The sequence below is a fragment of the Ailuropoda melanoleuca genome, chromosome 16, assembly GCF_002007445.2.
Source record: "Ailuropoda melanoleuca isolate Jingjing chromosome 16, ASM200744v2, whole genome shotgun sequence".
NCBI lineage: Eukaryota > Metazoa > Chordata > Mammalia > Carnivora > Ursidae > Ailuropoda > Ailuropoda melanoleuca.
Genome location: NC_048233.1, coordinates 27,557,309 through 27,629,397, shown reverse-complemented (window position 1 = coordinate 27,629,397; position 72,089 = coordinate 27,557,309). Strand labels below are relative to the sequence as shown.

The following is a 72,089-nucleotide window of genomic DNA, read 5'->3' as shown; positions in this document are numbered from 1 at the left end:
ACCATAGCAGAACTGCCCACTGAGCCCAGTCCAAATTGCTGACCCACGGAATTGTGAGATGAATAAACTGGGTGTTATTTTAAGCCGCTGAGCTTTGGGATGATTTGGGATGCAGCAAAGCTAACTAATATACCCTTGCCAAGATCCCCAACTTCCACTCCTCAAAGGTTTAGGCAGTGTTTCTTTGGGGCTATCTGTGCCAGGCAGAAGCAATGCTTGGGACAGAAGGGTAGTGACTGTGTATCTAAAATCCCTACCTGCAAAAAATTGAAGATCTCTGAGCCCAGAAAAATCAGCCATGAAATATCTTACCCAAGAAGATGTGTGCAGTCCCTTCTTCCAGAAGATAAATCACATATATTGCAAAATGAAATAAGAGCAGGGTAAATTTTGCCAAATACCTAAGAAGCCTTTCTTTATTCAGAAGCTATTCGTTTTCGTTATTTAATGTTGCTGTTGAAGAAGAGCCTGCCCATTAGGCCCGTTCTTCTGCGTAACTCAAGTACTACAGGTACAACTGAATTGTTACCACAGGCCATAGTTGTTGCCCCAAGAGAAGTTATAAAAAGAGGACATTTCCCCCCTTTGAAGCAGACACTTGGACATGCCACAGATTTGGCTGTAAATTGCAGACAGACCCCCTGTTTCATTGCCAAGATAAGTGAATGAGATCAGAACCGCTTACGTGTTCGCAAACAGTAATTGATCTCACCAGCAGAAGGCAATCTCCAGTGTTGGTCTATGTGTTCATTTTTTGTGGAGGTGAAATTCACAGATTACAGAATTAACCATTATAAAGTGTACATTCTGGGGCATTTAGCATATGCACAATATTGTGTAACTACCACTTCTCTCTAGTTTTAATACTTTTTCATCATAGGGGTGCATACATGGCTCAGTAGGTTAAGCACCTGCCTTAGGCTCAGGTCAGGATCCTGGGGTCCTGGGATGGAGTCCTGCATTGGGCTCCCTGCTCAGCAGGGAGTCGCCTTCTTCCTCTCCCTTGCCCGCCCCCCGCCCCCCGCTTGTGCTCTCTTTCTCTCAAGTGAATAAAAGCTTAAAAAAAAAGAAAATAAAAAAATACTTTTTCATCATAAATACCCATACACGGAAGTGATCACTGCCCACTCCCCTCACCTCCTGGTAACCATTAGTATGCTTTCTGTCTTCTACAGATTTGCCTATTCTGGATAGATCATATAAAGGAATCATTCAATTATGTGACCTCTTGTGTCTGGCTTCTTTCTTAGCATTATGTTTTCCAGGTGCATGTATCAGTACTTCCTTACTTTTTATGACTAAATCATATTTGATCGTATGAATCTATGACAATTTCTGCATGTATTTATTGATGGGCATTTGGGTTGTTTTTACTTTTTGGGTATTATGAAAATGCTGCCATGAACATTTGTGTACAAGTGTCTGCGTGGACATATGTTTTCATTTCTTTGGGTATATAGCTCAGAGTGGAATTGCTGGGTCATATGGTAATTCTATATATAACTTAAAAAAAGGATTTATTTATTTGAGAGAGAGAGCGAGAGAGTGAGTGAGCACAGGGGTGGGGGATGGTAGGAAGGGAGAGAAGAGAAACCCCAGCAGATTGCCTGCTGAGCTCGGAGCCCAATGTGGGACTCAATCCCAAGACCCTGAGATCAGACTGGAGCTGAAACCAAGAGTCAGATGCCCAGCCGACTGCATCACCCAGGCACCCCTATATATAGAATTTTTTGAGGAATTTTCAGCATTGTTTAAGATAGAAAATACCCTTTAACTGGCTTCTGTGTCTTGGTGTTCTGAAATTTTGGTGCCCTGAAACTTTCTCTCATTATCCATTACAAAGAATTAAAAATAGGCCTAAGAAGAAAAAGATTACTGTTATTTTCAAACGATGCACGAAGATTAGAAAAAGATCTAAAAATATTTATTAGGCAAATAATAAAATAGTATCACAGGTGAGCAATATTAAAAGAGATCAAGAAAAACATTTCTATAGTGATAAAAGGAACATCGATCCAAGAAGATATAATAGTTATGATGCATAATAGTTATGTGGAACCAGCCACAGGTCTGTGATACAAATCAAAAGTGGGTGGAACTACAAGGAGAAATGGACAAATTTATAATGAGAATGAGATTTGAAGCACACTCTCTTTTGCGGACTGACAGATCATATTTGCCAAAAATCAATTTTTTGAGAATTCAACTAACACAATGAACAGTCTTTGTCTAGTAGGTATATATACAAATCCGAGCCAAATCCATTGCTTTCTAACCAGTAGTTTCTAGCCATTTGTTCGGCACATACATGGAGCTGAAGCAAAGCGGCTCAGCTCGCGTTGCAGAAGGAACGCTGGCTGATGGAGCCAGAGTGTGGGGCTTTAGTCTACCGCTATCAACTTGCTCAGTGACTTGGACTACTCAAGCCCTGGACCCCAAATTTCTCATCAGTAAAATTCAGAGTTTTGTTGGATTCAATTAATTAGGCAAGTATATACAGAGCGTCTAAGTTGACTCAGACACTAAGCCAACACGGGGAATAAAATGGTAACCCAGACAGTCTTTACCTTCAAGGAGCTCAGTTTGGTGGCAACAGGGAAAAATTTGTTTCGTGCAGTGGGTTGAGAGAAGAGCAGTGTGAAGTCAGGGTTCTTTGGAACCCTTCTTGGAGAGTAAGTGATGCGTCAGTGGAGACTTAAGCTTGCCCTTGAGTGAGGTCGACAAACAGGGAGGAAGCCAGTCCAGGGAATCCTTTTGTGTGGTTGGAGGGCTTCATGCTAGTGGGAGAATAAATAGCAGTAGGGTTGCAGAGCACCCCTCTGAAGGGGTCCTGTGAGATTTCTCATGAATCAGGGGCCTTATACTGGAAGCAATGGGGCCATTGAAAGATTTCAGATGAAAGATGGGGCAAGAACAGGTCCATTTCTGTATCAGTTAGGAAGCGCGTTGTGTTTAAGTTCGGTTTTGAGGAGAATAACTACTATGACTCATTGTTCAGATTACATACCATTAACTACATTGAATCAAAGGCGCCAGGGAAGCATACTTGTTTCTGGTACCTATAATTTTGGACTGATGGCTGAATGCTGAATGAATTCTATGTTAACATACATTTATAAATATGTCTATATAAACAGGCATACCTCTTTTTATTGCTCTTCTATTGGACTTGACACATATTGCTTTTTTTTTTTTTTTTTTTTTTTTTTTTTTTTACACAAATCAAAGGTCTGTGGCAGCCCTGCATGGAACGAGCCTATCGGCGCCATTTTTTCCAGCAGGATGTATTTACTTCATGTCTCTGTGTGTCACACTGTGGTAATTCTCACAAGATTTCAAACTTTTTCATTGTTAGTATATTTTATGGTGATCTGTAATCAGTCAGTGATTACAACTCCCTGAACTCTCTGACGATGGTTAGCCTCTTTTAATACTTTCAATACTTAATGAACTATTTTTTTTTAAAGATTTTATTTATTTATTCNAAGATTTTAATTTATTTATTCGACAGAGATAGAGACAGCCAGCGAGAGAGGGAACACAAGCAGGGGGAGTGGGAGAGGAAGAAGCAGGCTCATAGCAGAAGAGCCTGATGTGGGGGCTCGATCCCATAACGCCAGGATCACGCCCTGAGCCGAAGGCAGACGCTTAACTGCTGTGCCACCCAGGCGCCCCAATGAACTATTTTTAAATTAAGGTGTGTACATTGATTTTTAGACATAATGCTATTATACACTTAGACTACAGTTTAGTGTAAACATAGCTTTTATTTTTATTTATGTAATTTATTTCTTTATTTTTGTGAGTAAAGCTATAGAAGTTTATTAAGTGAAAATACAGAAAACAGCTCTCAAGAGTGAGGGGTCCTGAGGGTCTTTGGGGTTGGTCTTTTATAGAAAGCTAAGCAGCAAACTTAAATCCTTTTAACATCTCTATTGATAATACCTTCAGCAGCTTACTTCCTTTTTAGGGGCTGGTTATTCTTTGTTGGTCACAGGTGATTATCATAAAGACACCCATCCCACATGACCCACCCACACCCACCCCACACGCCTAGGGCAGGATAGTCCCATTTGTCCCCTTACCTCTGGTTTCCCCACACCTCCACATTTTTGGGATTTCTGTGAACCTGATCTCACAGCCCCCTATCTATCTCCCCCTACCTATCCCCTCCTGCCCCCTACTCATTCCTCCCACTGGAACAGTAACCCTAACTGCGTGTTAGGGAACGGACAATGACTGCTCTGGTGCTTCCTGCTGAAATGGGGCAGCAGGCCATGTGGCAGCTAGAATCTGTCCATGGTTGGTCCAGGTGCTTGTGGTATGGCTCCAGGTTCATGATGGGCAGCACATGGTACATGCATCAGCACAAAGAAAAGGATAAACAATTAGGCCCCAAATTATGATCACATCCCTTAGATAAGATCCCCAATTACCAATAGATAAGTGGATATCTTGGTCTTATTTAATTGATCACACATGTCCCCTATTAATCAGGACACGTTGCAGAAGTTAACTGTAATGTTAAAACAACACATGAGGAAATTTCACATGCCAAATGTTGTAGCCATAGTAAACAGGCAATTGTGGTTCTCTAGAAGTCCTTCTCTGAATTTATTTAATTCTTGGCTGAGTGCATTATATGCCTGGGAAGTATCATTTAGAATCCTGCTGAGCAAGCAGACTGTTTTGCTTATTTTATATTGCAGTCCTAATGTAAGGCCTGGAAGTCCCATAGTGAGCTTTGAGGCTCTTTTTACCAGGAGGGGTGTTGTATGCTTGGCTAAAGCCTTTGTTTGCAATTGTATGTCAGTGGAGGTGGCTTCTAGGATAAAAGACTATGAGGGATGAAACTATCAGAAGTCCTTTTTGCTTGAGGTTCATCTTAACAATATCCTAATTCCTGGCAAATGGGAGAAGACTTGTCCCAGGAGATAAGCACATCTCCAAGTGCATCGTCTAATCTAATCATAAAGAAAGTGGAACCAACCATTATCTCCATGGGGTACGATTTTATCATCCCAGCCACATAGAATTGGTCAAGGTGATAGCTGAGTTGTACAATTGTCATGGACTCTATCCCATTTTCCAGTTGTTCAAGTAATCATATGCCCTTGGGGTCCTGTTGTCCCCACAGAATGACAAGCAAGGAGATTGTCTACACATGAGCTATTGTGACAGTTTCTCTGAAGTTTACCTCAAGTTGTCAAGCTTAGGCAAACAACATTCAAAGACAATCAGAACTAAAATTTAGCATCCACAAAGGTGTGTTATTGAAACGTAATGTGCCTCTCTAGAATAACCCTCATTTCCAGAGATAGCCAAATAAGACTAATTTGTTTGAAAAACAAGTCCAGTTTTAACAAATGGCGTAATTATTTACATAAGCTCAGCAAGAATGATTTATCTTTGAGAATCTGCTTTGCTGGAGCTTTTTATAAGGACTCTCTCTAAGTTGAACTTTTAGTAGCCTCTCCAGGCCAGAAGCCAAGCCAGGTACCTGCCATCCGACATGCCTGCAATACCTGTAAATGTGGGCGATTCCTCTTCACAAGGTCCCCAATATATCCTGAGGTTCCTGAACCTGCCAGGAGGTGACATTCTTTACTCACCTACTGAGGCTGCTGGGAACTCTGTAAGCAAGGTTATCAGGCCAACATTTTCAAGGGCCTTAATGGCTCCACATTTCATAAAGTCAATCTCAGTTGACGGAGCCTATGCATGTGTCTCTCAAATATGACATTCCACTCAAAGCCTCGGTAAAATAACAATGTTCCCAATGGTGTCCTGTTACAAAGAAGAACAGATTGTTATAGAACTTATGCAAATGACTATGATTGCCATGGAAGAAAGAATACTTAGTGAGACCTTTTGAATTTCAGAGGGCTCAGGTAGAGAGCAAAGTTAAATACTTCAATATGTTTACAAATGAATACTTTATCACGTTTCTGTAAGTCGTATCTTAAAGTTTTCCTTAATCTAGGAGAGCAAACGTAGAGAATTAGCAAGGTTTTAAACAAAGAGTCACAAAACTATGATCATCTTTTTAGTTTATTTAGTCCCATGTTACTAATTCTTGTTTAATTTGAATGTAGCCTTTTAGTTAGTTCTGGAAATTCTTACCTATTTCAGTTTTGATCTTAAAGATCTCAGAACCTCTATTTGTCCTAAAGTCCTTTTTATGAACCTCCTTGAAAATGAACCTCATTTTGCAGGAGAATAAGGACAATTATAAATGACAAAAACTCAGAAATGGACATTGTTAATGATCTGATAGAAGAGGTCATTATGATGCAATTGACAAGGAAATTCAGTTATCTCTGTGTCACATAACACTTGGATAGCCAGAATATCGAGTGACAATGACCTTACACCAGAATGTAACATACCAATTAGACAAGCCTAATTAGTCAACGAGACTTTGTTCATGATTTAAATCTTGAGCAAGTTTGTTAAAACCTTAGAAAGTTTTGAAGCACATGCCTAAATAGGGTTAGGGATCAAAGACCTGATAAAGGGAAAACATAGAAACTGTTTTTCTGTGCAGACAAAAGAGAAAATAACTGTTTACATTTTATTGAGAACATCAACAATTCAAGAAAACTTTGTCTTTTTAACAGAGAGCAGACTTTCAATCTTACACTTACTTTACTTTAAAATCCCTTTACTTTAATTTTAGTCCGTTCTGACCACACCTAAAATTCCCTTCCAAAGATTTCCCTTCACAAATTTAGAACTTTCTTTTGCATTCAGATTTTGTCCCAAGCCATTTGTCTCCAAATAAGCATCTTATTTAGGACAAAATTACCTTCTTTTGCCTTCAACAGAAATGTATTCCCATTCCTTATATCTTTCTTATATATCTCCTACTTTTCTACATACAGAGTTGCCAAATTTTGCCCTCTTAGAAATCTTAGTCCCAGTGAAGACTAAATACTAACCAACTGTGAACTGTCACACCAGAATTCTTTAGATGACACATTTATGAACCAGTTAAACACAAAACATGTTTACAGCAGATTTAAATATCCTTAGTTTCTTTGCAATATAAATAGTCAAAAGCATAAACCTACGTCCAGTAATCAATGATTTAGCACCTTATCCTATTTGGAAAAGACCTCGATGTCCAATGAATTTAATCCCAAAGACTTTGAAAGCTCTTCTAACAATTTCCTATTAAGATTTTGATGAGACATACAATTAACCATCATTTTAGCCGTCTTTTTGCTAACAAATCGCAACAGAGAGAAGACGAGCTTATTTGACCTTCAGCAAACCTTGGCAGAATAAAAGTTTCACATTTGATGCTGGTAACTTTAAAGACATGTCTATCTTAATTAAGCCAACAAACTTAACTTAGTTTAAATACCAGTTATGTTCCACCTGGTCCATTTTTATTTTTATTTTTATTTTTTTTAAAGATTTTATTTATTTATTTGACAGAGATAGAGACAGCCAGCGAGAGAGGGAACACAAGCAGGGGGAGTGGGAGAGGAAGAAGCAGGCTCATAGCAGAGGAGCCTGATGTGGGGCTCGATCCCAGAATGCCGGGATCACGCCCTGAGCCGAAGGCAGATGCTTAACCGCTGTGCCACCCAGGCGCCCCCACCTGGTCCATTTTTAAAAGTCAATCAGTTTGTTCCCCATTGTCAATTTTTACCTGAGACCCTCGTGGGGAAATGTGAAGTGAGCAGCGTAGGTAGGCTGAGCCCAAGGTACAGACACAGGAGCGGGTGAGGCGGACGGAAGAGGCAAAGTGCTGCCGGAAGACAGAAAATGTTCCCAGTTTTAAAGCTCATCCACTTGGACAATGAGTAAAACGCCATGTTTATCCGCTAACAAGTGGGGTTAGGCAATCCATGTCAGCTCGGAGAAGATGGGGAATTTCCCTGAAACAAAGGGAGTTTCAGTAGCTGCTTGGGAATATTCCTTAAGGTCCCCGTCCTGAGGTAGACTAACCACAGGTGGCTCACTTATAGCCATTAAGCTGGGAAGTGAGTGAGGGAGAAGCCCCCCCACCTCTTAGGAGGAACAGTGAGAGAGAGTCAGCGTCCCCTTTGCTAGGGATGGCTTGTGTTTCTTCCAGCAACCTGGGTTTGTTTGGAGGAGGCCTATTTAGACAATTATCCAGTCTGTCAGGAGGGAGTTTACTGGTCTGGTTACCACGAAACATGTTCTGCAAGAGGCCCTGAGGTCTGGGTCCTGATTGAGAGCCCTGAAAGCCTGGATGGACCTAGGGTACCTCCATCTATTCGCCCTGTTTCCTGCAGAGGAGACCTGAGAGCTCCCACTGCGGCCGTGCAGTGAGTGTTACAGGAGCTCAGGCCTTTCCTAAGCTTGCAATCCAAATTGTTTCCAGTGGGTTAAAAGGCACCCCAAGGGAGAGTCCTTGGGAACTGAAGAAAAGACCATGCCTTGCCATGAAGGTCATGCCTTATTTTACCTTGCCTTGAAGAACCTGCCGTTTAACCCATGGAAAGCACTACAAAAGTTTTACAAGGGGAAATTACCCAATCCAGAGGAGCCCCCACGGAGAATGGTTTGTTCCCATCTCACGATCCCGGTAGGAGTTACCCCGCACCTGTTATAGAGAGGTGGCTATGAGGGCATCCCTACATATCAGCTCTCCCCAGTGAACCAAGGTGTCCCATGGTTTCCTATCCAAGGTCAAAGAGTGGCCTAACATCTTGGGTTGAGGGGGGCTCAGGCGGGCGGGAGTAGCCACTCTTACCCATCCGTCACCTGACCCTCCTTTCTCCTCTGGGTCCCCCCCCACCCCCCCAATGGCCCAATCGCAAAGGCTTAGTGAGGTTAACAGCTTGAATTTCGATTTGACTATGTTCCCTTGCCTACCCCTATGTGCTTTTTCTGTCCGTATACCTGAGGTCCCATTTGCAAGCATGGCCTGTTGAGGGGTACAGACCCCGAGATTTAGCATCATCATAATTTCATATTTCTGTTGTTGAGACAAGAAAGCCTCAATTATATGACCCATTAAAGTCCCAGCCGCTAATGCAACCAATCAAGGAATTGGCTGGCGGGTTGTAATTCCCTCCTTAATGCCCAAAGTATTCCCAGGGGAATAAACGCCCAGGAAATATTCGGCTCCCTCCAACTTCACATATGAAGAGAGAGCTCTAATCCTGCTTGCTGGTAATTCGGGTTTTGATCCCTGGCCATGATTAAACCTACATTGGACCTAACAGAAAAACGTATGTCTTAGCAGGCAGCAAAAACGAGGAAAAGATTCTGCTCTAGACCTAAGTTCTCACCAAAGATGTCTTTAAATGTAAAGCCTTGTATCTACATAGGCAACACTCTTCCTGAAATGAATCCCTGATCAAAAGGGCACACTGACCATCACAGATTGGAGGGGCCCTCCTGTAGCAAAGTCCCTGAGGTGGGAGAAAGCCATTTAAAAAAAGCCAATGAACAGAAGCAGAACTGGGTAGGGTTAGGCCAACATACCCTTCTTTTGAGGAAGAGCGATTGACCAAACATTTGTCCTGAAGCCTGTCACCTGAGACTTAAGACTGGGTGCTGCGCTATTCGCCTTTAACTGGCCGATGGGGGCCCGGTTTTGCTGTTTATGAGAAGAGGTCATCTAAGGGAGAGACGTCTCCCAGGAAAGAAAAGAAAATTACAAGACATTTGAGGAAAGTTTCCAACATGAAAATGTAGAGATAAAAACACAGAAAAGAATTTGGAGGAAACAGAGACCGTAGACTAATCAAAAAAATTGAGAACTGTAAGTTATGGTCTCAGAGTGATGAAAGAAGCTTTTGCATTCATGAAGAAAGAACGAAATGTTTCTTAAAAGCCATGTTTAAATGAATAAAGTGATCTCTTGAAAATAAAATACATGATAGAAATAAAAAAATCAATGGATAGAAATTAAAAAGAAAATCACTAAAGGTCACATACTAGTTTTATGACTTTGGCAATATTATTCAACCTCCCTGTGTCTTAACTTCCTTCTCTATAAACAGCGGTAAGTAACTCACAGTGTTGACACGAGTATTAAATTCTATGAAATGAGCACATAGTTATTGTTATATGGTTTTTTCACTTGCTGTCTAACCATATTATCGCAGAGCAGATACCAGTTTGTTGTTCAGTCTTAACATGTAAATAAGCTTATTTAGATAATTGCTACTTTTTAACTCATTGATTTCTTAGAAAAATTGGTCTTTATAGACAACATGGAAAAGCATGTGATTTACTCAAAAGTACATTTAAAACTAAACCAGTAGTAATTATTTCTAAGAAAAAGAGGGCAATGGGAAATTCATGAAGCCTATTTTTTTAAAGAAATAAAAATATTTTAATATAGTTCCAATCAATGTACCTAGTTCTTTTCAGCTCCCTCATTTCCAAACCTGGGAGAAGCGACTGCTTCAGTTTCTCTGCCTCCTCTTTGTGATGAACAAGGTATAAAAGTGTCTGCTGTATCAAACTTTAAGCTTCATATTATCCTTATTATTATTATTTATCTTGACAAATTTGGCCTCTTTTCACCTGGCTATGAGCAGAAAGAAAGTCCTTGATTTCCTGGCTATAAGGCATGCAGAGTGGAAGATTGTGGGTTGAAATCCACTTATGTTTTTATTTATTTTTTATTTTTTTCTAAAGATTTCATTTATTTACTTGAGAGAGTGAGCAAGTGAGCAAGGAGCAGGGGAGGAACAAAGGGAGAAACAAACTCCCCCCTGAGCTGGGAGCCCAATGTGGGGCTCGACCCCAGGACCCTGGGATCATGACCTGAGCCGAACGCAGACGCTCAATGACTGAGCCACCCAGGGGCCCCAAAATCCACTCATTTTCTAAAAACTATATACTCAGCACCTATTCCCATATGTCAGACACTATATTAGGGGCTGGTATTTGTTTGTTTGTTTGTTTTTCATAATTTCACTTTAAAAAATATAGAAGTAACAGAAAAATCTTTTAAAAAGTAGGATTGTGAATTAAAGGTGAGGAAATCTCTCAAAAAGTAGAAGAGAAAGACAAAAAGATGAAAAATAGGAAAGCAAATAAAAGAAAATTAGAAAATCAGCTTTGAAGATACAATATCTGAATAGTGGAAGAGAGAGGGAGAAATAAATACATACATACATACATACAAGACTAGATAGATAGTATAGCTGGAAGGAGGGAAGAAGTTACCAGATAAATTATTTTATTATTTTTTTTACAATTTAGTTTAGGTAATCTCTAACACAACATGGGGCTTGAACTCACAACCCCAAGATCAAGAGTCATGCTCTACCCCCTCCGCCAGCCAGGCACCCCTTAGAGAATCACATTAAATAGCACACTTTCCTCTAGGAGGAGAAGGAGATGCAAGTGGGAAAAGAGGTTAAGAGAGAATAAATAAAATAAGAGAAGGAACTTGCACAGACCAGTGATGACAAAGTGCTAGGAACTGAGCAGTATAATTAATTCAAACTTTTGCATCCAAGAGCCATAATTAAGGCCAAACCAAGCTATGTGATTCAGAGACCATAGGAGACATCATAAGGGGTCTCCAGTCTAAAGTAAGCAGTGTTGGATTAAATACTAGAAGGCGACCTACACTAAGAGTCTCGCTGTCATTGATGACACCTGCCTTTCCCTCCTCCTCCTTATGCAACCAGGCATTTGGGTGCTTCCAACTTTCTTCTCGAATTAGTCTCCACTTCTCTTGGGTCTCCATCATGAATAGACTTAGGTTCAATTTTCTTTTTCTTTTTTTTTTTTTTAAAGATTTTATGTATTTATTTGACAGAGATAGAGACAGCCAGCGAGAGAGGGAACACAAGCAGGGCACCCAGGCGCCCCAGGTTCAATTTTCTTGACGCTGCTCCTGATGTGGGGCTCGATCCCATAACGCCGGGTTCACGCCCTGAGCCGAAGGCAGACGCTTAACCGCTGTGCCACCCAGGCGCCCCAGGTTCAATTTTCTTGACGCTGCTGCTTCACAGGTGATGCCGTGGTCCTTGCTAGGAAGACTGTCCTGTCTGATGATCTCTCTTTGTGTGGTATTGAGCTATTCATGATCAATGCTACAGTTTATGTTAATGTCTCTTGAGTCATTTTGATTATCTGAGGCTAATTTTCTAGCATATTTCTCAGGAGGAGTTTGTGGGAATACTATTCTCCTTTCTACTTGGGAGAAATTATTTTATTTTATTTATTTTTTTTAAAGATTTTGTTTATTTATTCAACAGAGATAGAGACAGCCAGCGGGAGAGGGAACACAAGCAGGGGGAGTGGGAGAGGAAGAAGCAGGCTCATAGCAGAGGAGCCTGATGTGGGGCTTGATCCCATAATGCCAGGATCATGCCCTGAGCCGAAGGTAGACGCTTAACCACTGTGCCACCCAGGCACCCCTGGGAGAAATTATTTTAAAAAATTGATGGGGTTTATCCTGTGAATGCCTTATGTAGTGCCCTGCTTCCTTTCCCTAGGCTGTCCTCATGGTCAAGAACTCTCATGGGATATGTTCTTCCAACTCTTTACTAGTACTCTAGAGGAGATAATGTCATAAGGGTGGAAACTGTCTTCATAGGAATAACTACCAATTACTGAGTCTTTATCATATGCCGAACAATGTGTTAAGTACATCTATTAGCTCATTTAACCATCAAAACAACATTGTGAATTATTATCCCATTTTAGCAGTAATAAAACTAAAGTGGTAAGAAGCTGACTTACACTTTGCTAATGGTTTTATCTACCTGTGTCTGAATGTAAATCTCTTTCTTAGAAAGAAGAAATTGCATCAATGGATATGGATGGATCATTGATCAATGGATCAATTGTAATTTCTCCTCCTGTGTGGTTTAACTTGTTAGTTAGGCATTTTGAAAAAAACTATTAAGAAGGTTTTAAAAGTCTACATCTTAAATAAAAAATTCCTATTGAAATCAATGTATTTATTTTCCTTTCTTCTCTATGTCCCAAGAATCATTTCTTTCTCTCTTTTTTTTAAAGATTTATTTATTTATTTTATAGAGACAGCAAGAAAGAGAGTGCATGAGCATACGTGAGAGGGAGGAGGGACAGAGGGAGAGAGAATCTCCAGCAGACTCCCTGCCCAGTGCGGAGCCCTATACAGGGTTTGATCCCACAACCCCAGACCATGACCTGAGCCAAAACCAAGTGTCAACTGCTTAATCGACTGAGCCACCCAGGCATCCCCCAAGAATCATTTCATTGTCAGCCTACAGGAATGCAGTGTGCATTCTCTCAGGATTCCTCCTAAGATTAAGGTAAATATTCTTTTTGTTTTTAAGATTTATTTATTTAATAGAGAGCATGAGTGGGGGGAGGGTAAAGGGAGAGCGAGAGAGAGATGAAGAGAAGCAGACTCCCCGCTGAGCACAGAGCCCGCGGTGGGGCTCGATCCCATGACCCTGAGATCAAACCTGAGCCGAAATCAAGACTCAACCAACTGAGCCACCAAGGTGCCCTGGTAAATATTCTTATTTTTAAATTTATTTTTATTTAAACTCAAGTTAGTTAACATATAGTGTAGTATTGGTTTCAGGAGTAGAATTTAGTGATTCATCACTTACATATAACCCCCAGTGCTCATCCCAACAAAATATTCTTAGTTTTAAAATAGGTAATTCACGGAATTTATTCTAGCACAGATGTCGGCTTTAATGCTTTAGTTAAAGCAGCATAGTTTTAAAGAGATTAGTTTCCAATAGACTGAAAAATATCAATATTGTGATGAGTGAGAAATAGATAGAGGAACGTTCAGATCAAATAATAAGAAGAAGCTCAACTACTTTTGGGGAGGTAGAGCTTGCCGATCCCACTTTTGCCTGATTTTAATTTCAAACAAAAAGAAACCAGGGGAGGCATTTCAAATTGGATGGCTAGAAAGGGACACTGGGAAGGGAAGTAGGGAAGTGACATAGAGAAAGTAAAGCAGCTAATGAAAGTTACATTATTAAGCCAGCCTCCTTGTAGGAAATTCCTGGCAGCTAACGCAACATACAAGCTTCAGAATGATCCCACCTGAGGGATGAAGGACCTGAGAAGTCATGAATGAGGGCTGCTGCGTGTGGGTCTGTGTGTGTGGGGGGGCGTAACTGCCTGTGCATCTGACCTCCCCCACAATCCTACAGAGCACCTTGTGCAATTGGGGATGGGAAGGGTAAGTCGTCAGGCACAAGGATGCAGATGCTGACAGCTGTAAATCATGGGAACATACTGACAGGTGTTTGGAATGTGAGCAGGGCACGTGGCGGATGCCACACGTGGTCATGACGGTGAGGTCAACAGGTCTCATTGTATGTTGCTGAGGGGAATCTCAATGGAACCGCTTTTACTGGGGGCGGAGTGATTTGGAAACGCTTAACCGAGTACAACTGATTCAGGAATCCTGCCTTTAAGGATTTCTCTGCCAGAGACTCTCACAAATGTGCAAAATGGTATAAAAATAAGGCTATTCCTTGCAGCATTATTGGTCAAGGCAAAAGGTCGGAGATACCCTTAGTATTCTTGCCTAGAGGACGGGCCAAATAAACTGCTGCTGTGAGACATGAAACAATGCGAACTGTTTGAAAGAACGAGGAGGCGAGGAGGCGCGTGGACAGTGATACCGGAGGACTGAAAAAGCTGAGGTGCAGCGGTGTTTGTATGCAAACATTTGGCTAAAAAAGAAGGTTGGTGGTGGGAGAATGTGTATTGACTGTATTTGCATCAAAATCTACAGAAAGGTACACAAGAAACAGTGCGGGTTGCCTTGGAGGAAGGGAAGGGAGGAGATGCGCGCTAAGGGAGTCATTTCCTTCTGCAGAGTGGCTGTACTGCATTAGCTATTCAAAAGTAAAATTTAAATAATTTACAAAGAACATTTGATCTTGAGGTTAGGAGGGAGCCACTCAAATTTTGTTGTGATCTTTCAGTGATGAGAAAGAAGCGACATCATCAGACCTGTTAGGATACACTGGCAGTGAGGAGGGACCCACGGCTTCAGGGAGCCAACGATTGAAGAAAATGAAAGTGGGAACAAAAGTTTGGTTCCCAAACAATTCCAAACAACAGGGAAGGTTATTTAGCTGTTACCCACTCAGACAATGTACTTGGGTCGATGGGAGACTTGCTCTGAAGGTAATAAGCAATGGAGTATCTGTTCTGTGTTTAGGTTCTGGATGTCTCTATGGCATCCATGCGTCCCAGCCGGTGTTTACCCTCTTGCAAGTCAACCTGTCTGAACTCAGCACATCGTCTTATACTCTCACACACTGAGCCAGTATTTCCCCTGCCTTAAATCATCCCCCACAACTAGAGACCACTCTGTGTAGCACGAAGACTGCTGAAATTATTCAGACTGACCAACTCTACACTGGTTACTGTGCGTGCCTTGTCTTTCCTGCATTAACCCCAACTACGGCCCTGGCCTGTGCCTTCCCCTCACTCCCGCCTCTGCCTCCTCACCAAAACCTGATGCCGCCCACGTGGCCCTGTGTGGTGTGGCAGGAGCCCTCCTCGTGGGAAACGTAAGTAACACAGATCTTCTTTCAATGGCACTGACCTCTCTGGGCTGTCACTAAGTCACCTTCACAAATTAAAACCCCAAAGGTACAAATGAGACAGTATCGAATTTTGGATAATAAACATTATTTGGGGCAAATTTTGGGGTCGAGAAGATGCAAAGTATCTCAGACTGTTTTCTAGTCCAGGCTCTTCCTAGAAAAACTGAAAATCTGTAATAAACTGAGGAACTAAGCACTGTAACACAATGGAGAAAGAAAGATTGCTTTGTCTGTGGCCCAGTTACAGAATTAAACCCAGGTGAGACAAGGATTTCGGAGACAAGAAAGAATAAAAGACTCAGGAACCAATGGATTATGCTGCCCGGCAGCTACAACAGTTTGTGTGCATGAAACATGAGTTCTGGGCCCCCCAGGAGAAATCTTCACGGTTAGGGCTTTCCTTTGCCTTCTACACTTCAATGCTCTCTGCCATTGGAGTATATAAATTTCCACTGACGACAAAACTAAAACCAGAGTCCTTAAAAAAAACCCTAAAAAAAACCCCCCAAACAGCTTTATTAGGATAAACCCCACATACCATATATGTTAGTTTCCAAGGGCTGCTATGACAAATTACTACAAACTAAGTGGCTTAAAACAACAGAAATTTACTCTGTCACAGTTCTAGAGACCACAAGTCCAAAATCAAGGTGTCAGCAGGGCCATGATCCCTCCAAAGTTTCAGGGGAAGAATCCTTCCTTGCCTCTTCCTAGTTTCTGGTGCCTATCGGCCATCCTTGGGGCTCTTTGCCTTGTAATTCCAGGGTTTCAATCTCTAGCTCTGTCTTCCTATGGTCTTCTTTTCCATTTCTCCTCTGTGTCTTCAAATCTCTCTTCTTCTTCTTCTTCTTTTTTTTTTTTTTTTAAGATTTTATTTATTTATTTGAGAGAGAGAGAGAGAGAAAGAAAGCACGAGCAGGGGGAGCGGCCAATGGAGAGAGAAAAGTAGGCTCTATGCTGAGCAGGGAGCCCAACACAGGTCTCGATCCCAGGACCCTAGGGATCATGACCTGAGCTGAAGGCAGATGCTTAATTGACTGAGTCACCCAGGCTTCCCTCAAATCTCTCTCTTCTAACGAGGACACCATTGGATTTGGGGCTCACCCTCATCCACTATGACCTCACCTTAACTTGATTACATCTGCAAAGACCTTATCTCCAAGTTATGTTCTCAGGTACTGGGGGTTAGCACTTCAACATGTCTTTTTGGTGGACACAAATCAACCTACAGCACTGTACAATTCACCCCTTTAAAGTTTACAATTCAGCGGTTTTTAGTATATTCACAGAAGTGTGCAACCATGACCACTCTCAACCTTAGAACATTTTCATCTCCCCACCAGGAGACCCTATATAGTTAGCAGTCACTCTTCATTTTTCCCTCTAAAACCACCCCCAAGCCCTAGACAACCACTAATCTACTCTCTATGTCTATAGACTTGTCTATTCTGGACATGTCACATAAATGGAATCATGCGGTATGTGGCCCTTTATGCCTGGCTCTTTTTCTCATAGTGCTGTGTTTCCAAGGTTCGGCTTTGCTGTGTCCAGGGTACTTCATGGTTTCTGTTGGTTGGATAATATCCCTTTGTAGGAGTACACCACATTCTATTTATCCACTCCTCAGTTGATGGACATCTGGATTGCTTCTACTTTTTGATTATTTGAATAACGCTGTTATGAAAATTTGTGTTTTGACTTTTGTGTGGAGATAGGTTTTCATTTCTTGTGGTATACAGCTAGGAGTATACACTTGGCACTGCTGGGTCATGCGGAAGGAAACTGCATTTTTTTTTTTTTAAGAATTTATTTATTTATTTGACAGAGATAGAGACAGCCAGAGAGAGAGGGAACACAAGCAGGGGGAGTGGGAGAGGAAGAAGCAGGCTCATAGAGGAGGAGCCTGATGTGGGGCTCGATCCCATAATGATGGGATCACGCCCTGAGCCGAAGGCAGATGCTTAACCGCTGTGCCACCCAGGCGCCCAGGAAACTGCATGTTTAACTGAGGAACTGCCACACCGTTGTCCAGAGAGGCTACACCATTTTACACTCTCACCAGCAGTGATTTTTTACCCATTTTAAAATTAGTTTGTCTTTATATTATTTAGTATAAGAGTTTTTTATATTCTCTTATATAAAAACGTGTTAAGAGGCACCTGGGTGGCTCAATTGGTTAAGTGTCCAGGTCTTGCTCTCAGGGTCATGAGTTCAAGCCCCATATTGGGCTCCATGCTGCGTGTGGAAACTACTTAAAAATAGTAACACAATTTTTAAAAACATATTGTATATAATATTTAATACAATATGTATTATTAATGATACAAGCACCTTATCAGATATATGATTTGCAAGTATTTTTCCAATTCTGTGGATTGTCTTTTTTTTTTTTGGTGGGCAGCAAAGCAAGAAACATTGAGCGATAGCAAAGTGATAGTACAAAGCTCCCAAGGAGGAAGGGGACCCGAAGGGGTTGCCCCATTTTCTTTTTTTTATACAATTGTACATTCACATTTATTTATCTAATACAATGAAAATACAAAGAAAAAAGCTAACATGTCTCAGTAAGGGACAGAGCTTGCTTTTTTCCCCAACCTTTTAAACCTTTCATATTTTACCCTAAAAACTGCTGTTACCCAACAACATTTATACATCACAGTGTTTCCACATCAAAACTGATGGCAAAGTTCCATGTCTCAAGGAAACTTTTTTTTACTTTTCATTTTCTTGATGTGTCCTTTGAAGCACAGAAGGTTTTCGATTTTGATGAAGTCCAATTTATCTATTTGTAATTCTATTGCTGTGCTCTTGGTTGATGTAGTTATGGAATTTAGGTGAGGTTCGGTGGGGTAGAGTCTGGAGCCAACAACCAAGAAAGAATTCTTCTTCTTTTTTTTTTTTTTTAATTTGACAGAGATAGAGACAGCCAGCTAGAGAGGGAACACAAGCAGGGGGAGTGGGAGAGGAAGAAGCAGGCTCACAAGAAGAGCCTGATGTGGGGCTCGATCCCACAACGCTGGGATCACGCCCTGAGCTGAAGGCAGACGCCTAACCGCTGTGCCACCCAGGCGCCCCCCAAGAAAGAATTCTTGACATCCTGGTGCAAAATGGTGGTTTTACTAAAGCNAGGGGGGGGGGGGGGGGGAGAGGGTCAGTGGGCAGAAAGAGCTGCTGCTCCAGGGTCTTGAGGAGTGGCTGATTATATACTCGGGAGTTGGGGAAGTAAGGAAAAAGGGAGGTTTCAAAGGAACTTTCATATGCTACAGAGGACCAACCTAGAAAATACCTACAAGATGCCAGAGTCCTTGCCATTGTCAAGTTAAGGTTGCTTTCCCCTCTAGCAAGTTACTAACATTAAGATAGTTGGGAGATCCCTGGAAGAAGGTCACACATGTCCCACCCAGGAGTGGGGGTTGCGGGGTATCAGCTTGGGCTTTGTCTTCAGCCAGCCTTTTGCTCCCTCATCAGCGGTGTCACACCTATTGCTTTTTGAAAATGAGTAAATAACTTATGTGAGAAGTTCTGGGGTAACAAAGTGATGGTGAATAAGAAGTATTTTTCAAATGGCAAAAGAAGCTGTACTCTCTTAGGATAAGTTTTTCATCTTTCATTTAGGATTCTTGTCCTTTTTTGAGAGCAAGAGTTATGCAGATGACCATTTACTCAAATATTTACTATCATATATTATTGTTGTGGTTCCTATTTGGATGATTAACATTTCTATTAAATAATGAGCTGTCACCTAAAAGCCTATTTTTCTGATTTCTAACTTGTTCACAGGAAAGTAAAAAGAAGAGAATTAATATCATATGAAATTCTATCTCCCAAAGCCAACTCAGAGTTAAAATTTGTGGGGCACCTGGCTAGCTCAGTTGGTAAAGCACACGACTCTTGATCTCAGGGTCTTTTTTTTTTTTTTAATTTTTAAAAAGATTTTTATTTATGAGAGAGAGAGATAGAGCACAAGCTGGGGGAGGGGCAGAGGGAGAAGCAGGTGCCCCACTGGGCAGGGAGCCCCATGTGGGACTTGATCCCAGGACCCCAGGATCAGGACCTGAGCTAAAGGCAGATGCTTAACCTACTGAGCCACCTAGGCACCTCTGATCTTGGGGTCTTGAGTTCAAGCCCCATGTCGGGTGTAGAGCTTACATTAAAAAAATAAAAAGTTAAAATTTGTTTTAATAGAAAAATGCTTACTATATTTTAAGTGAAGATAGAATTACCACATATGTTTAGTTCATTCCCATTTTTGTAAATAAAATTATACAGGTATTTGATTTGCTTGGAAATAAATCTGGAAGTTAAGCAAAAAAATTAAAAGTGGTTACCTCTGGAGAGAAATTTTCTGTCTCATTTGATATCCAGAATAAACATATGCTATAAACAACAGAGGAAAAGATCTTCTAGCCTTTCCTATGCATATAAAATTAAACATTTTACAAAATCACAATTGTACTAAATAATGTTTTATGTCATGTTATTATCCTACCTTTTTTAAAACTTCCCATGTTACTGAATATTCTTTAAAAAGATTATTTGTATTGCTGGAATTATAATTCATGGGTCAGAGTCACCTTATCCAGCTATTACTCTATCACTGAATGCCTAGGTGGTTATCATTTTTCATCACTTAAAAAATGCTGTAATTAACATTTTTATACATAAATTATTGTCTATATCTCTGCTTATTTCCATAGCCAGGTTCCCAAAATAAGGACTATTGGGTCAAAAAATAAGACTGTTTTAAGATGTCTTACTGACTGAATTCCTTTGAAGATGTAGTAGTACCGAATTGTTTGTTCCTTTTAGCTTCAATTCTGCCAGTGTAATTAAATGCCTACTTCTATGTTTTCTATGGAAATAGCAAGGAAAAGGGGTGAAAAACTTGGGATGCCCATTGCACTAGCAGGCAGGAAACCTAGATTCTTTAGGTCCTTGGAAAACTCCAGATGTCCAGAAGCTTCACTTGTCTTATCTTCAAGATAAGGGAGGGATTTCACAGCCCTAAAGTTCTCTAGTTCTCCTCAGGGTACCAGGAGAAATGTGGGGCCGTGCGCTGTCAGAAAAGCAGCAAATAAAGATACCTCAGTGAAGGATTTTCATGGTCCTTTACCAAGAGCTATGCTTTCTCTTTTTTTAAAAAAAGATTTTAAAGTAATCTCTGTACCCAACGTGAGGCTCAAACGCACAGCCCTGACATCAAGAGCCGCACGCTTCACAGACTGAGCCAGCCAGTCCCCCAAGATATGCTTTTTCATAAGTGAACTAAAGTCCTTAAAAACACTGTTAAGCAGGTATTGTTATGTGTGTCTTATAGCTCAAGGACCTGAGGCCCAGAGAATTTGAGTAACTTGCCCGAGATCACTCAACTAAAGGGCAGGAATTAGAATGAAATCAAGTTTTGTGTGGCTCCGAAGTCCGTGTTGTTGACGCTTTACAATATTTGGAAGTTGGACAGAAATTGTATATTTATGGGCTTGATGTTATTGACCACACACACATTCGCAAGTTTACACTGATCCTTTCTCTCCTAAGAATTTATATATATATATATGTATATGTATATATATATATATATATATTTTTTTTTTTTTTTTTCGTAATCTCTACACTCAGCATGGGGCTCAAACTCATGACCCCAAGATCAAGAGCTGCGTGCTTCTCCAACTGAGCCAGCCAGGCACTCCAAGTATTTTTCTCTCAAAGGGACTTAAAGGTGAAGCACTATTAGCACATTAATTCCAATACCAGAAAAACAGTATAAACCAAACCACTGGGAATGTGGTATTATAATTTTATGAAAAAAATAAGCCCACATGAATATTAACTTTAGAAACTATAGGTATTCTCTCAAAAATGCCTGAAACTATTATGGCAACTTTTTTTTTTTTTTCTGCCTGAAGTCTATATTGGCCGGTCCTTTATTTTCATAAGTTTCTCTCCTCAGATATTTGCAAAGACACCTTATGAATCTGAAAGCATGTGAAAGTGCAATATTTTAAATAATTTTACTTGGTTAAATGTTTCCTGAGAATCTCTTTCTTAGCCTTCTTATTATTTTTCTTGGCCCCCTTTTTCTTCCATGTTAACACTTTGCAAAGCCTTGTAGAGCCAGGGAGAAGCAGATTTCTATCACCCGTAACAACATTTCTAAGATCATTTCTTGTACCTCCACCCATATGCTTCCAGCTTCAGCATCCTTTGGTGAATTAATCTTTCCAGTTTCAACAACATGAAGCTCCACTGATTTTAAGGGACTACAGTATAACCATCCCTGCAGGAAGCATACATTTGCCAGACAATGCATATTTAAAACCTTCACATTTTCAAGGGTTGTAAAGTTTGGGGGTTTTTATAGAAATCAAACAAACCATCCATTACAAGTCTTTAGTATTTTTGTTTTTCTATTTTATTGACTTAGTTGGTTTTTTTTTTCTTAATGATTTTTTTTTTTATTATATTATGTTAGTCACCATACAGTACATCCCCGGATTCCGATGCAAAGTTCGATGCTTCATTAGTTGCGTATAACACCCAGTGCACCATGCAATACGTGCCCTCCTTACTACCCATCACCAGTCTATCCCATTCCCCCACCCCCCTCCCCTGACTTAGTTGTTTTTGCTATTTATTCCTGCAGCTTTTATTGAATTCCCACTCAGCTCCAAGAGAGGAGGGGCTACATTTGTCTCACTCACCATTATATCCCAATCACCCAACACATAGCAGATGCCCAATAAATGTTTGTCTCCCCCAGGTTCACTGAGATATAACTGACATATAATGATAAATATTTGTTGAATGAGTGAATGTATGTATTCTTTCCCCTATGGATTGGAAATGACATTTTTAAAAAAATCCCTTTTTAAATACAGTACTTCTTTGCTAAGCTTGGAGGTGACTTTCCACAAACACCGCCTTATAGTTGGCAAGACAAATTAAGGTGCTGTGGAAATTAGGGAGTGGGGTAGAGGAACATAGATGATAAATTTGTGCTTTGGGCATGTCGTTCCAAAATAAGCCAGATTCACTGGCTTTAAAGATCTTCTCTAGCAGGGAAGCTTTTTTTCTGAATCACTTTTTTCTTTTTTTCAGAAGACATCACTGCAACATTATCTACTGAGGTACAATCTCCTGCAAATGTTACGTTATGCTTATACAGACTCTATCTTACTGGACTTGAAATTTCATTATTTTTGCTTTTGCATTCCTTCTCGATTCATTTTCTGAATCCATTTTGGGAATTAAATCCATACAGATTTACTCCAAATTATTCCTTTAATGGAATATTTAGGACCTATGGCCAGATCTATACGACCCAACGGATAGTTTTTTCCTGATCAATTAGAAGGCAAACATATCATGATTAATATGACTGAAATGCCATTCTTGGGTATTAGTTCAGGCTACAACAGTCATAACCCGCGCTGTAACTTTGTGCCTTCTCATTGATCCAAAAGTGTGTCCTTCACTTTTTTTGAAACTATGTCCAGTTTTGTTTCCTTTAATGTTCAGCAGCTTCTGTTCTCTCTAGTTATAAACAATGAAACAAATGGACAGTCTAATATTTGTCTTACCCTCAAGGTCAGACGTGGGATTCAGAGATTCAAAGCTAAAATGCAACATTCAGGTACATTACTCAAGGAGGGACCGACAAGAACACAGATAATAAGTGGCAAAATACTGTATCAAGAAATGTTTAAAAATCATGATAATTTTTGTGTGGGCTTGGCTGACACTTTTTAAACTGGACCATTGTTTCCTTGATTGTATTTTTTATTTTTCTCCATTCTTTTCTTGCTGGCCTAAGTAAATTTTATCAGAGCTTCAGGGACAGGACCTAAATCAATTCTGTGTGGTGTAACAGCTGGACACAAGTTGGGGCCAGATGTCGCTGGGTGGTCCCCCCTCCTTGTTTCGTATGAGAAACACCAAGCCTTTCCAGACTTTTCCGTTAATTTTATGCAACCTTACCAAGATTTTTATCAGTCTTTTCTCCGAGTGCCAACAGATCCATCTGCTTCAAAGCAGCAAATGACATAGCCTAAATAACCATAATCCTATATCGAGGGTCGCACGGAGTCTCACTCCGTTTTTATGGCAATGCTGATTCGGGGCATTCTGCTCTCACAGGCTGAGTCCTTTCTGAAGAAACTGTGATTTTCCCCCTCCTACTGTGAAGGATGGAATCTAGGCGAGCAAAGGCACGCCAGCATTTCAAGAATGCGCACCTAAACCACCAGAGGCTTGAGCTCGTTTCACTGGCAATGCCACATAGGGCGCGCCGCCCTTCTCCGACGATCGAAATCACCTGTTCAAGGTCGCACATTCACTAGTTACCGCAAGCAATCAGCAAGGTCGGGCAGGGCTGCTGGGTCTACGGCCGGCTGGCTCTCGGGGACACACCGGGCCCACCTAGGGCCCCGCAATCTGCGCAATCGCGGGGAGAACGCGCCCTCTCGCGACCGACTTGCCGCCGCAGCCCGGCATGGAACAAACGCCCTCCGGGGCCGAGACCCGCGCCGGCGGCGGCGGCGGCGGGGACTGGGGCACCGGAAGGAGGCGGTGCCGGGGCAGCCCGAGGATGCGCGTGCGGGCGGATGGGGGCGGGGCGCGCCTATATAAACCCCGCGCGGCGGAAAGGGCGGGCCTGGGCAAGAGCGGCTGAGTCGGCGGAGCGCCCGGCGCCGCAGACGCCGCCAGCGAAGACAGGGAGGGGAGAGGGAGGAGGCGGGAGGAGGAGACGCAAGTGCGGGGTGGCGCCGGTCCACCTCCGCAGCTCTCCTGGCTCCCGCCGGCTTTCGAAGGCGGGCCCGGGCTGCGGCAGCGGCAGCAGCCTCGGCGGCCTGCGGAGGTGAAGCCGAGCTGCGGCGGCCTGGGTCGACGCGGCGTGGGGAGGCGGCCCACCCGGGCGGGGTGGGCAGGGCTGGGTGGCTGCCGCGGCAGAGAGGTGGAAGGGCGGCTCGGCATCCTCGGGGCGGGGCCGTCGAGGGCAGGTGGCCAGTGCGTTTTGTTTCCAGGTCGGCCTCCCCAGAGGCACCTGCAGAAGGGGCCCCAGCCTGGTGCCTCGGCGTCCGGAAAGCTGTGGGAAGGGCGGGGGTCGGTGCCCTCGGGGCGACTCTCGCGCGGGCCCCTGCGGGGACTGAGGATTAGCGCTGGCCTGCGTGGGGCCTGTTATGTCCTTGCTTTGGGGGTGCTCCGTAAGGGGATGCGTGGGGGTGAAGGGTGCGAGGACCACTGACCAGGGCGGTGTAAGGCTCGCGACGATGAGCTTTTAAACTGGTGTGGTGTGAATGGTTATGGCTTAGTCTAAACGGAACAGAAAACCAAGTTGGAGCTCTTGCAGGTACCTCGCTACAAATGTCTAGTAGTGACGGACTTGCCTTGTAGGTCCCCGAGCAAGCAAAGGGAAGTTAGGGGTCTTGTTCAAGAAGCTACTCTTTAGTGAATGAGGCTGTAAAAGAATGTGTGTTCGGGATTTTCTCTCAAATGGCGTTGTTTATGACTGGGTTGGGGCTAGTGGTGAGGGATAGTGTAAAGAGGTTTGAAAGGCTGCCTTAAGGTCCTAATGGGGAGAGCTTATTTTTTTGTGTGTCATCATTTGACCATAGAAATTATTCAGAATGTGGATTGCCCTTACGAGAGAAGAGGAGCTCTGAAGCCGTTGCTTGATTAGCAGTTCTCCCTCTGTGGAAAGTTGGATTTCTGGAAACATCCCCCGTATTGTAGATTTTGCCTACGTAAAGGCGCTGGTGCTTGGCGCTTATCACCTTAAAAGTAGTGAAATAGAAGCACCATTACTGGGTTTTAAGTTCACTTCTGTGGAAGAGAATTTTGAGGGAGTGGGTCTAGACTTCTCAGGGAAGTTAAAGTTTCCTTGTATTCCTCTACCCTGAATTTACTTTTATATCTAACTTCTTTTCTTCCTTCAGCTTCATCTGTTTCAATGGTGCAACTCTCTTCATCTCCTTTTGGTTACCAGTCACCTTCAGGCCGTTCAGAGGAGGGAAGAGAGGGGAATATGAAGTCAGCCAAGCCCCAAGTGAACCACAGTCAGCATGGGGAAAGCCAGCGGGCCATGAGCCCCTTGCAGTCTACTCTCAGTTCTGCTGCCTCTCCTTCCCAAGCATATGAGACATATATTGATAATGGACTCATATGCCTTAAACACAAAATTAGAAACATCGAGAAAAAGAAGGTAACTATTCCCCTCGCATTCCTGTGTATGTACCATCTGTAATAAGTAATAAGGGCCAGGGAACTGACATTTTTACTTCCTAAAAGATGTAACTAACCTTGGGATTTAGCTGGCTGAAAACATACAAGCAGGTTAAATATTAGGTATATTAAACATTTTCTGTTTGATTTTTCAGCATAACTGAAAATCTTCTTCATAGTAAAATTTCTTATGTATGCTGCTGTTGAAATACTTGAAGAGCTAGCAGCTTTAAGTCAGATTCTTTGAGTGTAGTATTAATGTTTCTTTTCATAGATGAGTAATAGCCTGATTTTTTAAGCTTGTTTTCCTTGTGACTTTCTGCAGCGGTTGATATTGCAGTATAGCTGCTGCAGTCATTGGAAGCCTCAACCACGGTAGAGCCAGAAAATGTTTTAGCACTAATTGTGTTGCTAGGTGATCGTTTAAGATAGGTAGGTGAAAGCATTGTAGAAAGCCTTATAAAGGGACTCCTTATAATCAGCCTAACGTTACAGTAAATGCTGATGTAAAGACCCAACTCATTGCTCATTTCCTGAGTCATGGAGCCTGTGAAGCAGGACTGCACGTTGCTTTGTTGTGTCATGATTCTCTCTCGCTTGTGATAGTAAGGTGAGTGACTGTCTGGGCCTGGGAACTCTTACATGGTTTTATTCTACGACCTAGTTAAACCTTAGGAAAGTTGCTTTTAATGGAGGAGTGTGAAGAGATTGAGTCTAGTTGACTCTGTTTCTCTCCCCCCCCCACCCAAGGTAGTGAAGATAGTGAAGAAAGGCCAGTTACTAGTAGCTTCTGTGCAGCCCTAGCTCTCACCAGTTGTCTTTTGAATGCATGCAGTGATGCAGTTAATCCCAAGCGTGATAAGGTGAGTGTGCCTGGGTCAGCAGAAATTCCCTGCCACTATGGGAAACTAGTCAATGCAGGATCCATGCAAAGCAGGATCTGTGGGTGGAGACTCTTTAATGTCTTTTACCCCAGGCAGAGGAACTACATGTATACATTTATTCTCTAGCTGAACTATAGTACCTCTTTAATTTTGAATACTTATCTGGTCCGTACCAATGCTTTTGTTTCAAGCGTCTGGGAAAGCACTTTAAAGCTATAAAGCTGGTATGGGAGGAGCCTAAACATTGCTTTTAGAATAGGATAGTGGGTCATGTCATTATTATGGGGACAATAAATACAATTTGTTATGTATTTACTGAAATACATACCAAATTTAATATGAAAAAAAGATTTTGAATTAAGGCTATTATAATGCTAGAGAAAATATCTTTTGCATTTCTGTACTTCCATTAAGAAGTTTGCTATTGGACAAATGCCACATAATTCAACAGGTAACTAATAGTTTAAGCATGAGGTTGGAGGAGGATTTCTCAGCCTAAACGCTATTGACGTTTTGTGCCAGATAATTCTTGTTGGTGGGGGGAGGGCTTTCCTCTGGATTGTAGGGCGATTGGCAGCATCCCTGGCTTCTACCCAGAAGATGCCAGTAGCACTCTCCACCTCCTTCCCATCCTCCAACAGGGACAACCAAAAATATCTCCAGATATTGCCACAGATCCCTGAGGGTCAAAATTGTCCCTGATTGAGCACCACTGGGTTAGGGGCATATGATTGACTAGTTAAGTCCCTATGTGTTACGTAGTCTGATTATAAATAGAGGCCACGAAGAGAAAAGAGTTTTATTACTGCTTAACTTCCCTAATTTCAGACTAATGTTGATTGTGTGTAATCTTTTTTTCCCTGACTGGACCTTACCTGCAGTTGCTGCTTGCCTTATAGTAAACTGGTATTCTTACAGATTAATAGCTTACTTCAAGAACTTTGTTTTCTTAAGAAGCAGGCTGTTATTTAGTTTATTTCTTCAGAATTTTATATCAGACTATAGCAGATACAAGTTTCTCTTTTGTAGCTCAAACTTGAAGACTACAAGGATCGCCTGAAAAATGGGGAGCAACTTAATCCAGACCAGTTGGTAAGTGGTTTATGATCCTTTGGTCACACTTGCTCGTTTTTTGTTGTTGTTGTTTTTTCCTTAATAAAACTCTATATGGGTTTGGTGAGACCAAAGATTTGAGAAGGCCAATAAAGAAAATCCACTGGATTTTTCAAAAGACTGTCTTCTTCACCCATGAGAGCTGACGGATTACTTTTGCACTAGCAGAGGGTATGGATGGGGTTGTGGGTTGTTAAATTTAAGAGTGAAAATGTAGACCATCACTAGGAGTTAACGTATGGATTTAAATTAAACTTTTGCTAGGGAGGAATGAAGAAGTGGAGGGAAGACTAGCTTTCCACTGTTCACTGATTTACTCTAAAGTGGTCATCTTTCTGCTCTAAAATGTCAAAGAATATTCTAGCTTTACTAGGTTTTCTTTTTCTTCCCCTTAATCCCTTTTGTGTTCTCTCCGTACTTTTCTATCATAGATTGCTATGAAACCTCTCAGGGGGCACGTGTATCTGATATCTGGCTAGCTGGCCTTTTTTTTTTTTTTAAACCTTACTTTAAAATAGTATTTGCAACTTTTAAAAATATTTTCTATGGTATACCTGGCAACTGCAAGTTTTATCTAATGTGAAAGAGTTTTTACGATATGAAATTTAAAAAAACTGCTTAATGGATCTTTGCCTGATCACATCTCTTGGCTAGGAAGGGACAAAATTAAGTTATTTGATCTCGTCTGTAGATCTGTTGTTGTCTTCTTTTTTAGCTAAGATTTTTGGTTGTGTATCACAAATACTGGCATTCAGGGTCTTTTCCCTTGCCATGTTGACTCGTCTTCACTGACCTAGAATTTTTGTGATGTAGGAAATTACAGTTTTGCTGAGGCACAGATTTGAATTGTGTGAGCTCCGGGAATGATGTGCTCACATTGCTGGTGAGAGGACTTAGCTCGACATCCAGCATTTCAACATAGCTTTGTTTTCAATTAGCCTGGTATGTTCAATAATTTTTAAAGTGATAATACTTTTCTTAGTGTAAATATCCTTGCAGGAAGTGTTCTGTTATAGTAGTATGTGATTTTGGGGAAACGGGGTTAGGGGTAGGGAGGTTGGTGGTTCTCATGGTAGCTCTCTAAGAAATAAATGTCAGGGACAAGCTATATTTCCAACTTCCAGCCAGGCAAACTCTAATCTCAGTCTTTCATTACTGTCTTAATAACTACATGTTGCTTCTATAGTATTCACTTTGAATTCTCGAGTTAAATGCTGAGAACTGCCAAATTTACATTGCCAGTAGGTAAGTCGTCGAAACTGTAGATTTCCTATGTTCAGTTGCCTATTTGGCATCTCCTGACTTCACCCTGCCCCCCAAAACCTGTTCCTCCTCTAATTAGTGATGTCAGTTAATGGCTTGAGGAACTAGAAGGATGGAGTTGGCAAGGACAATTTCTCATCTTTCTCCTAATAGAGACCACACATCTAGCCCATTAGCAAGGTCAGTTCTCCCTTCAAGGTAAATCCGGAAACTGGCCATTTCTCAAATTCCGCTTCTGCCATCCTGGTCCAAGCCGCATCATCTTTCATCTACATTACTGTAGTATCTTCCTCACAGGTCTTTCTATTTCTGCTCTTTGTCCAAGCCTGTTCTCAGCATGGTAGCTTCAATACCCATCATGGTAGCAAAATGTCCTTACTGTGGCTGACAGAGTCCTATAAAAGATGCTCCCTACGTCCTTTCAACATCTTTATTGCATTTCCTGCACTTCATCCCATGCTAACTTCATTCCTGCTACACTGGCCTCCTTGCTATTCCTCGAACATCCCAGGCACACTTCTGCTTCAGGGCATTTGCACGTGCTGTTCCTACTGCCTGGGATGCTTTATTCCCAGGTGTCTAAATGGCTCAGTTTTCAGTCTCCTTCAGCTTTTTATTTGAAGGTCATCTCAGTAAGGCTTGTCCGTACAACACTATACTTCCATTCCCCCATTCATGCTCCTTAGCTCTTTGCTTTAATTTCCTCTCTTTTAAATTAAAAAAAAATTTTTTTTATTATGTTAGTCACCATACAGTACATCCTTCATTTTTGACGTAGTGTTCCATGATTCATTGTTTGTGTATAACACCCAGTTCTCCATGCAATACGTGCCCTCCTTACTACCCATCACCGGCCTATCCCATTCCCCCACCCCCCTCCCTTCTGAAGCCCTCAGTTTGTTTCCCAGAGTCCATAGTCTCTCGTGGTTCATTCCCCCTTCTGTTTATCCCCCCTTAAATTTTTTTTTTTTTAAAGATTTCATTTATTTGAGAGAGAATGAGTGCTTGGGGGGGTGGGGCAGAGGGAAAGGGGGAGAGAGAATCTTTTTTTTTTTTTTTTTTTTAAATTTTATTTTATTATATTGTGTTAATCACCATACAGTACATCCCCAGATTCCGATGTAAAGTTTGATGCTTCATTAGTTGCGTATAACACCCAGTGCACCATGCAATACGTGCCCTCCTTACTACCCATCACCAGTCTATCCCATTCCCCCACCCCCTCCCCTCTGAAGTCTTCAGTTTGTTTCTCATAGTCCATAGTCTCTCATGTTTCATTCCCCCTTCTGATTACCCCCCTTTTCTTTATCCCTTTCTTCCCCTACCGATCATCCTAGTTCTTATGTTCCATAGATGAGAGAAATCATATGATAATTGTCTTTCTCTGCTTGACTTATTTCACTTAGCATTATCTCCTCCAGTGCCGTCCATGTTGCAGCAAATGTTGAGAATTCGTTCTTTCTGATAGCTGAGTAATATTCCATTGTATATATGGACCACAGCTTCTTAATCCAGTCATCTGTTGAAGGGCATCTCGGCTCCTTCCATGATTTGGCTATTGTGGACAATGCAGCTATGAACATTGGGGTGCATATGGCCCTTCTCTTTACTACGTCTGTATCTTTGGGGTAAACACCCAGTAGTGCAATGGCTGGGGTCATAGGGTAGTTCAATTTTTAACTTTTTAAGGGACCTCCACACTGTTTTCCAGAGTGGCTGTACCAACTTGCATTCAGGGGGAGAGAGAATCTTAAGCAGACTCTGCACTGAGTGTGGAACCTACGAGGGGCTCCCTCCCATGACCCTGAGATCATGGCCTGACTCAAAATGAAGAGTCAGATGCTTAACTGACTGAGCCACCCAGGCACCCTGCCTTGCTTCTCTGACCAACTGTAAAATTTATTTTGTTTCTCTTGAAATGAAAGTTCCATTAAAGTAGAAATTCTGTCCATTGCTGTTTTCCTAGTACTTAGGATACTTTAGAGCTTATAGTAGACATGTGAAGTATTTGTTACATATAGATTTACTAAATAAAAAATGATAGAATGTTTTTAGATATAATTAAGCATATAGTTTGTGGTACTTTTGAGAACTAACATATACAAGCAGTATATATTTGAGGTAGAAATTTAGAAAATGCAGATAAATGGGAAGAAAAAAAAAGTAAAACTCTATAATCTGAACCCTCAGAGAACCGTCATCAGTAGCGTAGTATTTAATAAGTTCAAAGTTTAGGGCTTTTTTGTTTTTTGTTTTTGTGAGTAAAGCGATAGACATTTGTTAAGTGAAGATACAGAAAAAGCTCTCAAGAGTGTGAGGGAGTCCAGACAGGGCTGCCTGTCTGGCAATGAGGGCCTTCAGGGTTGGTCTTTTATGGAAAGCTAAGCAGGAAACTTAAATTCTTTTAACATCTCTATTGAAAACACCTTCAACGACTTACTTCCTTTTTAGGGGCCTGTTATTCTTTGTTGGTCACAGGTGGTTATAATAAAGACCCCACCCCACCCCACCCACCTAGGGCAGGGTGGTCCCATTTGTCCTCTTAGTGCTGGTTTCCCCACACCTCCACATTTTTTGGATTTCTGTGAGCCTGATCTCACAGCCCCCTGTCTGTCTCCCCCTACCTATGCCGTCCTGTCCCTTACTCATTCCTCCCACTGGAACAGTAACCCTAACTGCGTGTTAGGGAACGGACAATGACTGCTCTGGTGCTTCCTGCTGAAATGGGGCAGCAGGCCATGTGGCAGCTAGAATCTGTCCATGGTTGGTCCGGGTGCTTGTGGTATGGCTCCAGGTTCATGATGGGCAGCACATGGTATATGCATCAGCACATGGAAAAGGGTGAACGGTTAGGCCCCAAATTATGATCACATCCCTTAGATAAGATCCCCAATTACCAGTTTTGTCAAATAGATAGTGGATATTTTGATCTTATTTAATTGATCACAATGTTCCATATTAACTAAGTTTAGTTTTTTAAGTTGGTAATAATTCACATAGTTCAGAAATTAGGAAATGTTTTATTACTTATTTTTTAAAGATTTTATTTGTTTATTAGAGTGCATGCAAGCATGAGCAGTGGGAGAGGGAGAAGCAGACTCCTTGTTGAGCTGGGAGTCCCACATGGGGCTGATCCCAGGACCCACAGATCACAACCTGAGCTGAAGGCAGTTGCTTAACCTACTGAGCCACCCAGATGCTTCAGAAATGAGGAAATAGGGGCACCTGGGTTGCTCAGCCATTAAGTGTCTGCCTTCGGCTCAGTTCATGACCGAGCCCCACATCGGGCTCCCTGCTTGGAGGGAAGCCTGCTTCTCCCTCTCACACTCCCCTTACTTGTGTTCCCTCTCTCGCTGTCTCTGTCAAGTAAATAAATAAATCTTAAAAAAAAAAAAATTAGGAATTACTTTAAAAGACAGTTTTTCTTGTCACCATGTCCATTGTTCACTTCTTATCTTACAAAGTCCAGTAGTCCCCCTCCCCCGCCTTATTTGTGGTTTTGCTTTCCCTGGTTTCTGTTACCTGTGGTCAACCGAGGTCTGGAAGCAGAAGATCCTCTGATGTCGGGTCAGAAGGTCAATAGTAGCCTAACACTATGTCACAGTGCCTACGACCTTCACCTCACTTCATCTCACCATGCAGGCATTTTATCATCTCCCATCATCACTAAAAGGGTGACTACAGTACAGTGAGATATTTTGCGAAACCACATTCATAAAACTTTTAGTACTGTAATATTGTTATAATTGTTCTATTTTATTAATCTTTTTACTCTGCCTAATGTATAAATTAAACTTCATCATAGGAATGTGTATATAGGGAAGGAAAAAACAGTATATATAAGGTTCAGTACTATCTGTGGTTTCAGGCATCTACTGGGGTTTGGGAACACATCCCCCATTGATAAGGGGAACTATTGTAATGATTGCTAGTAGATTCTTACATATCTGTCCAGAGTGTTGTCTCTATAAGCGAGCAGATATTCTTTTTCCTGTTTTCTCTTCCTCCATTTTCTATACAATTTAGTTTAGCTATAGATATTTTTGGGGTCTTTATTCTTGGCCCTTACTTTTTTTTTTTTAATAGACTATTTTTTGAGCAGTTACGGGTTTATAGCAACCCTGAGCAGAAAGTTAAGAGTTATACCCACTGATCCCACATGTGCACTGTCTCCTCTACCATCAGCATTACTTATGAGAGAGGTAACATTTGTTATAATTGAACCTACGTTGACACATCACCATCATACCAAGTCCATAGTTTACATTAGGGTTCATCTTATGGTTTTGTACATTTTGTGGGTTTTTGACAAATGTATAATGGCATGTATCTACCATTATAATATGTAAAATAGTTTCACTGCTCTTAAAATCTGCCTTGCTCTGCCTGTTCATCCACTGCTGCTTTTTCAATACCATGTCAGTGTTTCCATAATAACATTGTCTTTAAGGATAGAATTGTTTTATGAAACTCTCTCAGCCTGGTTCTTGTTTTGGGTGGGAGGTTTTGAAAATATTCTCTCTCCTTTTTTTTTTTTTTTTTTGAAATTGATTAGTTTTTTTTTCTTTTTGGAGTCAACTTTTCAAAACTTTTCTTTGAAAATCACTGACTTCATCCAACTTAAAAAACTTACTTGCATAGATTGGGGCAAAGTAATTTTTGGTAAAAGTCTGTCTCTCTGTTACTTTGTTTTTTTCTAATTTTGTATGGTTCTGTTTCCTCAGTTTACTTTTAATTAAGTTAGCTAGTTTTTTTTTTTTTTTTTAAGCTAGCCTCTGGGTTTATTTTAGTTTTTCTCTTCTCCTTTTTTCTTTCTGCTTTCCTTTGGTTTATTTGCTTCATTTTCTAACTTTAAATTGCATGCTTAGTTCATTTTTTTTCTTTTTTCCCCATTGGTATGCATTTAAGGCTGTGAATTTTCCTTCCAGCGCTGCTTTAGCTAAAAATTGGATACTGACTGTCTTTTCAGTATTGTAGGCTAGGAATTTTGTAATTTCAGTTTGTAGTTCTTCATTAACCCAGCATATGTTCTTAATATTACAAATAAAGCTTTCTGTGATCTGCATGGCTATTATAACGTCTGTAGTAGTAACTTTGAAGTAACCTGTCAAGACTAAGCTAAAGATTAAGAAGATTTCATTAAGATTTTTAGTATAAACCTAGACTTTTCTTTTGAAACAGGGAGAAGATTGTCCTTTTTTCCCCAAAGATTTTGAGACAAGAGAGACCGAGAAAGCAAGCAAGCACGCTGGGGGGGGGGGGGGGCAGAAGCAGGCTCCCCGCTGAGCCTGGAGCCCGGGCGGGAGTGGGGGGGGATCATTCTGGGATACTGACCTGAGCCCAAGGCAGCCGCTTAACCGACTGAGCCACCCAGGTGCCTCAGAAGATTGTCTTAATGAGGTTTTTTTTGAGTCCCACTTATAACTTAAATATCTATTTTGGTTCAGCTCTGGATTTGAAATGGAGAACTGAGATTCAAGTGAGTGCTTGAGCAAATGGCAAGGGACACTTTCAGCTTCATTGAAGTTTTTATTTTTAAAGACTTAGGATTTGGTACCCATCTCTGGTTGCTAAACTCTGACCTTATGTTATTTGTAATGCACAATGCAAAACTCATTAAATAATACGGAATCTTTTCTGCTTTGTAGTCCCACAGCAATTGGCCTAGTCAAGGCACACCACCCAAATGTTATGTAGGCTTTCTAATTAACATCCTTTTCTTGAGACCTTCCTTTTCATTTCACCAGTCCTACTCCCGCTAGTGTTCTTTTTTTGAAACAGAAATCTCAGTATATAATTCTATTCAAAATTTTTAAAATTCTATTCAGAATCTTTAGCATATTTGTGACTAAAATCGTGTTCTGAGCTGCGTTTTATTATTTCAACAATAATACATTAAGTATTTATGCTGGGAGGTTCTGTGCTTAATGTTAGGGTTATAACCTAATTGGAAATGTGATCCTTGTCCTCATGGATATAGTGTGATGGAGAAGAGGTAGGAGATAAGTAAATACAAACATGATAGATGTTCGAGTGAAGTACAGAGTGATAATGGATTATAATGAGGAATCTAACCTAGTTTGGAGAATTGAGGACAGCTTCCTTGAGAAAGAAGTGCTTTAGTTAAGACCTAAAAAATGAATAGGACTTAGCAAGATCAAATGGAAAAGGAGGAAAACGAGCAGGCTAGGCAGATGCTAGCATGCGTTAAGGGCCTGAGTGGGAAAAGAATGATTTTACACAGAGCCTTTCTAGGAAACTGGAAAGAAGGCCAGTATGGATGGAATAAAGTAGTTGGAGGGGGAAAGCCACATAAACATACATCTTTCTTCGCCATTTAAAGGCTTTGTGTTTTTTCTTAAGGTTATCAGAAATGGTACAGATAGGTTTTAAACAGAGCAGGACTATAGATCTGTAATTAAAGAAAATCACTTTATAGGGTGAGTAATGGTTTGGAGATGGTAAGTGTGGACGTAAGGAGACTAGATAAGGGTTGGCTATAGCCTGGGTCAGGGGTTATAGGTACCTTGCTGGTACCAAGGTAGCAGCAGGAAGGGTTTGAGTAAAGTAGCCGGATTTGAGAGGTAGAATTAACATAGCTTGGTGACAGGATATAGGAGTAGAGGGAAGAGCCGAGAATGTTTCCAGGTTTCTGATTCAAACACTTGGATGGATGGCAAAACCATTTATTGGTCCTGGAAACACTGGGGGAGAAGGTTTTGGGAGGATAGGATAAAGAGCTCAGTTTTGGACCATTGATTTTAATGTGCCAGTGAAACATTAAGGGGTGATATGTAGTAAATATGTAAGATACAGGTGTGGAGCACAGAGAAGTTTAGTTAATAGATACTTCATCTCTATGGCTGCTAATTGAAACCATGAGAAAAGATGAGACTGTCTTGGGTGAGAATATAGAAAGAAAAGCTTAGGACATTTGACATTTGGTGTTTGAATAATAAACTAAAAATACTTACGGTGAGCTTACATCAGGGTCAGGCATCGTTTTGAGTGATTTATAAATATGAAATCATTTGAATTGCCCAACATATCTAATGTAGGTCCTATTTATTTCATAAATGCTAAACACAGAGGTGAGAGAAGTTCATGGAAAAATTACTGGTGAATAAACAGCTGGAGAAATGGGAGAAGAATGGAAGTTTAGTGTTATTGAAAACAGATGTTTGTAGAGCAAGAGGATGCCTTCATCTTGAAGTCTTCTGAGAAGTAAACCAAAACGAGAGCTATTAAAGATCTATGGGTTTGAAAGGTGGTGTTGACATTGCTGACTGCAGCCAGTATAGTTCTGCCAGAATGGTGGAAACAGAATCCAGGTTGATAAGAGCTGATGAGGAAATGGGAGACCCTGTAGACATTTTAAAAATTTTTCTGAGACTGGATGGAGGTGGTAGCCAAAAAAGTACTTTTTATTTTGCTAATTTAGGCTGGGGGAGACTTGAACATGTTAAATGCTGGTTTAAGCATCAACAGAGAGGGAGAAACTCAAGATTTTTAAACGGGAATCACAGAGTAAGATTTCATATGAAAGCATAATTAAAAAGGATCCAGAGCACAGGTAGACGGATACCTCCTCCAGTAAACAAAGAAAGGGAGAAGAAAGGATGGATGCACATTGGGTAATGGGAAGTCGAGGTGGTTCCCATTTGATGCTGCTTTTCTTGAATCAAAGTTAATACCATTTGGGAGTAAATATGAGGAGGTTGTTCCCATCTGGTTTTGCATACCTCTAAGGGCTGTATACTATGGTTGTGTTGTCTGTGCATTCTTGGTTCTATAGCAGGAAAGCCTCTTCACCTTTGTTTATTATGAAACATGATCCCAACAAGATGCTGCCTTAGGTTATATTGCACAATAAAGCCAGCATTGGAATCTACCACTGTAACTCCAGCAGTACATTTACCTATCATGGCGTACAGGGTATGCCCATAGTTAACTTCATAGTTAACTAATTTATGCTAACACTGGTAGTATCATAGGAGTTCCTATTATTCTATATCTTTGTAAGGATTTAGTATTATTGGGGCGTCTGGGTGGCTCAGTTGGTTAAGCGTGTGCCTTCGGCTCAGGTCATGATCCCAGGGTTGTAGGATAGAGCCCTGCATCAGGCTCCCATCTCAGCAGGGAGTCTGCTTCTCCCTCTCCCCTTGCTCTTCCCCCCTTGCTCATGCTTGCTCTCTCTCTCAAATAAATGAAATCTTAAAAAAAGATGTAGTATTATCAGACTTTTTTTTTTATTAAAGATTTTATTTATTTATTTGACAGAGAGAGACAGCCAGTGAGAGAGGGAACACAAGCAGGGGGAGTGGGAGAGGAAGAAGCAGGCTCCTAGTGGAGGAGCCAGATGTGGGACTCGATCCCAGAACGCCGGGATCATGCCCTGAGCCGAAGGCAGACGCCTAACGACTGCGCCACCCAGGCGCCCCTATCAGACTGTTTTTTTAAAACAGCTTTTTGAAGTATCATGTACATACAATTAACCCATTTTAAGTGTATGTCACTGTATAGTAAATTTGTAGAGCTATACAACTTCATGACAATCTGAATTCAAACACCTGTAACACCTCCAAGTTCCTTTTTGTGTCCTTATTTGCTTTCTAACTCTAAGTTTGTCTTTTCTAGATATTTCATATAAGATTGTATCTCCCATATGGCTTCTTTGACTTAGTGTTATGTTTTTGAGGTTCACCCTTGGTATATCATGTATCAGTAATTCATTTCTTTTTATTGCTGACGAGTGTCCTTTGAATGGTATCAGTAATTCATTTCTTTTTATTGCTGACGAGTGTCCTTTGAATGGTTATACCACATCATCTTTATCCGTTTACCAGTTGCTGTATATTTGGATTGTTTTTATTTGGGGCCATAATGAATATGCTGCTATACAAATTTGCATGTAAGTCTTTATGTGGACATATGTTTTCTCTTAGGTAGATAGCTAGTAGTGGAATACTGTATTACTTTAATTATGAAGACTTTAAAATATATCTTTTATGTGGTTCGACAATTTCCCCATCTTCTGTTTCATATTATTGGTCTTCTATCTAGATTTGAGTTAGTCTCATTAAAATCTACGCTTTTTCTAACTACCACCTTTGTTCACTAGTGAAATCTTTTTTTTGGTTGTTGTTCATCTATGAAATCTTTAAAAAAAAACTCCTTTAAATTAAAATATTTGTTACTTAATTTTGTTTTTTATAGGTAATTGTTTATAAATCTTTACTACCATAGTATAATTTTTTTTTAAAGATTTTATTTATTTATTGGACAGAGAGAGACACAGCGAGAGAGGGAACACCAGCAAGGGGAGTGGGAGAGGGAGAAGTGGGCTTCCTGCTGAGCAGGGAGCCTGACGCGGGGCTCGATCCCAGGACCCTGGGATCATGACTTGAGCCGAAGGCAGACGCCTAACAACTGAGCCACCCAGGCGCCCCTAAATTTTTTTTTTTTTTGAAAGACTATTTGAGAGAGAGGGAGAGCTCCTGCATGTGGGGAGGGGTAGAGGGGGAGAACCTTTAAGCAGATTCCCTGCTGAGCATGGAGCCCAAGATGGGGCTTAATCTCATGACCCATGAGATCATAACCTGAGCCAAAACCGAGTCGGATGCTCAACTGACTGAGTCACCTAGGCGCCCCAGATTTCTTGAAGTTGCTTATTCATCTGTGTGATGCTCATTATGCTTCTTGGGTACTATATTTGAGTAGTGAGTGAATATTGACAGAGGAATTCTGTTGGCTTATTGCTCTTAAAAACAGCAAGTCTCTGTGACTTTGCACTTTATAGACAGGAACTCAGCTTTATTATGGCTCAGATTTCTAGTATAAAAATTGAATTTTTATATTTATTTTTAAATTTTTAGATTTTTTTTTAGGGGGGTGAGGGGCCCAGGGAGAGAGAGAATCTCAAGCAGGTGCTCAGTCTCACAACCCTGAGGTCATGACCTGAGCCGAAACCAAGAGTTAGACACTTAACTGACTGAGCCACCTAGATTCCTCTAAAAATTGAATTTTTAAATTTAACTTTATATAACTTCTATTAAATGTTCTTTCTCTCTACTTTTTTGAGTATGTATTGTAAATGGCTAGTTCATAAAGTTTTACGTCTTCTGTTGTTTTTATAGAACACTTATTCTTCTGTATTTGTACTTAGAAGTTAACAGAATTGATGTTTTCTTATCCTACTTGGTAGGAAGCGGTAGAGAAATATGAAGAAGTACTACATAACTTAGAATTTGCCAAGGAACTTCAGAAAACCTTTTCTGGACTGAGCCAGGATGTGAGTATGTTTTCTTTGCTTTTTCTGAAACCACTCTATTGATCTTGAGGAAAATATTAGCGTCCATTAATGATGTTCAGTTACCATCCATCTAATTCCTGCTGATATTTTATTGGGGTTGACAATAGGTAATGTAGAATTAGTGTTTCCAGATTTCTGGAGTCTCAAGAAAACACAAATGTATCTGAATATGAGATACCGTGAATAAAGTATTTGTTCTTTAATGTGCATTCACTGTGGTGTTACAACAATCATTGAAAAGGGGAATAAAAACTGTTTAATGGATACGTTTATGAACAAGATTTTTATTTTTTTAAAGCAGTCATTTTTATTTTGTTTTTTAGAAAGGGAGAGAGGGAGAGGGAGGGGCAGAGGAAGACAGAATATTACGCTCTCATGACCCTGAGGTCATGACCTGAGCCAAAATCAAGAGTTGGACACTTAACCAACTGAGCCACCCAGGCATTCCTATGAAAGAGATTTTAGAATATAGGTTTATAAATTTATATAACATAGGCTTGTAAGTTTAGGATTATTTAACATATTAGGAACAGAATTGGTAAACTTTCTCTTGACACCATGATAGTTACTAACAGGAAGATTTGTAATCGTTGTTAAATAGAGTTAAGTCTGATTTCACAGCTTGTTAGATTCTCAGTGTTGGCAGTATAAACTTTTATCTCTGACAGATTTCGTTAGTAATTAATAGGAAGCCTTAAGCATTCATTAACGAGGTATTCTTTGCTCCTTTAGAATTGTATTAAAAGTCCTTTAAAGATCATATTCTAACAGTTAAGGAAATTTTTTTGTAAATTCATTTCTGTGGTGGGGAACATGCTGCCTAAACGTTTTGGGATATTTATTTATCTATCTTTCTTTCTTTCTCTCTCTCTCTCTTTTTCCTTCCTTTCCTTTTCTTTTTTCTTCCTTTTTTTTTTTTTTTTTTGTAATATTTTATATATTTATTTGAGAGAGAGAGAGACAGAGCATGAGCAGGTCGAGGGGCCCAGGCAGAGAAATAATAAGCTGACTCCCCACAGAGTGTGGAGCCTGATGCAGGGCTCCATCCCAGGACCCTAAGATGATGACCCCAGCCAAAGTCGACGCTTAACTGACTGAGCCACCCAGGTGCCCCTGGGTATTTTCTTCTTGTATGGTGAACTAAAAATTCTCTCTTCCATTCATTGCTCTGGGATCAGAAAACCCCCCCAAACAAAAAAAGCCAACATATCATTTCCAGGCTGAAGACATCTACCGTCTTAATCCTTGTAATATTGTTGCTCTCTCTGGATGTTTGACTTAATTAACTCTTATAAGGTAGTGTGTAAATCTAAAGTAACCTAATATAGATCAATTACTTTCTGTTTTCTGGATAATTCTGTTAATGCAAGTTTAAGATTGGGGTGCCTGGGTGACTCAGTTGGTAGAGCATCTGACTCCATCTCAGGGTCCTGGGTTCAAGCCCCACACTGGGGGTGGAGCCAACTTTAAAACAAAGTCTAAGATGATATTAGTTCTTTTTGCCAACCATAGCATACTTTAACTCAAGTTTACTCATTTATCATTTAATTTTAGTACTTTCTGTGAATTCCACAGTTATTTAAATATTTGTAGGCTGTTTTAGATAAAATACTTTCAAATCAAATTTTTTTCTTATACATGTGTGATTACCCCTCCCATGTTAGATTTATTTGGTTTTGACCCACTTTAAGAAAATATTTCATACCTTTCCTGTGGTTGGATGTTTGGAAGTGTACTTCTATAAAAGTTAAAATTTTCTATTAACTCTCTTTACTCAAAAGTTATTTGATAATTTTAGTTTTTCAGTCAGGTGTTTATTTTTTCAAAGTATGGGTTTTTTTTAATTCTTTTTAGATTTAAGCTTTTTTTTTTAAACAGCTTCCATGTGCCAGGTACTTATGTAAGTTCACTTGATTTTTACAGCAATCTAGGAAATAGATGCATATATGGCACGGTTTTAAAGATAAGAATTCTGATGCTTAGCACAAAAGGGAACTTCTTCAAAATTGTATTGCCAGTAGGTGGTAGAGTATAGGGCCCTAACTGTTTTTTGCTTCTAAAAACCATGTTGTTTATACTAGGACATAGTATCTTTCTATTTACAGGTTCCTCTACGGCTCTTGTGTGGAGGTTAGTTACCACTTCACCAAATTCTATTGATACCCATGAGGTTGTTTTTTTCTCATTTATACTGTGGATTTACTTTCACTTTAGGTGAGGTGTAAAGTACTTTGGAACATGCCTTAATGAATCAAGACTCCAAAGGTGCTTGCTAGTTACCTTCCAACATAGTAATTTTTGGACTTTCCTTTTACTAAAGTATTTCTTTCATCAAACCTCTTCTATGAGAGTCAGTTTTGCAGTGTGTAACATTTTCTTTCCCTTCAAACTAAAGTTGGAAGCCTTTCTGTTCTTCCTAGCTTTATCTCTGTCTTCATGACATGAGCTCTGTCCCTTGGTGGGGATTTATCATTCTAAGAGGGATCAGAAAATTAATTTTATTATTCAGTATGATTTGTTGATATTGGTTTATTTCATGTCTTCTTCCTTCTTTACAAATCAGTCCTCAGCTGAAAGAAGAGAAGAAAATGTAACCTGACTTCTTAGTTTCTACATAAATAAGAAGAAATAGGCTATTGTTAGTAGTTTTCTGATTATGATGTAGGAAACGGCATACTTTCTTACTTGGTACTTGATTGATTCAACAAATATTTGAGGTCCTGTCATCTGTCAGGCTCTGTGCTGGGCACTAGTGATAGATACTGGTAAACAACAGAGATATTGTCCCTGTCATCACAGAGCTGAAACCTAATGGAGATGCAGCTAAATATAAAAAGGTAACCATTGGTACTTTGATAGGGAAGTTCGGGGTATCCTGAGCTGGTCAGAACATCTCCTCCAGCCTTGGAAATGGCTAACCAGTGAGGTAATCATGGGATACAAACTTGAAGATGCCCTAAGCATCAGTTGCATTTCCCTGTACCTTCTTGAAATTGTCCCAAGAGAATCCCACTGTCTTGGAGAGCTAGAATTGCCACCTCTATTCTCTTTCTTCCTCTCAAGCAGAAACTGGGAATCCTGTAGTTTTGGTAAACGTTAATTGGCTTAAGTTCATACTGAGGTCTTGGAAAAAACATTTCTGAGCCTTTGGAATCCTGAAAATATCTTAGTCCACATAACCCCAACCAGTCCTTTGCTCATTATCAAGATTTTACCTTCACCTACTGTCTCTTATCCCTGGTAGTAGCGCAAGTTAAATTTATTAAGTGACTTTCATACCCCCTAGAAAGGAATTAATAATACCGTAATGAATCTTTTCCTGGGGTTTCCTCCCATCTTCATCTGTTAGGATTTATGAACATGTCTTTTGTAGAGTCTTAAATATGATGGCGTATCAAAGTACTTTAACCCCGTATAGGAAAAATGTTCTTTTAGATTTTTGTTTTGTTCTCTTAATCTTCATAACTTGGAAAATATCCAGTAATGATGGAAATAATACAATTAGAAAAACAACTCTGGGGAGAAAAGACATTTTAGGTTTCTTACTGGGAATAGATGGTACTTTTTATAAATTGGTATTTTATAAATGGGAAGAGACTTTTGGGACCCATGTGTTGTGTCAGACTTTAAGGGATTACGTTTTTTTTTAATCCTTTTTTTTAATGTTTTATTTATTAGAGCGTGAGAGCACAAGTAGGGGGAGCAGCAGTAGAGGGAGAGGGAGAAGCAGGCTCTGGCGCCCCAGGGAGTACGGTTCTGAGCTTTAGAGTAGACTCAGGGTTGCTCAATCTACATACACTTTTATTTGATGGAAAATTTGTGTTCTGCTAACTATCCATATATGCTTGGTTACCTAAATACTAAAAAATACAGCTACATACAGACTGATGAACTATTATGAAAACCTTTTTTTTTTTTTTAAAGATTTTATTTATTTGTCAGAGCACAAGCAGCGGGAGTTGCAGGCAGAGGGAGAAGCAGGCTCCCTGCTGAGTAAGCAGCCTGATGTGGGACTTGATCCCAGGATTCTTTTTTATTTTTTATTTTTTATATTAATGATTTTTTTTATTATATTATGTTAATCACCATACAGTACATCCCCGGATTCCGATGTAAAGTTCGATGCTTCATTAGTTGCGTATAACACCCAGTGCACCATGCAATATGTGCCCCCCTTACTACCCATCACCAGACTATCCCATTCCCCCACCCCCCTCCCCTCTGAAGTCTTCAGTTTGTTTCTCAGTCCATAGTCTCTCATGTTTCATTCCCCCTTCTGATTACCCCCCTTTTCTTTATCCCTTTCTTCCCCTACCGATCCTCCTAGTTCTTATGTTCCATAGATGAGAGAAATCATATGATAATTGTCTTTCTCTGCTTGACTTATTTCACTTAGCATTATCTCCTCCAGTGCCGTCCATGTTGCAGCAAATGTTGAGAATTCGTTCTTTCTGATAGCTGAGTAATATTCCATTGTATATATGGACCACAGCTTCTTAATCCAGTCATCTGTTGAAGGGCATCTCGGCTCCTTCCATGATTTAGCTATTGTGGACAATGCAGCTATGAACATTGGGGTGCATATGGCCCTTCTCTTCACTACGTCTGTATCTTTGGGGTAAACACCCAGTAGTGCAATGGCTGGGTCATAGGGTAGTTCAATTTTTAACTTTTTAAGGGACTTCCACACTGTTTTCCAGAGTGGCTGTACCAACTTGCATTCCCACCAACAATGTAGGAGTGATCCCAGGATTCTGAGATCATGACCCAAGCTGAAGGCAGATGCTTAACTGACTGAGTCACCTAGGCCTCCTGAAAATATCCCTTAATTTTATTTATTTATTTATTTATTTATTTATTTATCCCTTAATTTAAAAAATATCTCTTAATTTTACTTAAAACTATTTGCTGTGGGGGCGCCTGGGTGGCACAGCGGTTAAGCGTCTGCCTTCGGCTCAGGGCGTGATCCCAGCATTCTGGGATCGAGCCCCACATCAGGCTCCTCTGCTAGAGGCCTGCTTCTTCCTCTCCCACTTCCCCTGCTTGTGTTCCCTCTCTCGCTGGCTGTCTCTATCTCTGTCGAATAAATAAATAAAATCTTAAAACAAACAAACAATTTGCTGTGGATGTTTTTTAGCATTATGCTTGTAAGACATTTTATTTGCTTGGTTTTCAGTTCCTTATGCTTTAGCTAGTTTTCTTTGGTTTGTTGAAAATTGACCATTTTAGTTGAAATATTCTTCTCCTAGAACAAGAAATTTAAAAAACAAAACCAAAAACTTCAAAACCTGGGGCGCCTGGGTGGCACAGCGGTTAAGCATCTGCCTTCGGCTCAGGGCGTGATCCCGGCGTTATGGGATCGAGCCCCACGTCAGGCTCCTCCACTATGAGCCTGCTTCTTCCTCTCCCACTCCCCCTGCTTTTGTTCCCTCTCTCGCTGGCTGTCTCTATCTCTGTCAAATAAATAAATAAAATCTTTAAAAAAAAAAAAAAACAAAAAAAAACAAACAAAAAAACTTCAAAACCAAACTGAAGCATTTTCTTACGATCTTTGGCCTAAAAAAGGCTTGATATACATAAATATGGAAAAGTTAAATTTTGGGATTAATATGTATATCAGTGATAGGTACTTTGTTTCTTATCATGGTATTACCAGAAGTACTAAATACAGCCTGGAGTTGGGAGATATTTGGACTTTCTGAGCTCCGGTTACCTGAGACATACCACCTTATTACTCAGTCCCTTCCTCAACTGAAAAGGAAAGGGATTAAATGAACCTGTCAGTTTCATAGTTTTTATATATACGTGAGATACATCATCTAATCTCAGCTCTTTGGGATTAGACTTTTGTGGACTCTGAATTGCTAATATGGGGAAGTAGAGAGTTGTCAATTTAAATTAGCATTTGTTTTAACAGCTACTTAAAGCGCAGAAGAAGGCCCAGAGAAGGGAGCACATGCTAAAACTTGAGGCTGAGAAGAAAAAACTTCGTACTATACTTCAAGTTCAGTATGTATTACAGAACTTGACACAGGAACATGTGCAGAAGGATTTCAAAGGGGGCTTGAATGGTGCAGTGTATTTGCCTTTAAAAGAACTTGACTACCTCATTAAATTTTCAAAACTGACCTGCCCTGAAAGAAATGAAAGTCTGAGGTAAGCTAATGAAAATATTTTCCTAAAAGAGAACATAAAACATTTTAGCACAGTTTTTTAGTTTCATATAGAGTATGTATGTATACACACACACACATAATAACATATGTATTACAGCGTATATAGAGAGACCGAGAAAGAGAAATTAAGAAAGCATTCATTTGATTGACCATGGGAAACATTGGCCAGACCAGACTGTGACAGTGTTGATAGGCTGCCTAGAAGGAAAGTCAATTTGAATGATCTCATGAATGTGCTTTTTTTATTGGAACATTGATTTAAAAAATGTCTGATCCAGTTTTGCCTCTGTACAAGTATTTTTTTTTTTTTTTTACCTCTGTGCAAGTATTAACCATAAACTGATTATGTATTATACTTAAAGTTTTTATCTCAGGCTGTTGTATTACCTGAGAGTCTTTGCCTTTTTACTACTGCTGTACTTAAGTGGAGGTAAATAAAATTTAACTTGGCCAGTATCATTAAACTTTCAGACTGAGAATTATTTGGTGGTCTTCTTACGCTGTGAATAAATACTGAGAAGCAAATCTAATAATTTAAGAGACAAAATCAGCAAATTGAGGCTATCCAGTTTATCCCCCCATAGTTATCCATTTGCTGGTTTTGGCTTGATGGAGGAACTCAGCTAATGAACAGATCCCTGTGCTTCTCCTTTGTTAGATATAGGTCCTTCCAGTGTTGTGTCTCTTGGGCTTGCTAAAGCACAGTCAGATTTCAGTTGTTACTGGAAATTAGTCCTGTATCGGGAAAAAACCTAATAAAACTTAATTTTAACCTATATATAGCCATATATATTTTGTTATTTCCATTCTGATAGTCTAGTCCATCATCATTATCTATGTGGCTGTTTCCTTACTTCACTTTGATGGATTTAGGGAGTGTAGCTTACTTTAATATGTTTAGGTGAAATATAATTTGGAAAATAAACTCCTGTCTTTAAAGTGAAATGTAGCTCTTAATATTGCCATTCCACTGTTATCTAGGACATATACTTGATGAGTTTTTAAACTCTTTTTTTTCTATTCTTTAATAGTTCTATGTGGTAAAATATTTTAGTTGTTTCAAGAGAAAATGCTTATATTTGAAATCCCTAACTGGGCATCTAGTTGTCTTTTATAAAATTCGAACTTTTCGTTTTGAGAGAGTAAGAAGACAGTTAACATTGAATGTTTTGACTGTTGATGAGTTGTACTGTATAAACTGTATTGCTCCATATAGATGTGTATATATATGTATGTACCTCTAAAGCTACTTTGTTCTGCTGCTGCTTTTCCTTGTCAGTGTTGAAGACCAGATGGAGCAGTCATCCTTGTACTTTTGGGACCTTTTGGAAGGTAGTGAGAAAGCAGTGGTAGGAACGACATGTGAGTTTCTCTACTCTGGACTTATGCAGTAAATACTAGACTTTATGTTTAGAAGTTTAGGACTCTCTTGTTTGTTGTTCGTTTGTTTTGATATTGAGGGCTGAAATGTGTCAGTCCATTAGAACTTAACATGTCTGGCGATACTATAACATTGGGAGAATGATCTCTGTTTAGTTCTGTTAAAAGCAGCTATTGTATAATTGTTCTCACTAAAATGGAACCCAGGGAGAGTTTTGAAGTAGCAAGTCACTATGATTTGGGAATAAGAGCTAAATACTCATACTGGCTCGACCATTTTGGGGTTCAGTTCTCTGCATGATAGTACTTGTTCTATTTAGGAATCTTAAATCCACACATTGTTAATAGCAAGGCTTATCTACTGGATGTGTCTAAAAAAATATGAATGATATGGGTACATAGTTTATTGAAACGTTGTCTATCGATCTGGAAATGATCTGGAGAGAAAGTCCTTTGGGCTTCCTAAATAGACTTTGGCCAAATGATCAAGTAAAAATGGACATGAAGTACACAGTTTTGTGTACTGGCTTAGGATAATGAAAACACTAGAAGCTAGTAAAACATTTTGTTGCTCATGATTGCTTCCTTTTGAAAAATATCTAAGTATGCAGTATAACTATCTCAAAATTTCTAAGTCCTTTCAAGTTTAAATCATAGAAATTTTTTTCTGGGTTAGAATGCAAAATGATACAAATAACTTTGGGACATAGTTTGGCAGTTTCTTATAAAATTAAGTGTATGCTTACTATGTGACCAAGCAATTAAACTTCTAGTACCCAAGAGAATTGTAAACATACATTCACATAAGTACTTGTACATGAATGTTCATATCAGCTTTATTAATGACAGCCCCAGACTGAACACAGCCTAGATGTACATCAACTGGTAAAAATTGATAAATCAAATTTGGTATATCCATACAGTAGAATCTACTCAATAATACAAAAGGAATGAACTATTGATACATGAAACAACATAGATGTGAATCACAAAATAATTATGCTGAGTGAAAGATGCCAGATCAAAAAATGAGTATATACTATATGGTTCCATTTATGTGGAATTCTAGAAAAGACATAACTAGAATAATAGCAGGTCAGTGGTTCCCACGGTGTGGGTGGAAGGGATTGATAGGGGCATGAGGGAACTTTTGAGTTGATGAAAATGTTTTATATCCTGGTTCTGGTGGGAGTAATGTGGCTATGTATCTGTTAAAAATTTATGCTTAAAATGACTTGACTTTGTTTTTGTAAATTACACCTCAAAATTGATTTAAAAAAGAATCTATGTCATAGTACTCCTGTGAAAGAAATAATAGACCCAGATCAAGTATGGATAGTCTGTTTAATTTGGGAATTATGTTTTTAGTGGATATTAAAAATGAAATAGACTTTCAGATCTGTTTATGGTACAGCGAATTCAATCATTTTAAGATTTTTCTTACCAAATGGTGATATGCTAGGAGTCACAGAGAGCATAATTCAAGAGTAAAATCTTTATCATGGGATTTTGCAATTTAAAAATCCTTTAGAGATTGTCCAAGATAGGGTTTTCTAATGGTTATGTTTGAAGAGCTTTTATTCTCTAAGATCTTAATTACTTGGAGGATAGAGTAATTGTTAGTTGTGAGGTCTCAGGGACAGATAGGAGAAACAGCTTTTCTGTCAGCTCGGAATAGATGTGTGCTTTTGTAACCTGTTAGTCTTTGATTAGGGTCTCTGATTTTAGCCATTTTTCAAATGATGGAAGTGGAGGCCCAGAGAAAGTTAAGTGACTGGCTAAACTTTAGGATTCTGGTTCTTTAAAGTTTATTTTGATTGACCATGACACAAAGATGGACTGCATATTCACTCTGCAAGCAAGGTACTGAGCAGTTCTTTGAATTCCCCCAACGTAGGATATTATGATATACTATAACTAGGATAAAATTATATTAGGATTTCTGTTCCAAATAATTTCAATGAACTATTAGGTTATGTGATAACTAAGTCTTAATCACTCTTTCTTAGACAAACACATGAAAGATCTGCTGTCTAAATTGCTGAACTCAGGCTATTTTGAGAGTATCCCAGTCCCAAAAAATGCTAAGGAGAAAGAAGTATCATTGGAGGAAGAAATGCTAATAAAATCAGAGAAGAAAAAACAATTATTGAAAACTGAATCTGTCAAAGAGTCAGGTTTGTTGTGATCTCAGAAATTCTTTATAGTGGTTGCATTTTTAATAGTTAAACAAAATGAGTCAAATCATTGTAAAAGGGTTGCCTTATTTTGATACGTTAATTTCCTCATGCATGGAAATCTTTACTTGGCAGCAGGATAAGGTTAGGTTTGGTATATGTCTGTAGGCTCTATTACTGTATTTATGGAGTGAACCTTAAGAGAAACATAAGGTTATTCCTTGTTACAAGAGAATACACTGTTCAAATGAGACCTTTATGGAATTTGAATGGATCTCTTTGTTAAATTGTCAGTAAGATAATTCCATTTAAAATTGTTGTTTAAAATGCTCATAGTAGAATTCAAAATAGTAGTAGAATGGAATATAAATAATCTTAGGTTAATATATGCGGATAAAGTGTGCCATAGTCAGTAAAAGAAATAAACTTTTCAAAATTCCACTTTACTGGGGGGAAGAGACACTTGAGTCAGTGGCATTTTTGTTACTGTTTTTTTGGGACTCTGTTTATTTAAAACATATCACTTCTATGTAGTTAGTCCAGGGTAGGGTTCCAGTAGCCTCTACTGGCATGATTCAAGTTATTTCTCATGTTTACTTTCTATTAGTTCTTAACACTAAGTCTAATGCTTCAGTGTCTCCATTCCCTTACCACCTTCCATTCCTAAACTGGCTTTTAGGAGGCCTTTAAGGCCTCTGTTTCAAGCTGAGATGACTAATTTTTACCCCATGGCCTGGAGCTGTAGTGTCAACTTGAAAGGAGCTGTATTATTTTCAACTAAAGATCAGTTTATAACTGGAACTTGACTTTGGAAAAGTGGCATTGAAGGAGAGCTGCTAGTTTCAGCTAGTTTCAGACCACGGGCTTTTGACCAACAAGCAATAGTGGGGATTACTCCTGCCATGAATATATTTCACTATACTATCCTTTTTCTCTTACTCTTCTGAAATATTAGAATAAATTACAGTTTTACTCAGCCTAAAAACATGTGGTTTATTTAGTATTTATTTAATACTCAAGGGAGTATTATCTTTCCAGAGTCTCTCATGGAACTTGCACAGCCAGAGATACAACCCCAAGAGGTAAGTTTCTGAAAGGTAATTTGCTGGTTTTGGTTTTTGAGACTTTGTATAGTGTGTTTAGGAGCTGAGGCTCTGGAACTAGATATCTGAAGCTTGAATCCCAGTGTTGTAGGCTTACTAGTTTAGTGACTTTGGGTAAGAGGTCTAGCCCAGCTGTGTCTGTTATCATATATAAAATGGGGATCATAGTAATGCCTGCCTCATGTTACTGTGAGGATTGAAGGGGTTCGGTTCTAAATTGCTTAGAATTTGGCTTGGTGCACATTAAGCGCTCAAGTGTTAGCTGCTGTTCTTGGCCCTTGTGTTAGAATTTAAAGATGGGTAGGATTTTGCTTTTTGTCAGAATTACTCACATTGGTAATTATTTGTTCTCTTTCTGAAGTGACATTAAAATTCTTGAAAGCTGAAAAGAACTGAAGAGTCAGTCACAGTATGATTGATACATAATAGAAATAAAGAAAAGGCTGGTAATTCAGGAAACATAAGGCTTAAGGTTAAATAGTGTAAATGGGTGTAATTGAACTATCCTCTGCCTTAACAGTTTAGGGAGTCAGGTGGGCAGAGTGGTCTAAGGTTGGCAGAGGCAGAATAACCTTGGTAAAAGAGCCTGAATCAAGCAAACGTGGCACTGGGATGTGCAGTTCTACTAGTTTTAGGTGGTCACGTATACAGATTGCTGCTTTTGAAGTATCAAAGGTGGTATTTCTGTTAATTGAGAGAAAGGGAATGGACAAAGAAGATGGTCTTTTCAAGTAGGATAAGGACAGACGTTTCCTGTTAGCATAGTGACTCAGACCAACGGACGTAGGAATGCTAAACAGAAATCAGTGTTCCCCTCAAGGTCTTTTAAAGATTCTGTGACTCAAGCACGTTTTTTTCTCTGCTAGTTTCTTAACAGACGCTACATGACAGAGGTAGATTATTCAAGCAAACAAGATGAAGAGCAATCTTGGGAAGCAGATTATGCTAGAAAACCAAATCTCCCTAAATGTTGGGATATGCTTACTGAACCAGATGGTCAGGAGAAGAAACAGGAATCCTTCAAGTCCTGGGAGCCGTCTGTTAAGCACCAGGAGGTATCAAAGCCTGCAGTTTCCTTAGAACAGAGGAAACAAGATCCAAAACTCAGGTCCACTCTACAGGAAGAGCAGAAGAAGCAGGATGTCTCCAAACCCAAGTCAGCTCCTAGCCAGTGGAAGCAAGAAGCTCCTAAATCCAAAACAGGATATATTCAAGAAGAACAGAAGAAGCAGGAGACACCAAAGCCTTGGCCGGTTCAGCTGCAGAAAGAACAGGATCCAAAGAAGCAATCTCCAAAGTCTTGGACACCTTCTGTGCAGAATGAACAGGACATCAAGTCATGGACCACTACCATGTGTGAAGACCAGGATTCAAGACAGCAAGAGACTCCAAAATCCTGGGAAAACAATATTGAGAGTCAAAAACACCCTTTAACACCACAATCACAGATTTCTCCAAAGTCCTGGGGGGTAGCTCCAGCAAGCCTCATACCAAATGACCAGCTCCTGCCCAGGAAGTTTAATACAGAACCCAAAGATGTGAGTTTGTATCAGTCTGCTTTGGTCAATATAGGCATAAATAAGGACTTGTAATAATTATTTAGTCCTAAATCTGCAAAACCCATGTTAAATTAATGTATAAAGTATTTCACTTTACTCTTTCATGCGTAATTTATTGTTTTCCCTAGAAAATTGGAAGTAGACATAGTCTGTGTTTTGAGCCTAACCTTAGATGAAATTTCCAGTTAAAATATACTGTTCGAATTCCATAATTTTAATGACATGGTATGACGTAAAAATAGTGAATGGTTTGGACAAGACCATAATGTGAATAAGTGAGAAAAGTAAATGCATGTCACAGGATGAGGGTCTTATTTTACTCTATTTCACTCATTATCTTCCACCTGGCACACAGATGACTTTCTGACAGAAGTTGTGTTTCTCTGTGTTTTCTTGCTTCTCTTTCACTCATTTGTAATCGCTCAGATTAGCCTGTACTCTTCGGTGGTTTCGTGGTTGCAGATATTCCAGAAGGTGGGATAGGATGTGAATTAGATCGCTACTTCTGTTTCAAGATGAGAATTTTCTGGAGATAGAAACTATAGACTTTAAATAATCTGTAACTAGGTTTTGGAGTATGAGATTTAGTTCAAATATAATACCTAATTCTGTTAATGATAAATAAGCTATTTCAGGAAGATAAGGTGGATTATAATGAATAATCCTTGGATGTGCTACTTAGTTCATTAAGTTACAAGTTACTTACCCCTATTTAAATGCAAACTTGTTACAAGCTTGTTTGCTAAGAAATATGAACTTATGTCTTATTTCATTAACCAGATATCACACAACAGTAGTTGTAATATATTTTGAGAAACTTATTTTAGAAAACCAATTTAATATCTCAGTAAAGCTGTTTTAAAAAACCCAATTTAAAATTCCATTAGGTATTGCAGTGCTGAGCTTTTTTTTTTTACCATACCAGAATATTATGCTATTTGTTGAATAATATTTAAAATTAGGAGTGCTTAGTTGGAAAGGCCAGAACTCATTTAATCTGCTTTTATGGTACCGATGACATTATATTGAAGTTGCAGGGCCTTGCAGTGTCTGAGAGGACACTTTCTGTACAGTACACTATCTTTCTATCTGTCTTACAATCTCGGCCATCTAGAACATGACTAGGTACGGTCAAGGGTAAAATAGAGTTCAAAGCTAAAAGACTAGATAACGTGAAATTAATCACTAAAGCTCGTACTTTTCTCCTAAGAGTCTTTCATATATTCACTTAGGGTCTGTTAACTCTTATTTTATGACACTTTTGACAGGCTTAGCTGTGTGACTTCCGAGTGAATTAGAAGGTGGGGAAGAGCTTGGTATGGGAGGCACACTGGCAGCTGTAAGAAGTTAACTATATAAGCATTAGATCTTTCAGGGTATACAGCATTCGTAAGTGATTTAGTGTAAGGGCTAACCTCTTTGTAAACATCAGTAGCTCCCCGAAGTATACTTAATCGATAACAAAATGTAACAGCGTATTTCCTCAATTTTAGGATGTATATGTATATATTTTTACATCTTAATGTTTCTGAAATCAGACATTTAAAAATGGGATGTATATTTAATGTGGCAAGTTTTTCTCTGGGGAAAAATCACTTGCGTTATCTTACAGTTAGTGGCATCTAAGCTGATAGTCTACAATGAAGAAACTTGTCAAAAGTTCTGTAATTCTTGGTGTTCCCTTTAAAAAGATGATGTTTTAGAAATATTTCATTAAAAGTGTTCTGAAGGGGAAAAAGTGTTCAAAGGTTGCTTAAATTATTTAGAAAATGTATTTATGTGGAAATTCTTCATCTGAGAGAAATCTGAAATGGACTTTGCTGTGTGTTTTGATTTCATTAAGATGTAGTGATAAGCTGAGTTTCCTAAATTAGGCTGTTGAATGTGAATTTCACTCTTCCTACATTGTGGGTTTATTTTGTAGGTGCCTAAGCCTATGCATCAGCCTGTAGGTTCTTCCTCGACTCTTCCAAAGGATCCAGTATTGAGGAAAGAAAAACTGCAGGATCTGATGACCCAGATTCAAGGAACTTGTAACTTTATGCAAGTATGAGTCATTCTTAAATGAGTCTTGAATGATATTCCTGGGACTACTAGCTTCTGATGTGAAGCGTTATAATGAAATTGTTAAGAGCGTAGGTTCTGGTGTTCAGAATGCAGGTGAATCCTGGCTCTGCCACTTCCTAGCTCTCACAGTTCAGTAGGCAGGTTACTTCACTGTCTCAGTGTCTTTTTTTGAAAAATGAGGGTAATAGTTTCTCACGCCTAAGTTTGTTGTAATAAAATGAATTAAACATGTTGAAAGTGTAAGTGTTCAAATATAATTTCTCCTGTGGGTCATTGGTAGTTTCCACTCAGACTTTGAGGACCTGCTCTGTGCTTGGTATCTGGTAGGTGCTAGTGTGCATCTAAGACATTTATCTCCTTCAGTGAGTTGATATTCTAGTTGTAGAAAATTGTAGTGTTATGGCAATAGTTAAGTGCTAAATTGTGTTGTACTGAGTCTTACAGAATTTCAGAATAGTGTGATATTACTGAGGGAAAAAGTAGACAAGATATTTTTTGTGTAGTAAAAAGATCTTGAGCTTTGGAAGGAGATCTGTGTTTAAATCCCAGTTCTGCTATTTTCTAGCTGTAAATTCTGTGGCAAGGTATTTAGCCTGTAACCCTCTACTTACATGAAGATAAATGAAAGAACTAAAATGGTTACTAAAAGTGTAGCTTAAGTATTTAAAATGTTGGAAACATTTCTGGGAGAACCAAGATGGGCAGATGGGAGAAGAGAATGGTTTCTCACTATGAAAGTTTTAATAATAGCATGAGTTAGTTTAGTGGTTGAGGTAAGATAATTAAACCCTCATTGGTTGGACATAATAAAAGTGAGGTTATAGGATTCATGCTTAACATTTAAGTCCTCAAGTCAAGGGGGTTTTTTGTTCTTTGTTTTTTTTTTTTTTTTCTCCCAAGGTAAGCCTTGGAATTACTTGACATAATTTTACGGTTTGACAGTTACTTTAGATTTTAGATTTTTAACTTTTTTTTTCTCTTAATAAAGACTAAGTTATTAACATTTTGTGATAGTTACTAGCTAGATTCTTCATAGCTAATAGCTGTGGACGGCATCATGAATAATTTAATAGTAATAACTTTTAAATGAGTGATTGTTTCTAGTCATGATTTAAAATCTTGTCTTTAGGAATCTATTCTGGATTTTGACAAACCTTCAAGTGCAATTCCATCGTCACAACCGCCTTCAACTACTCCAGGTAGCCCAGTAGGTAGGTACTGATCCTTAATACTCAGAATAAACATGTATAGGTTGAACAGTTGTTTCCTTTTACAAATAATTTTATTCTGGATATCTTAAACTATGTGTGCTAATTTATTCTAAATGTATCTATATGTCATTAGTTATGTAAGGGTAGATTACCATTAAGACATTAGTATACTCATCTGTTTGCAGTTTATTTTATTATTTTAAAAAATTTATTTATTTTTTAAAAAAGATTTTATTTATTTAATTGACAGAGAGACAGCCAGCGAGAGAGGGAACACAAGCAGGGGGAGTGGGAGAGGAAGAAGCAGGCTTCCAGCGGAGGAGCCTGATGTGGGGATCACACCCTGAGCCCAAGGCAGGCGCTTAAAAGATTGAGCTACCCAGGCGCCCCTTATTATTTTTTTTAGAAGATGTTTTTTTCTTTTCTTTCTTTCTTTTTTTTTTTTTGAAGATTTATTTGTCAGAAAGAGAGAGGGAGAGTGAGCACGACCTAGGGGGAGAGGGGAAGCTCCCGCTGAGCAGGGACCCTGATGTGGGATTCGATCCCAGGACCCTGGGATCATTACCATTAAGACATTAATATACTCTTCTGTTTGCATTTTAGTTATTATTTTTTTTTTAGAAGATGTTTTGTTCTTTTAAGATTTATTTATTTGTCAGAGAGAGAGCAGGAGCATGAGGGAGAGGGAGAAGTAGGCTTCCTGCTGAGCAGGGACCCTTATGTGGGACTCGATCCCAAGACCCTGGGATCATGACCTGAGCCGGAGGCAGATGCTTAATGGACTGAGTCACCCAGGTGCCCCTCTGTTTGTATTTTAGAGAAAGTCTCCAGATGTTTGAACAGAGATGTGCAATGGCCATTTTTGCAATTTTTAATGTTCTTTTTGAAGTGACTGGAGTCCTTTCCACTCTATAAATCTAATGTTGGAACTTTACAATCCTAATTATGAGTGAAATTACCTCAGTCATATTGGTATGCTGATTAACGCAGTAACTAATGATGGAGCTTAGAACCGAATCTGATCTGACGTTCAAACTTTAGGCTTCTTGCTCTACACTCATTTATCTCAGGGGAATGAGGTAATTAAAGCCATAGTCCAGTTTGTAGTGAGTACCAGACACCAACTAGTAGATTGGTGTAGTAATTTCTGGGCGAGGTAAGGAGAATAGAGAGTAATTAACAAAAGTGATGGACATTGACAAGAAGAAACTAAACCAAGAGTGTGTAATTGAAAAATATAGTAATATACATGATCAAGGAGAAAAAACCGGAAAAGACCTATGATCCAGCTAGGACTTATTTTGAAACCTGGACCTTGAGTGTAAGCAGTTGATTATAATTCATGATAGCTCAGATTTTACCTTCCAGATTACTAGTACTAGTTAGTTTTTAAAGTAATGGTTCTTTTGGAAACCTTGAAATGCTGCTTTTGCCCATTTAACCTTAAAATACCATTATGTATCACAGAAGGGACTAGTATTCTGTTCTTCTCTGATCCTCTCTTTTTAAAGCTCTAATAGAAAATTCATGATGAGCCTGAGATCTAGTTCTTCCAGCTACTGCTTTTTTGGTAAAGTAATAACTTTAGCTTCCACTCAGTTGATCGCATAAACTCTTCTCCTCCCTCAGTATTTTACTGTTGATTTCACTCTCTGCAGCATCTACAGAACAAAATCCATCCAGTCAAAGCGATTTTCTTCAAGAGCCATTACAGGTAATTCTCCAAAGTAATATTTCTTTGCTATTGAGGGAAGAAACTCTTGCTTTGGTAAGAATGATCAGACTTGCTGATTTCTAATATATCTAAATTACTGAAAATGTTCTAGGGATAATACAGTTTTTTAGATTAAGTACAACTAGTCCTCAAAACATTACCTCAATACCATGGGGAAGACATCTGTCAGAAAAGAAGGCTAACCAACTCTAGTAAGGAAAAAGCAAGTCTGAAGAATTCAGAGGTACCTTGTCTGGCAATCTTACTTTGTCACTGAGCTCCCTAAGTCACTTCGTGTAGGAACATCGTAAAGGGTCTAAAGAAAGATACTAATTTTGTTTAACCCATGGTTAGCTAATCTCCCACCTCCCTCCACACATAAGAGTTAACCTTCTGAGAAACTGATTTTCACAGAACACACTTAGAGATATAAAGGGACCAGATCACTGAGATCGCTGATGCCGCATTGCATTTCCATCATTAGTTGTTCGAGGTTTGCTAGTTTTCTGCTCATTACCTTTAAAAAAAAAAAAAAACAACTTGTCATGATCCCTCGGAAAACCTTATGGCACTTTTCTTAACAGTAACAGCTCTGACAGGTTAAATATTTTGACCAGATGGCTCAACAGTTGTTGCCTTCCTGTCCAAAAACTTCCGAGTAAATACCATTTGTTTACAGTGGTTTTTATATTTAGTTTGATAAGGTGTGGCTCTGTTTTTAAAATGTATTTGTCGAGCTGCTTGTTGCTTTAAGGGTTCCATTTTATCTTTTAACTGCTAGGTTCTACATACAAGTTAAATGTTTTTGAAAAGCCACTGGTCTAGTTTAGTAGTTCTCAGGGGCAGGTCTGTGGATGGCTGCATGAGAAGCACTTGATCCCTTTAATAGAGAGAAATATTCCTAGATATCACCTTAGACCTATCAGATCAGAATTTCTAGGGATATTATCTAGTCATCTATTTATAATAAGCTTCCTGGGTGGAATCTGCACATCCATTTTATGGGAACCACTGGTCTCCAACATCATGTTTACTCGCTAATACCCAAAACTACCTTCAGCTGGTCTGCTTAAAGAACAGTAATAAGCAAGAACTGTCTTAACTTCCAAGTAATACTAATGTGAAGAATGTGTCTTTATTTTGTTGTTGTTAAGTGAATCTTTTAGCTAAAATTCAAAAGCTTAAGTATGAGGTGCCCTGAGTTGCCTTAACATAGCATTTGTAAGTCTTTTCTGGCAAGAGAGAGTTGTGTCCCCACATCAGCCAGTCCCAGTTGTTTTGGGCAGTTGTCTCATCGTTCTAATGAGAGGGCCAGAAGAAAGACCTAGTTTTAGGAACACTACAGCCTCGTAATAGTTCTAATATTTTGGTCAGATCTAAGTTATACCTATTTATTTAGGTATATAAAATGTTCTAAAGGATTTCAAAATTTTTTTTTTCTTAAGACCATTTTAAAACTTGATCTCCATTTCCTTCCCAGGAAGTGGCCTGTTAACGATTACCAGCTCTAGAAGGTCACTGAAATGTAACTGCTCTGGATATTTGGTTGCCATTCATTAGTTTCCACTTTACCCATTCTATTACTGGGGCTTCTGAGAATCACATCAAAGCATATTTAGATAAAAGGAGTAGATGCATTGACACTTGAGACTGTGCAGTTGCTAGATTTTTATAGATCTGTTATGTTCTAATATCGTACCATAGAATTATTTTCTAGCCACTTTAAGTTTTTTATTGGTGACAGTTGTCACAGCCTTAGTTCTTACTGTGTTTCCAATTTTTGTTTTATAAATACTATTAGCTTTCATTTTTTGTTAAAATTTTGATGCCACTGTGATTTATGTAGAGCGGATCCTTTCTATTTGTGCTTCTACCTGCCTCTTTAAGACATTGGGAGCGCTGAGTCAAAACATGGTTACAGTCCCGGGCAGAGCTGTGCCCAGAGTGTTAAATGTACCCTGAGCTGCTTCTGGTGAAATGCTGTTGGTGCCAGATGGAAAATCTGGACCCAGGTTTCCAGGGCCAAGAATCTTGATAAGTGAGGACGGGATTAGATGTGTAGTTTTGGTGACCAGTCCTGGAAAGGCACTTTAGCTGACTGCTTGGGATTGACTCTCAGCTCTAACCCTTAATTTTTGTGTGATCTTGGGTAAATTACCTAACCTTCCCTTGCCTCTGCCGCCTTATTAATAAAAAGGGGATAGCTGTATCTGCCTCACAGGGTTATTATTAGGATTCAATATATTATTACTACGTGTGAAGTGTTAAGCATTGTATTTGGCACTAGTAAGTGCTTGGTAATAGTTACATGTTGGGAAGCCCACGGCCCAAAAAATAAAAAGTGAACAAAATGTCTTTTACAATGTTTTATATTTTCCTGTGTCTAGGCTGCTTCTTCTTCAGTTACCTGTAGCTCAAATGCTTGCTTGGTTACTACCGATCAGGCTTCTTCGGGATCTGAGACAGAGTTTATGACCTCAGAGACTCCTGAGGTAATAAGAGACCAATTGTCTTAATTTCTTTTCTGTCTTAAAGAATAGCAGAACCAGCTTACCTTATGCATTATAAGCACGATCGGTTGAATGATTTAACATTTATACTTTACTCGTGTATTGCTTTCTGTAGATGTTGTGGTCCTAGAGATTACACAGGTAACTTTGTTGTGACTTTGTCATATAAATAGACTTAATAGTGTATTGCCTTACCAGATACAACAAATATGTCTAAGTTGCTGATATCAAAAAAGATGAAAAGTTCTAGATGGGAGAAGGTCAAGTTTCTCACTATATTTATATCGAAGAAATCCTTAGTGGAAAAATCCACTTCTATAACCGAAGACTCAGTAAGTTTATAGTGTTAGTATTAGCACTGCCTCCATTGGAAAGAGTTATGTTCTCTTTTTGGCTAATTTTGTCAAGAGCATTTTGATAGTACAGTTGACCCTTGAACAACACGGGTTTGAACTGCGCAGGTCCACTTATACTAGAATGTTTTTTGATAAATACAGTATAGTACTATAAATGTTTCCTTTTTTTAAATTTAGTTTTTATTTTAATTCCAGTTAACATACAGTGTTATATTAGTTTCAGGTATACAATTTAGTGATTCAACACTTCCATAGATAACCTGGTATTCATCACAATAAGTGCTCTCTTTAATTCCCATCACCCACTTAACTCATCTCCCCACCTACCTCTCTTCTGGTAACCATCAGTTTGTTCTCTATAATTAAGAGTCTTTTTCTTGGTTTGTTTCTCTCTGTCTCCCCCCTCCCCCCCATTTGTTTTGTTTCTTAAATTCCACATATGAGCGAAATCATGTGGTATTTGTCTTTCTCTGACCGACTTACTTTGCTTAGCATTATACTCTCTAGCTATATCCATTCATTGCAAATGGCAAGAGTTCATTCTTTTTTATGGCTGAATAATATTTCATTTCATTTTGTGTGTGTGTGCGCGCGCGTGCGCACGGGTGCACGCACACATTCCACATTTTATTTACCCATTCATCACTTGATGTGGTGGACACTTGGGCCTTATGATTTTCTTAATATTTTTCTCTAGATTACTTTATTATAAGAACACAGTGTATAATATATATAACTTACAAAATATGTATTAGCAATAAGCTTCCTTTCGTCACTATAGGCTATTAGTAGTTAAGTTTTTGGGGAGTCAGAAGTTATATGCAGATTTTTGACTGTTGCAGGGGGTCAGCACTCCTAACCCCTGTGTTTTTCAAGGGTCAACTATATTAAGTTTGTGCTTTCACTTCTAAAGTGACAGTTTTTGCTAAGTTCGAGCAAGTCCTTGAAGTGGATATAGCAAGATACCATGATTTTTTGGATTAATTTAGCAACTCTTAGGTTTTTTAAAATTATTTCTGGTTATTATTACAAGAGAATGTATTCATTATAGAATATAAGGAAATATAGATACTCATTAAGTTTTATGGTGCAGACTTGGTCTAAATTAAAATTACTTGGTTCCTCATTTTAAGAAGAGGAAAGTGTGACCAAGTGAGTCACAGCTCTCTACTTCGTAATCTGATTGGGATTGGTTTTTTGGTATCTCTTTAAGCTTTTGGATTTGTAATCTGTTACATCAAGGACTTGCTTATTACCGTAGATAAAGGGTGATTTAAATTAGATCAGGTTTGATTTTGTTTTTTAGGCAGCTGACTTAGAGATCCAGGAATAAGACTTTAAAATCAAGAAAAATTAACATTGACCAAGCAACTAACCTAAGATTCTTCGTAATTCTTCTGTTTAGATTTGAAATAATATTAGATTCTTAGCTGGAAAATACCATTTCAGGGTTTGAAAAGGACTAGGTACTCATAAAAAGTTGAGCATCTCATTTGTTAGACTGATAATAGTAAGACTCTTTGACCTAGTCAGCAAGCCGTGCAAAGCAGATGCTAGTGTGCGTCCTCAGCAGTTGCGATTTGGAATTGTAAGCAAAAGCTATTCTTTTGCATTCCTGTGTCCAAATGTCATCCTATAGAACTTGCTGACTTAGGCCAGTCTGGGGTTTAGTGTAAGTTAACTGCTTGTTATGTGGCAGGTGATTGGCTGATGCTGCATTTCTCCTCCCCAGGCAGCAGTGCCCCCAAGCAAGCAACCGTCTTCACTAGCTTCTCCAAATCCTCCCATGTCCAAGGGCTCTGAACAGGGCTTCCAGTCTCCTCCAGCGAGTAGTAGTTCAGTAACCATTAACACAGCGCCCTTTCAAGCCATGCAGACAGTGAGTATGAAGCGTGAATGACGATTGCACTTCATTGTTCCTGTTAAAAAGCCATTGCTTCTCTTACATCCATTATTGGGTACTAAGTATATGAAAAACTTTGCCTTTGTATTACTCTTATTTGGGTTGATAATTTACTTTTGTCAATGCAAATACTGTTTGTAGTGGAAGAGCATTAAATCCAAAGCCTTGAGAATTTTGAATGGGTATTTTATCAGAACATTTTCCCCTCTCAGAAAATTAGTAGCAGGCAAAGCTGAGGATCTATGCTAATTAAATGAAATGTGTGGCTGAGAAACATAATTTTCTTTCCTTTTTATTTATTTATTTTTTAAGATTTATTTGCTAGAGAGTGAGTGGAGGGGAGAGGGAGAGAGAAACCCAAGCAGACTGAGCATGGAGACTGATGCAGGGCTTGATCTCATGACCCTGAGATCAGACCTGAGTGGAGACCAAGAATTGGACACTTTAACAGACTGCACCACCCAGGCACCCTGAGAAACATAATTTTCTATGAACAGCTTAATAATACTAACCATTACTAATATCATAGTAGTGATGTTCCATAGCATCCATAACCTGAAATATAGGACACGTTATTGGGTGTTCTATCATTCCTGAAACTCTCTTTTGATTTCTTCTTGACCTTGTGCTGGTTTTTGGATTCCAATTTGTTATTCTGAATTACATATTCCTCTACAAATTAAGTTTAAAACTTTTTTTTAAAGTAATATTACAACTAGGTTTATATATTTATTCTGTAAAATAGGATAGTATAAAACAGCTCTTTAGGGAAAAAAGTCTTAGCTTGTAAGTATCTGGTGATGCTTTAATGCCCCACTCTAGGTAGTTTTGAGTGATGGTGGAGGGCTGAGGTCAGTGGAGTGGCCTTGGAAAGCAGGTACAATGCAGGGAGATAGGTTGGTAAATTCAGAAACCTGAATTCACTAATCTTATCACTTCCTGCTTGGCTGCTTGGAACCGCTTAGTTTTTGTTTCCCCTCTTACCCTGTCAGTCCACCCTGCACAGTACTGCCACATTGGTTTTACTAACTTCCTAATTAAAAGCAAACAGTGATTCATTACCGAATGAAATTGAAAGTCTTTTGCTTGACAATAACTTTGGAAGTCTGGTATAACCTTCCAGGCTAGTCTCACGTACTTCTTTGTATGTTCTTGTCACAGTACCTTTTTTTACTCATGCCAGTCTGTCTTCTCTACCTGTTTGACTCCTTTCCAGTATGAATTGGTTCTCGTTTGTTCATTAATTCAACAAACAGGTAGTCATGAAATCAGACGCAGTTCTTAGTCACTGGAGTTGGGTTTTAGCAATGAAAAAGAGACAAGTCTTTGTGCTCAAGAAGCTTACGTTTCATAATAGAGGGCTAGAGAGAAAAATACTTGTATATATAATACTATGAAGTGTTGTATGTTACAGGAAAAAATGGAGCAGGGTAAGGGAGCTAGAGAGTAATAGAAGTGCTGTTTATAGACAATGGCCAGAGTTTGGACAGGTCGTTGCCTGCCATATGGTAGAAATTTAGTAGATCCAGATTTTTTTCATTCATCTTTAATTTTTCCGAAAAGTACCCTCTTGCCCTGTGTAGCTTTCATTCTCAGTATCCATTATAAGATAATCGTAGTAGCAGGAAAATTAATTTTTGTACTTGAGTTTATATCTGTTAGAAACCAAATAGAAGTGTTTTCTTTGCCATGGTAAAATATGCGTAACATAAAATTCACCGTTTTAGCCATTTTTCAGTGTATAATACAGTGGCATTCAGTACATCCACGGGGTATTCCTCTCTCTCCCCAGCTCCTGGTTACTTCTCCTCTCCTTTTTGCCTCTGACTTTTACCCATTCTGAGTATTCATATAAATGGAATCACAGTATTTGCCCTTTTGTGTCTGACTTGTTTCACTTAGTACGATGTTCTCAAGGTTTTCTGTGTTGTATCGTGGATCAGAATTTCATTCTTTTTTATGACTAAGTAGTATTTGATTGTACGCATATACTACTATTTTTTAGTGTGAGGCTTGAATTCACAACCCTGAGATCAAGACCTGAACTGAGATTGAGCTGGATGCTTTAACTGACGGAGCCCATTCAGCTGTTGATGGACACTTGAGCTGTTGCCACCTTTTGCCTATTATGAATAATGTTTTGTTCTTATGTGTAATAAGAACATTATCTAAACTATATAGATTAGAACCAAGCTGTAGATGTTTTAATCTTAGCATACAAAACCTGAATCTCTGCTTTCAGTTCTTTTGGGTGTATGTTAGAAGTGGAATTGCTGGGTCCCACGGTAATTCTATGCTTAACTTTTTGAGGAACCACCATCCTGGTATCTGCAGTTGGTTGCACCATTCTGTATTTCCACCAGTAACACACAAGGTTCCATTTACACCACATCTTCGCCAACATGTAGATTTTTGTTTTTTGTTGTTGTTGGGTGTTTTTTTTTTTTTTTTTGGTAACAGCCATTCTAATGGGTATGACGTGGTATCTCATTGTGGTTTTGATTTGTATCTCCCTAATGACTAATGATGTTGAGCACCTTTTCATGTGCTTATTGGCCATTTCTCTTGGGAAAAATGTCTGTTCAGGTCTTTTGCCCATCAAATACAAGTTTTTGAATGTTGCAGAATTTTGTTAGATGTCACACTTAATTTTCTATGAAACTTCACAGATGACTCGGTGCACCCTTGTCTTTTAAGGTATTTAATGTTAATGCACCTCTGCCTCCACGGAAAGAACAAGAAATAAAAGAATCCCCTTATTCATCCGGCTACAATCAGAGTTTTACTACAGCGAGTACACAGACACCACCCCAGTGCCAACTGCCAGCGATACATGTAGAACAGACTGTCCTTTCTCAAGAGACTGGTAAGATCTTTGCATATGATGCTTTGAAGACCGAGAGGACAGCTGACTGAATGGAAAGCAATGCACTAGTGATAGTTTCTTAATTACAGCATTAGAATTCATTATCTTTTACTCCTTGATTGGAATATTTAGCCTTTTTTTCTTTCATTGTGGTAGAATATACATAAAATTTCCCATTTTAAACATTTTTAAGTGTACAGTTCTGTGACAGCCAGATTGTTGTGCAGTCAACACAGCATTCATCTCCAGGACTTTCTCACCTTCCCCAGCTGAAACTCTGCCCACTTAACATGAGCTCTCAACTCCCTCTCCCTACAGCCCCCTGGCAACCTCCATTCTACTCTGTGAATTTGACTCTTCTAGGTACTTAACCTAGAGTAAGTGCAGTCATACAGTATTTGTCCTTTTGTGACTGGCCCGTTTCATTCAGCATAATGTCTTCAAGTTCATCCATGTTGTAGCATGTGTCAGAATTTCCTTCCTTTTTAAGGCTGAATAATACATAAATATATATAGTACCTGTGTGTTTTTTTTTTAAAGGAGAAAATTGTATTAAAGGTTTTGATATACAATGACTTTTAAGTATAAAGAATATTAAATCTTTGTTACCATTTAACTCTTGGACTCTAAAACTGTTTCCTTAAGCAGCAAGTTATCCTGATGGAACTATTCAAGTAAGCAATGGTAGCCTTGCCTTTTACCCAGCACAGACGAATGTATTTCCCAGACCCTCTCAACCATTTGTCAATAGCCGGGGATCTGTTAGAGGATGTACTCGTGGTGGGAGATTACTAACCAATTCGTATCGGTCCCCTGGTGGTTATAAAGGTATGCTCTGAACAAAATTTAATTATACTGAATTATTTTGTGTATATATTTACTTAAACTATTTTTTACTTTACCTTGTTCCCTTTTTAGTTGCCCTCTATATTGTGGTAGAGAATTCCCTCTTTCTGCAAAGTGCAGTATTTCTAATATACCTGTTGTCTATATAACAGGAACTTTTTGTATGAAAAGCAGATTGATCCTGTGACTTGCTGAAGTGAAAGATTGAGCATCTTGTTTTTCCAGGGATGAATTTTGGTTTTCATATTTAAATATTAACTTCCTTTGTTAATTGACTTGACTGCTCAAAATATGTCATAATTAGGCAATGTCCACTTTCTAGTTATTTAATAGAGGATGCTGTAGATAAAAACAAACTTTGAGTGTAATTTTTATTCTCTTAAGTCTTAGAGGTGGTTCCAAGTGTTCTGTCACTGCTTGGTATTAGCAAAAGTGCTCTGGATAGGCCTTAGCTACCCCACTTTCTGCACTCCACCTGCATTCCGGTAATAGTAAATTTCTACAGTTGGATTATTTGAAGTCAGCGATAATGTTATAAATATGTGTTTTGTTGTGGAAGCAATATCAGTAGAGTTTGCTTAAAGAAGGCATAAATCAAATGATGGTATTACAGGATCAGTTTAACTTTTAAAGTGGTATAGAATTAGACTATTTAAAAGTTCAGTATAATTTTGCCCATAATTTTATTTAAGTTGTTTATTTATTAGGTTTTGATACTTATAGAGGACCACCTTCAATTACCAATGGAAATTATAGCCAGCTACAGTTCCAAGCTAGAGAATACCCCGGAACACCTTATTCCCAAAGGGTAAGAATAGTTGTCGTAGTTGAATAGTAGTACAGCTGTTGATGTTAAGCCTGTGATTCAACTACCGCAGAGTCACAGTTTATTTTGTATAAGGTGCTCTTTGTTTTAGAACTGCCTGTCAGTACCGTGGAGAGTAGTTGAGTTGGAAGCTTTTCCAGTAACCCATAGAGGATGAATGACAATTGCCTGTTAACACAGAACTTGGAAGGTCTTAAGGACTTTATCATGTTGTCTGTATTAACTCATTTACTCCTCTACCTTGTAAGAGACTGGGGTTCAGAAACAAGTAACTTGTCTAAGGTCATTCAGCAGGCAGGTGTTAGAACAGAGAAGAGAATGCAAGTTTCCTAACTCCAGACCATTGCATTGCTTTCAATTTAACTTTTCTAGATATCAGGTGTAGGAGAGGCTTTTCTTAAGTTTAATTTTTTTGGTTTATTATTTGCATAACTAAGCACATTTTCTTTACAACTATGATAAAAGGCTGATAAATCTTGGGATCTCCCTGTCATTGATCATATATGGATATGACTGTATGCATCGGAATTTTCAGTTTTGAAGTTTTATAAGCCTTAAAGTATGTATTTGGTACCAAACTGAGTTCTGCTGTAACACGTAAAGTACCTGTATTTGAAGAGCTTACAGTTAGTTACATGACGAAAGGTAGATGTCTATACGGAGGCAGTACTGAGAAGGGGTTAAGAACACACTTCCAAGAACGTACCAAATCACCTAAATGTCCTGGGTTTGATCCTTGATTTCTTTACTTCCTTTGTCGTGTGACCTTGGGTATGTTGCGTAAACTTTCTGAGCTCTGGTTCCTCATCTGTTAGATGAAGACTCATCTGAGAGTTACTCATCTTACTCTGAAGTGTTGTGAGGATTATTCTATGAGCTATCCTGAGGATTAAGTGAATTAATACATATATATGCTTAGTACCACAATGCCAGATGTATATGAAGCATGCAAATATTAGCTCTAATAACATGTATGTGAAGGAAGTGTGTTGATTAATATAGACTTCAGTAATGGAGCTGGCTTTTTTTTTTTAATTTCAGATGAGACTAAAGGATTGATTATTTATTTATTCTTGAAGATTTATTTGTCAGCACGCACATGCACAAGCAGGGGAAGCCTCAGACAGACGGAGAAGCAGGCTCCCCACTGAGCAGGGAGTCCAGTGTGGAACTCAGTCCCAGGACTCTGGGATCATGACCTGAACTGAAGGCAGACACTTAACAGACTGAGCCACCCAGGCGTCCCAGTGGAGCTGTTCTTAACACCAATATTCTAGCATTCCTGGGGTACCTGGCTGGCTCAGTCAGCAGAGTGTGCATGACTTTTGATCTCAGAGTCGTGAGTTCAAGCCCCATGTTAGGTGTAGAATTTACATTAAAAATAAATACATAAATTTCTTCCTGAGGAACCATAAGATAGTAATAGTGGCTGCTGTTGGGAGGAAGATTAGGAGTTTGGGGTAGGAGACTTAATTATTGTGTAGCTTCTTGTCCTGTTTAAGTTTTTTATTGCATATATTATTTTAATCACACCAGATATTTTCACGAGTTGTATGGAGGCTGACTTTCACCATATTTGGGAGTCTGTTTGAACTGTTCCTCCTCAACATTTTTTCATGAAGATACTAAATTATGTTTCCAGGAAATAATACATTCATACAATATAATTCTTATCAACTCCTGTATCAAAACAGAACAAAATGAAACCCTAATGTAGTTCATATGTGTCTTCACCATTTGGTTTATGAATAGGGCAAGATTGAAATAGTCTGTGTTCTTGCCTTATTATTTCCTTATATCTTGAGATAAGGGATAGAGGACCATGCCATATTTCTGAATCTCCCTCATTACCTAGCATTATTGTATCTTTTACTTATGTTTCCTAGATGCCTTATCATGTTTGCAAATATTAGCATACCTAGTTGGTCAGGTTAATTAACAGATGAAGCAGGTATTGCTATTGTGGCCCTTGCTTTTGTTTGTTTTTTTGTTTTGTTTTGTTTTGTTTTTTCTTGGTGTTTGGAAACATCTGAGCCTCTGTGGTTCCTGGGGAAGGCCAGATAAAAGGCTAAGAGGATTTTAATCTTACAATTTTACCAGCCAGTAACACTGGGGAATAACTATTTATCATCTTGCATTTTTGGTGCCAAGGTTAAATATTATGTGTTCGTTTCAGGATAATTTCCAGCAGTGTTACAAGCGAGGAGGGACATCTGGTGGTCCTCGGACAAATTCAAGAGGTAAGGATCATTACCTGAGTTACCCGAAACATACCTCTAGATCTTTCTTTATCTTCTGTGAAGTTCTCCCTGAAGTGCATTGTTTTCACTGTTTGTCTTTTAAAGTTTTCCTTTTGTGTAAGTGTAGTACTGAAGACCTGAGGGAGATGCTAGACTACCGGAACGGCTGTGGCAATCAGTTGTCCATTTAATTAAAAGTGCCTGTGTGTGCTTCTTTCAGTTGGCCTGACACCACAGTTTATTTCAGCCTTTGATACATACTCACTATGTATACTTCAGATAGTTTCATGTGATGATTCAGGATGATGGTTCTTGCAATAATGGGAACTTCTAGATACTCTAATGTCACTACATTGAAAGATAGGAATAAACAACAACTAAGACACCATGACTTAGGCACCTGAGTGGTTCAGTCAGTTAAGCGTCTGCCTTTGGCTCAGGTCATGCTCGCGGGGTCCTGGGATCGAGCCCTGTGTCGAGCTCCCTGCTCAATGGGGATCCGGCTTCTCACTTGCCCTCTGCTGTTGCCCCTGCTTGAGCTCTCTGTCAAATAAATAAAATAAAATCTTAAAAAAAAAAAAAAAAGACACCATGACTTGAAATTTCAAAAGCAGGGTGTTATAATACTTTTTAAAATGTGGCGATACTATTAAAAGATTCAGTGTAACTGAGAAAATCAAGAATTACTGAAGATTAACTAACTTTATCACAAGAAAACAGAATCTTTTCCTATTAAGAAAGCAGTCGATATTCACATCTTGGCCTTATATCTGAGCTGTGTTTTTGTACAGTACTTAAAGCATTTAAAATTTCATGATATCACATTAACTTGGAAATGTAGAATAGACATTCATCGTGGTCTTAGGACCATAACAAAATAATCTTTAAGTGGCTAGGAGTTCTAAGAGTTGTTTCTTTTACGTAATCTCAGTTTTCTTGGACCCTCATATATTAGATACTTTGAGCGGATTTGTCACTGAGGAATGAAGAACTGAGTGAGAATTATGGAAGAAAGATAAAGAAGTAAAAGTGTTCAAACCTGGGTTTTTCAGACCGTGGTTTTTTCTTTAAAAAATTTTTTTTTTAAAAAAATGAGGCTACTAGACAAGATCATTGTAGGTCCTTTTTGGCTTTAGAATTGTAGTATATAAGCCTATTGCTAGAAAAATCTAGGAAAGTATACTGTAGCTATACTTTGTTGCTTTGTTTTAGAATTTACTATAAAATGTATCTTTATCTGTTTCAGTAGCCGACTAATGTTAAATATTGTGTTCAAAGCTAACTGCTTCATTATGAGAAACTCACTGTTGCTAATAAAACAGCAGGGTGGAGTGATTCTTCTCAGGTGAGCAGCCCAGAAAGAGACAACGAAACCTTTAACAGTGGTGACTCTGGACAAGGAGACTCGCGTAGCATGACCCCTGTGGATGTGGCCGTGACAAACCCAGCAGCCACCATACTGCCAGTACACGTCTACCCCCTGCCTCAGCAGATGCGAGTTGCCTTCTCAGCAGCCAGAACCTCTAATCTCGCCCCTGGAACTTTAGACCAACCTATTGTGTTTGATCTTCTTCTGAACAACTTGGGAGAAACTTTCGATCTTCAGCTTGGTAGATTTAATTGTCCGGTGAATGGCACTTATGTTTTCATTTTTCATATGCTAAAGCTGGCAGTGAACGTGCCCCTGTATGTCAACCTCATGAAGAATGAAGAGGTCTTGGTATCTGCCTATGCCAACGATGGTGCTCCAGACCATGAGACTGCTAGCAACCATGCGATTCTTCAGCTCTTCCAGGGAGACCAGATATGGCTACGTTTGCACAGGGGAGCAATTTATGGAAGTAGTTGGAAATACTCTACATTTTCAGGCTACCTTCTTTATCAAGATTGAAAGTCAGTGCAGAATTGACAGTAAAAGGATGGTGTTCTAATTAGTGGGGTCAAAGGAGAAACGTAGTCTTTGCCGTTGTGACTGATTGGTTTAGGAAAATGGTTTCATTCCTAGAGGAAGGAGGAGGTCCTTACTTTTTTGTTTTCCTCCCCAAGGTGAAAAATTTCAAGCTGAATGACAATTAGCACTAACCTGGCACTTTATAAATTGTGATGTAGCCTCGCTAGTCAAGCTGTGAATGTATATTGTTTGCACTTAATCCTTAACTGTATTAACGTTCAGCTTACTAAACTGACTGCCTCAAGTTCAGGCGAGTTATAATGCCTTGTTGTGCCTCAATAAAAAAGTTACATGCACCTTCAGTGTTCTTATTTGATTAAACATTTAGTTTGAGAGGTAAAATATTTAATTTTTTACTATTCATCACTGATAACTTTTGAATGGGCATTCATGGGTTCATGCTATTTTAAAAGAAGATGAACAGTTCTTTTTTAGACTGATATTATGTGTCCTTCACCAAAAGATTTCATCTGTTTTCCATTGCCTATTAAATAACATTTCTCCTTGAAGCTGGACATGTTATCTTTAAGCACCTACTACATGTATTGTAATACAAAATACAGTAGGAGATCACAGGTGATACTACCGGTGTGCCATCAGGAAGACTTCCCTTCTAGTGGATTTTCACTTTCAGGAGGCAGAATGTTTGGTCATCAGAAAGCATGGCAATGCTGTGTTTGAGTCCTCATTTCGCCACTTGGTTATCGATGTTGGGCAAGTTATTTTACATTTAAGATTTCTGTTGTCTTTTGAGGGGGGCCAGTAATGAACTTAATTCCGTGACCTCATTGGGCAAACGTGAAGTTCCAGTAAGAATATATCTAAAAGACTTAACACCGTGTCTGGCACATAAGCATTTAATAAATGTTAGGTGCTCTTTTTTTTTCATTCCAAAAACTTAGAGAATTCTGTGCATGTGTATAGACTGTTTTATGTAGCGTTACTGTAGCAGGCGCTGCCAGAGTTCAGTGTTCATTCTAGACACATATTCTCACAGTTCACAGTTTAAGCTTATGTATGTTTCTCATGAATAGAACTTACATCACTTATTTAACTGGAATACTAATATCCCTAACCCAGAAATTACCCACCGTGTGTTTAAAGAATTCTGTTAAATAGTTAAGCACATTACATCCTCTTTCTTGAAAACATTATACTAACATTTAACACCATGGAGAGTTAAATGTGGCTTATGAGTTTAACTGATGAACCCATGCCCAGCTCAAAAAATATTAACGATGATAATTTAATGCTCTTACACCAACTCCCTGAGATTATTTAACACCTGAGGGTAAGAGGCATTACACAGTAACTTTCAAAACAAGAACTTTCTGCCTTAGCAAGTTGGTTGCAGTGTCCACAATGCCCTTCTCCAACCCTTCCCTGTATCCCAAAATACTGCAGTCAAAATGCTTGCTTTTAAAAACCATTCTTTAATCAATAAAATAGTTTATACACTAAATTCCCCCTGAAGTTTTCTTCTTTCACTTTAAATTTTTTAGTCTTTCGTTAAATAAACTCTTACCCAGCAATTGTGAACGTCTGTTATCGCCTCTATAATGATTTAGTGAGTAAATGCAGTTTTTTAAAGAAGGTGGTGGTTTTTTTTTTTTTTTTGAGATTTACTCACTCCTGTACCAATGCTTTGTCAACTACCTCATTGTTTTAACTTTCTCAACTCCATAATAGCTGTGTTTTCACACTGCTTTGACATCACATACTATGTTTTTATACTATGATCTTTCCTGTTTGCGGATTTTAATTCTTTAGCCTTAATGGCTGATGCTCTATTGTGATTTCTCATGATAACCAGGGTGATAGTTTATGTATTTTATAAGGTGGAGTAATTGTTGGCATATAGACATTGAAGTTTTTCCTTAT

General features: G+C 39.1%; 1 protein-coding gene across 10 annotated transcripts; it reads left to right on the top strand.

Annotated features, from left to right (window-relative positions):
- Positions 1 to 24,176: 24,176 nt before the first annotated feature.
- CAPRIN2 (caprin family member 2) lies at positions 24,177 to 70,504 on the top strand. 10 transcript variants are annotated; one of them, XM_034645337.1, is made up of 19 exons: positions 24,177 to 24,387; positions 25,466 to 25,731; positions 27,665 to 27,727; positions 39,216 to 39,302; positions 45,241 to 45,479; positions 46,779 to 46,861; positions 48,889 to 49,056; positions 50,095 to 50,138; positions 51,026 to 51,697; positions 53,643 to 53,765; positions 54,915 to 54,996; positions 56,655 to 56,710; positions 59,098 to 59,202; positions 61,309 to 61,455; positions 64,177 to 64,345; positions 64,991 to 65,173; positions 65,899 to 65,999; positions 68,194 to 68,257; positions 69,580 to 70,504. In XM_034645337.1, exons 2-19 carry the CDS (start codon positions 25,480 to 25,482, stop codon positions 70,146 to 70,148), a joined length of 3,207 nt encoding a protein of 1,068 aa, XP_034501228.1. In that variant the 5' UTR covers positions 24,177 to 24,387; positions 25,466 to 25,479; the 3' UTR covers positions 70,149 to 70,504. The 10 variants fall into 10 exon arrangements, with proteins under 10 accessions (XP_034501228.1, XP_034501232.1, XP_034501230.1 ...); XM_034645341.1 differs by having other exon boundaries at positions 69,536 to 69,743; XM_034645334.1 differs by having other exon boundaries at positions 24,255 to 24,387; positions 65,051 to 65,173.
- The last annotated feature ends 1,585 nt before the right edge of the window (positions 70,505 to 72,089 follow it).

Bases quoted from the DNA above. Each gene is read 5' to 3' on its own strand.
- CAPRIN2 (XM_034645337.1), top strand. From the start codon at position 25,480: ATGGTGCAACTCTCTTCATCTCCTTTTGGTTACCAGTCACCTTCAGGC. The intron at 25,732-27,664 runs GTAACTATTCCC...TCTCTTTTGTAG, and splicing joins GAAACATCGAGAAAAAGAAG to CTCAAACTTGAAGACTACAA. The intron at 61,456-64,176 runs GTGAGTATGAAG...TTGTCTTTTAAG, and splicing joins CCTTTCAAGCCATGCAGACA to GTATTTAATGTTAATGCACC.